The 72,089-nt window shown below is 40.4% G+C and overlaps 4 protein-coding genes and 2 long non-coding RNA genes across 8 annotated transcripts; 1 reads left to right on the top strand and 5 right to left on the bottom strand.

Moving 5' to 3' along the window:
- Positions 1 to 2,508: 2,508 nt before the first annotated feature.
- Positions 2,509 to 2,886, bottom strand: LOC147496493 (uncharacterized). Its single transcript, XM_086562591.1, has one exon. The coding sequence runs from the start codon at positions 2,884 to 2,886 to the stop codon at positions 2,509 to 2,511; it is 378 nt and encodes a 125-aa protein (XP_086418717.1).
- A 2,947-nt stretch (positions 2,887 to 5,833) lies between these two features.
- LOC147496492 (uncharacterized) lies at positions 5,834 to 6,309 on the bottom strand. The gene is made up of 2 exons (XM_086562590.1): positions 5,977 to 6,309; positions 5,834 to 5,911 (listed from the first exon to the last, which is right to left on the bottom strand). The coding sequence occupies exons 1-2, from the start codon at positions 6,307 to 6,309 to the stop codon at positions 5,834 to 5,836; spliced, it is 411 nt and encodes a 136-aa protein (XP_086418716.1).
- An 11,154-nt stretch (positions 6,310 to 17,463) lies between these two features.
- Positions 17,464 to 44,786, bottom strand: LOC147496490 (uncharacterized). 3 transcript variants are annotated; one of them, XM_086559484.1, is made up of 4 exons: positions 44,298 to 44,786; positions 20,625 to 21,253; positions 18,384 to 20,501; positions 17,464 to 18,293 (listed from the first exon to the last, which is right to left on the bottom strand). In XM_086559484.1, the coding sequence occupies exons 3-4, from the start codon at positions 18,561 to 18,563 to the stop codon at positions 17,712 to 17,714; spliced, it is 762 nt and encodes a 253-aa protein (XP_086415610.1). In that variant the 5' UTR covers positions 18,564 to 20,501; positions 20,625 to 21,253; positions 44,298 to 44,786; the 3' UTR covers positions 17,464 to 17,711. The 3 variants fall into 3 exon arrangements, with proteins under 3 accessions (XP_086415610.1, XP_086415611.1, XP_086415609.1); XM_086559485.1 differs by having other exon boundaries at positions 20,674 to 21,253; positions 44,298 to 44,785; XM_086559483.1 differs by having other exon boundaries at positions 18,384 to 21,253.
- On the bottom strand, positions 39,639 to 40,193 carry LOC147496491 (uncharacterized). Its single transcript, XM_086562589.1, has one exon. The coding sequence runs from the start codon at positions 40,191 to 40,193 to the stop codon at positions 39,639 to 39,641; it is 555 nt and encodes a 184-aa protein (XP_086418715.1).
- Positions 44,787 to 52,513: 7,727 nt separating the features above from the next.
- On the bottom strand, positions 52,514 to 55,016 carry LOC147496489 (uncharacterized). Its single transcript, XR_015196614.1, has 3 exons — positions 54,531 to 55,016; positions 53,209 to 53,366; positions 52,514 to 52,630 (listed from the first exon to the last, which is right to left on the bottom strand). It is a non-coding gene; the product is annotated as an uncharacterized LOC147496489 (long non-coding RNA).
- Positions 55,017 to 58,888: 3,872 nt separating this feature from the next.
- LOC147496488 (uncharacterized) lies at positions 58,889 to 64,140 on the top strand. Its single transcript, XR_015194802.1, has 5 exons — positions 58,889 to 59,627; positions 60,099 to 60,134; positions 61,632 to 61,694; positions 61,770 to 61,823; positions 62,440 to 64,140. It is a non-coding gene; the product is annotated as an uncharacterized LOC147496488 (long non-coding RNA).
- Positions 64,141 to 72,089: the final 7,949 nt, after the last annotated feature.

Genomic DNA, 72,089 nt, shown 5'->3' with positions numbered 1-72,089 from the left:
CATCGAACTCAGCGTGTTCAAATTAATGAAACAGGTTTCGATCCTATAATGGAGGATTAGATTAGGTTGTTGATAGTCGGAACATGATTATTTCACAAACTCTTTTCCCCAGACGAGAGACACCAATTTCTTTCTTTTGATAATCCGGAGTTTGACGATGACTCGCACATAAGGGATGTCCATGCATTATGAGTCAAGAAGACTATTTGACCACTAATGCTTCGTGGTGGCGATTCGTAAGAACCGATTAAGCTCTTTTCCATTGAAGAGATGATCCTCACGAATCCTTGATCCCCAATACTCCAACTCCGGATTTAAAACTTTTACCCTCTGATTTGAAGTACGTGCATCTCGATCTCGATGGCAGTCTCAAGGGGAGGGTTATGCTGCTCGTGTGAAAATCCGGATTGACTCGTTAATATTCTAGAATCACTACTTAGGAATTAGGCATATAATTGACATCCGGTCCCAAAATGACTGAGACTGTACAAAGTTGGACTGCTGATGCTCGGGGACGGTCGTAGCCAACCTAAAAATGTCTTGCGCGTGACTCTCTGGTGTCAGACAACTCTCCAATTCGTCCAGCTGATGTGAAATCGAGCCAGGAGCTGAAATAATATACCAGAGATGAGGTAGTATTGAAACTCCTTATGCTAGTGAAATGCAACCTAGAGATGTGGGCATGCGCTAGGGATCAATACTTTCGGCGTCATCTCCTAAAAACGAGGCCTAAGTAGAGATGTAGTGATTTGGTAATATAAACTGTTAAAAAATGATTCTTGCATGAGCATGATTAACTCTCTCCCTGTTTCTCTATTTTTTGTTTACCTACATATAATCGCCGTAGTAATTTACAGTATTTGCATTACCGTTAATTTAATTAAAACCAACTAAAAAGAAACCTAAAAATCCTACTCACTAAAAGTTGTAATTCCAGTTGTGAACCTATCCAAGCCCTAAGGTTTGGACGATCCCTTACTCGACCTATCCTACCAAACCCATGTGAGTAAGGTAACTTGACTAAAACGTACGACTATACGGACGTTGGAATTTGGACTTTGGACTTGGGTCTTTGGACTTCGGACTTTGGACTGTAGACCTCGGACTTAAGAAAATAAGTAACTAAAAACCAATAAACGTTCGAAAAACAGTGTTTATCACTATCCAAGATGAACTTATGTCTGATGCCTCCTCATCTTCTAAAGAAGGCACCGATGATGACATGCCTCCCATTCAGCTTCCTTTTTTGCCAGTTCTAGCTTCAGGTCAGTGTTCTGTTCAGCCTTCAACCATTCCAGCTAATCCAACCACACAGTCTGCTCTTAAGAGTGAAACAAGAGTTCTTAATGATGGTGTAGCAGCAAGCACTGATGGTGAACCAAAGTTTGATTCTACCCCTACTTCATAAGCCTTTCAGTTGATGATTCACATAAATAATTATTTTTAAACAATTACTCCGTGGGTCTGTAATATTTACCTATGTAGCTCACATACTATTTTACTTACTGAGCTCTGCAGCTCTTCTAGTTTATGCATGCATACTACTTACTTACTAAACTTTGCAGCTCTTCTAGTTTATCCATACATTTATAGCATTTTATGTTATATGACATATGTTACTATACATACTCTACCCCTGATGCCCCCAAAGTTCATTTGGAACAACAATAGGTGACCCTAGTAGGCTAAACAGATTAAAATGAGGAATAACCAGAATCTGATTAGGATATCATGAAAGTCATTCAAGTTAATTGTAATTAAGAGTTTGATTGCAATAGAAGCATATGTCTTTGCGAAAGTAACTTGGTGCCATGAGCACGACACTGTGTTTCATAACAACAGGTCCTATTTATTTAAAAAATAAATAGGTTATCTTCCTCAGCGCCATCATGCCAATTAGTTCCAGGCCAATGATTGCGTGCTAGGATCTGGATCCAACCCAGATCTTCCCAATAACCCCTATGTTTGATGTATTAAGAGCTCTAAGAACTGGTATATAGTTCAGGCTCTTAAGAACACTATCTCTTGTTCCAAGTCAAACTGGCATACAGTTTACTAAACAGTTAGTGTGGTCCGATTCCCTAAAGGCTTAACCCAGTTAGTGTGGTCCGATTCCCTAAGAACTGGCGTACAATTCCAGTTGTGTGGGGATGTGAAAGGAACTGGCATATAGTTCAACTTTCCCATACTCAGTATCACTGGTTCTAAAGCAAATTGGTATACAATATTCTTGAACAGATAGTGAAAAGATAATTCCCTAAAGGCTTAGTCCAATGTGAACCATAAAAAAAGAACTGATGCAAGGAAGAAATTCGATGGCAATGTGGAGAACTTTATTGATGACATGGAGAGGAGTAAACAATGCATAAAGACGCATCGAATAACAATTTACTGATAGTACTTGCGAAGGTGTTGTGCATTCCATGGTTTGACAAGAACGTCTCCTTCGATAGTGCGTAGGTAGTAAAAACCAGTTCAACCAACCTTGTCAATGATGTATGGTCTTTCCTAGTTTGGCCCAAGCTTCCCGTTGGGCTCTGGGATCTCGTGCAGAACCAGATCTTTAGATTTGAAAGATCGAATCCGGACTCTCTTGTTGTATGATCTCTTCAGAATCTGCTGGTTAGCGGCTAAGCGAAGTGCGGCACCTTCTCGCTTTTCATCTAAGAGATCGATTTCTCTATATAACAACTCCTCGTTGTCTAGAGTGTGCCCAATGTCTGACTTCTGAGTGGGAGCTACCAGTTCAGGAGGTATGAGAACCTCAGTTCCGTATGTCAGTGAGAATGGGGAATCGCCAGTTGATCGTCTGAAAGGGACCTTAGGTAGTTCGGTATGCCCATAGGACCTTAGGTAGTTCCTCGACCCATAATCCTTTTGCGTCATCTAATTTACGCTTCATGTTATCCAAAATGACCCTATTAGAGGCTTCAACCTGGCCATTGCCTTGTGGATACCTTGGAGTTGAGAACAAATGGGTAATGTGGAACTCCTCATAGAGTTCAACGACCATTCCTCCAGCGAACTGTTGCCCATTATTTGAGATGATAACCTTAGGTATGCCAAACCTGCAGATAATGTTGTTCCAAATGAACTTTCTGACATCCTATTCTCGAATGAAGACAAGGGGAATTACTTCTATCCACTTCGTGAAGTAATCCGTTACGACCAATAAGAATCTGACATTACCAGGAGTGGGTGGTAAAAGTCCTACAATGTCAGTTCCTCACTGTGCAAATGGCCATGGGCTGGCCAATGGGTGCAGTTCCGTTACTGGGGCATGGATAAGCAAAGCATATTGCTGACACTTTTCACATTTGCGAGTGAAAACCTGTGCATCCTTTCGCATATAAGGCCAAAAGTATCCTTGCCTTAGGATCTTGAGAGCTAGTGTTCTTCCCCCAGCGTGGTTGCCACAAGTTCCTTCATGAACCTCTCGTATAACCTGTTCAACGAGGACGAAGGAGAGACATCTGAGATGAGGTCCAAGAAAGGACTTCTTATACAGATCATCTTCAATGAGGGTGAATCTTTGTATCTTTGCAAGCAGACGCCTTGCTACATTCTTATCCTCAGGGAGTGTCCCATTTTTGAGGTAGGACTTGTATGGATCCATCCAATTTGGAGTGGTGGCTGGAATAACTATTGTAACTGTGAGTGCTTGGATGTTGGATTTCTCTTGGAACTCTATAGGAATGGAATGAGACTCGTTGTTGCCTAACATCGAGGCAACATATGCCAAAGCATCTGTGTGTTGATTTTTGAATCGAGCCAGCTAATAAAATTGAATATTCTCAAACTTGCCCTGAAGACCCCTCACCAGTTCCAGGTATTTGGCCATTCGTTCGTCCCTAGCCTCATATCCTCCATCAACTTGGAACATAACTAGTTGTGAGTCACTAAAAACTGTGAGGTGTGTTAGGCCCAGGTCAAGAGCCATTGTGAGGCCAGCAAGTGTCGCCTCATATTCTGCCTCATTGTTAGAGGTGTTCCAACCCAGCTGGATGGATTTCTCCAGTCGCATGTTCTCAGGAGTAACTAACACAACTCCCACTCCTGCACCTTTGTCATTTGAAGACCCATCCACGAACAGTCGCCACCCGGAGCTCGACTCCCATAGGCCTGGATGGGCGTTTAGAGGTTTAGGCAGGATGCCCTCATCTGAACTGGATGTTGTTGAGTCGTACCCAGTGTAGGCTATTGGGAAATCTCCCAAGAATTCTGCTAGTACCTGACCTTTCTCTGAGATTCGTGGAACATAGATAATATAATATTCTGATAGTTGCACGGACCACTTAGCTAACCTCCCTGACCTGTTTGGCCTTTCCAGAACTGATCGTAACTGGTATTATGTGATTGCCCTGATAGTGTGGGACTGGAAGTACGGTCGTAACTTCTCTGCTGCAAAAACAAGGGCTAAAGCAACTCTTTTGAGTTTAGGATATCTTGTTTCTGCTAGTAGGAGCGTTCGTCTTAAGAAATAGACAGGTTTTTTAACCTTCTTTTCATCCACGCGTATTAGTACAGAACTGATACCGTAGTCAGATGAACAGAGATAAAGACCCAAAACTTCTCCTTCAATAGGTTTGGAAAGGATTGGTGGTGCCCCCAGGTATGTTTTGAGCTGATTGAATGCTTTTTGGCATTCTTCCGTCCATGCAAAGGAATTATTTTTTCTAAGTAACTGAAACAGAGGTTTGCACTTATCTGAACTCTTGGAGATGAACCTGTTCAAAGCTGCTAACCTGTCTGTAACCTTTTGAACCTCTTACATATTCTTAGGTGAAGGAATTTCTATGAGCGCCCGGATCTAATCTGGTTTTGCCTCGATTTCTCACTTAGTAACCAGATACCTTAAAAACTTCCCTTACGATACGACGAAAGCACATTTCGCAGGGTTGAGTTTCATGCGATACTCTCGAAGAACGTCAGATGCACGTTTCAAGTGGGAGAGATGATCTCCCCATTTCAGACTCTTGATTAGGAGATTGTCTACATACACCTCCACAATGTCTCCCATAATTTTTCAAATATTTTGTTCACCTAGCGCTGGTACATGGCCCTCGCATTTTTCAGTCCGAATGGCATGACCTGATAGCAGTACATCCCATCATCGGTTGTGAAACTTGCATGCTTGTGGTATTCCTCATGCAATGGGATCTAGTTGTCGCCAGATGACCCATCCGTGATAGATAACAATTCATGTCCAGCCGTTGCATCTACCAATTTGTCAATCCGCGCTAGAGGATAACTATCTTTTAGACATGCGTAGTTTAGATATGTGAAGTCGATACATATTCTCCATGACCCATTCTTCTTACATACTGGGACAATATTAGAGATCCAGGTGGGGAAATTGATCTCCCTGACAAAATTAGCTGCCTTTAGTTTTTCAACTTCTGCTTTTACCGCTTTGGACCTGTCAGCACCTATTCTTCTCGGTTTCTACTTAACTACTACTGTATCACTGTGGGCATTGAGTCAGTGGCATGCCACGAGGGGGTCAATTCCTGGCATTTCTTTGAATGACCAAGCAAACACGTCTGTGTGTTCTCAAAAGAAATGTATTAGAGCCTAACACTCTTCAGAACTCAACAAGGTCCCGATCAAAGTGGCTTTTGGCGAGCTGCCTCCCATAATTTCCACTTCCTCTAATGGCTCCAATGAGGGGGGAGCCTCTCTCTCTCTTTGGATCAGATCTGGGAGAGGGGGATCCAACTGTAATTGTTATTTGACGGGTTGCCCCACCTCTATTGGTTCAAAAAGGAGTGGGGACTGCTTCGTTGCCATAACGTAGCATACTTTGGCAACCACCTTATCCCAGCTAATTGTCTCAATTTTCCCATTGTGCGGGAATTTCAGACATTGGTGATAGGTGCTTGGAACAGCTCAGAGTCTGTGCAGCTAAGTCCTGCCCAAGATTATGTGATAGGGTGTATTAGCTTTTGCCACAACAAAGTTTATGATGAGAGTTACCGGACTAGTAGCTACGGGTAGTTGGATTTCTCCAACTGCCAGAGCTTTGTCCCCACTGAATCCATATAGGTTGGAGTTGGTAGCGACGATCTCAGAATCAGGAATTTGTAGCTTCTTGAATGCGTCGTAGTATATCACATATGCTAAGCTACCTGGATCAACCAATATGCGATGCAAATCATAATCTCCGAAAGGTAGTGTCAAAACAAGTGCATCTTCATGTGGGCTATGGATGCTACAACAGTTGGCCTCAGTGAAGAGGATAAGCGAATCTTTGTGGGGTACCGCATTGACCTGTGCACCTATACTCAGTTCGCTGTTCATGATCCTCATTTGCTTGGCGATGTGCATTTGATGTCACACGCCTTTTTCAGTGACCTGCCCACTTTGTTTGCTTGCCTTTCTAGAAATCATATTTAGCTAGAGGCGGCCATTGAGCGGTCCAGTTCCTAGGGGATCCTGAACTGACGTACTAATCTCCTCAGGTTGTACTGTGTTCACCTCTCCGTGTGCTACTAACTGCTTCAAATACCCCCTTTCAATCAGATCCTGCAGTTCATTTTTCAGGGTCTTGCAGGCTCTGGTGCTGTGACCCTTACTCTTATGGAATTTACAGTAGGTCCTTTGGTCTCTAATACCCAAGGATCCTGGCTTAAGCGAAACTGGCCATTTGAGGTAACTATGATTCTTGATTAAGTCCAGAACCTCATCTGGCATTTTGTTCAAAGGGGTGAAGTTTATGTCCATTGAGGGAAGAGCTTCTTTAGCTCCTTCCACTCGTAGCTTCTTTTGTCGTTTTTCATCTATGCTATTGGTTACATTTTGGTACTGTCCTCTGGGCATCCGTCCCTTTGACGGGGATTCATCCCTTTGGCAGCCACGATTACAGTCTCTTTTCGACTTTTGAGAGGAAGAGTTCCCCTCTCGAGGGGCCACAGGAGCTGTCCGACTAGCCTTTTTTACTTTCGGACGTCTGTTCAGGACATCCTCATCCCACCCCGCATGAGTCTCAACCCTGTCTAGGAGTTCCTCTAAATCACGAGGTGGTTTCCTGGAGAGGGATCCGAATAAGGCGTTATTTTCATCCAACCCTTGTTTGAAAGCTATTATGGTAGTTTGTTCGTCGCAAGACTCTATCTAGATTGAAATTTCCATGAATCGTTGCATATAGGACCTCAAAGCTTCTCCGTCCTTTTTCTTTATGTTGAATAATATGTCAATCCGCTTTAGTTGGTGCTTGTTGCATGAGTACTTGTCTATGAAGGTCCTAAACATTTCTTCTGAGGACCTAATCTACCACTTAGGTAACCTGTGGTACCACTGGAGCGTAGATCCAAACAGGGAAGCTTTGAACTCTTGACACATGACGTGGTCATACCTTTCATATTGTCCCATGGTTACTCGATATCTGAATACGTGATCAACCAGATCTGACTTGCCATTGAAGACACTAAACTTTAGTTGCTAGTAGCCGCGGAGGTAAAGCTTTCTCATTATTCGAGATGTAGAAGGAGATCTGCCTACCCCCATTATGGCGGATTGAAGAAAGAAGTCTTGCATTTTTCTCTCTTTGCCTATCATCCGATGCATCTGACGTATCAGGTCATTCTTCTCAGTTTCCCATGCAGCTTCTTTGGTGGAATGTTTCTTGGTCTGAGCTTTTTTCTTGTGTTTAGGGTCGACATCACGATCCTGGTCAGTTGACACTGGTTGGATGTCGTATCCGAGTCCTCATCTGAGTTGTTGTATTCTGACTCAGATGTCTCGCATCAAGCTAGGCCCCCGCACGCACCTTGGTTTCTTTGCACTACCACCTTCTGGAAGGCTGTCATCATCGAGATTGATGAGTGGCTCCTTCCCTGTGTCAAATTGATACAAATACCTCAACAGCTGTACTTCTCGTTCAAGATTGCTTCTTTGCTGTTCCAGAGCCTGTACTCCCTATCTTGCCTGAATAGACTCTAGGTTGGTGAGGACAACATTCTCATCATCTTGACGCTCTTCCTGAGCGTTATTCCTGGGGCCTGCACCGAGAATAGCTGGTCTGTCGGTGCTGGTCATAGGTCTTTGGAGGGGGGTTATACGCATCATGGGGACCGATGTTCTTCCCCCCCCCCCCCTTCAGGTATCTCATGCTTTTCTTCTCTCACGGCGACGCTGTGCGTGGTAGCGCCACCCTTTGTTTTCTTTGCTCCTGCCATCACAATAGTAAGAGTTTTTAAACTAAATTAGTCGTTTGAATGAATGTCTACCTGCTTTCGTCCCCACAGACGGCGCCACAAGATGTAGGGGAGTTTTAGAGTATCCCCTGATCTTCCTCTGTGCCTTGTGATCCAGAAGCTTTGACTGAGTAGAGAAGGGATGAGATGATTGTGAGTTCAGGGTTGAACTGCCTGGCGACTGCCTATGTATCTCCTTGTTTATTTAGGAGAATCAAACCATATTTTGCGTAGTTTCTAAGAGTGAATCCCTATGGTTTATGTAGGAAGAGCTATGAGAGTCCTAGGGTTAGGACTGTCCTCACCGCTCATGAGTTCCCTTCCATCTTAGGACTCTGCCTTCCTATTACGATTCCTCTCCTTATGGAATTTTGAATCTAGACCATATCTTGTGATAGGTAAGTTTCCTTATTGATCATAATGCCCAACGTGTATGGGACGATTATATCTAAAAGGTAACTCCTAAGATATGTCATCACGATTCCTTCCTTATCATCAGAGATCGCCATCTTCACTTTCCTTCTGTTCCGGAACTATCTATATCAGTTCCTAACGACTTGGAGAACTGTCATACTTAGAGGCGGTCAGCCATGTGCCTAGCACATGTCCACTAAACACTCGTGCTTAGCACGAGATCACTTATCCACAGAACTGATCCAATGGTCCTCATCTCATTCTGGACATCTATAGTCTTAGATTATTTCCCATACACGTGTCATCTGTTCAATGACGGGAAATCCGCCTTACAGCTATCATTTCCGATTCATCCAAAAGCTCTACCAGCTGTGCCTCTGCCTTGAAACGCGATAAGAAAGTTTTAAGAGATTCCTTCTATCCTTGCTTGAGTTGGAACAAGACTGACACTTGCTTTGGCTTTACTCGTTGATGACCATAATTGGTCACAAACTTTTCCTCGATCTCCCTGAAGCATGATATCGATCCCTCTTGCAGAGTGTAGAACCATTTCAAAGCCTTCCTTTTCAGACTTGAAGAGAAGGATTTGCATAACAACGAATCTAGATAAGTTATTCCTTGGTAGAAAGAAAATTGTTGTCGGTATCCAAACAGATGATCCATAGGATCTGACGTCCCATCATATTGAGTATATTTAGGAATCTTGAACTTGGGTGGAATGGGCATCATCTCGACACTTTGATGTATCGGGTTCCTGCTGACATCATCTGCCAACCTTCTTATCGATGCTGAAGTTTTCTCAAGAAGCTGATTACCCAACTACTTTCTGCATCATTTCTTGTATCATCTCTTTGGTGATTGACTGTGGTATCAGAATTATAGGTATCGACGATACTTCTCCCATTCTTTTGTTTCTTGCCGATGCCTTCTCTGTATAGTGACTAACTAACTTTGAACTACAAGCCTCCTCCTCGCCCACATGGGGATCTTTTAAAACCTAACTTGGACTTGCATTTTTCATCTCTTGATTCTCTTTAACTAATATATCATTCTGTTTTTCCACTTCCCTCAACCGCTTCAAGACTTCTTAAAGTGAAACTTCTACTTCAATGTTTTCTTCTTGATATCGCGTATTTACTGAAGCTCTTGTATTCCTTGTTTGTGATTGATTATCATTATCTACTCGCTTGCTATTTGCTCTTTTCTATGGAGCCATTACAATTCAATTCTCAATCCACTACTCACCCTTCTTTTACTTCAAACTCAGAAAACCCACGGATTCGAAATCGAAGAAGAAGAAAACTTCAAATTTTCTTGTTCTCAATGCACAAACGGCGCCAATGTGATGTCTAAGAACAATCTTTGGATGATCGATCTAAGATCACACGAATTACTGTTCGTAATTGAAGATGAAAGTTGGAAATGTAGTTTGAATGAGGTTGAATTGAATTGAATAATCAATACGAAGTAAGCTAAAGTTTTTTATTTGAGCAACAATGGCTATTTTAAAATCACTCTATTTTTCTCTTTCTCTCTCCTATTTTCTAACAATTTTTGTGGGAATGTTCAAATGAATCTTTTTTCTACTCTTTCAGTCTTTATATAGTCTCTTCAATTAGCTTTGACCCAATCAACTTATGACACGTGTCCATTGTCTTCCTCCTTTCTTTCTGGCAATGCCTGCAAGTGTTTAAAATAGCCACAAAATATACCGAGATATTGATCCTTATATCAATATCTCGAGTTTTGAAATATCATATAAAATATCTAAAGGTACGATATTTGCCCACTACAAGCGGTATCTTAGTTGTGGCCTTATTTCAAATGTTGGGTTTACCAATTTGAGGACTTTCATTTCAAATGTTGGGGCACCCATGCCACACAGCACGTTGATGACCCAAATGGTAGCTCTTTGGACAACCTCGTGCCGCAAGAGTGTTTCCGTATCTTTAGAAGGTGATTCAGAAGGAACCAAAACTGGGTTGTCAACACTCACTGGACCAATGACCCATATATTCTTCTTAAATTGAGATCGTAATGAAGTAAATACTACTAACGAGAGAAAACCTAACACCAAATGTGTCGCAAGTTCTAGCCTTGCAACAAACAAATAAGATGTGTACCTTTATGACCAAGTAGATGGGAGCACCAATGCCACGCCTCACTGTGCATCTACCTTATTCGAAAAGCATTGCTTCCCACCGGAATCAGAGACGAACCTATAGAGAAAGAAGATATTAAGGGTTCACCTTCCTTTCGGCTTAACATGAACTAAGAAAATCTTAGCGTCAAACTATGCAGGGGATTGAACCTTTTTCTAAGCTCTCAGCAATGAAGTGTTTGTAAGTACCCTCCGTTCTACACTACAGAGCACGTGTCCACAAGGCAGGACGTCTTACTCCAGCTCGTCCCACCATATCAGATCGTACCAACGACCCTAACACCCGTCGTTACTAAAGGCAAGATTTGACCATGCATGGAAGGATAACAACTAGCGCAATCCTGGAGCTCAATCAACGCAACAATCAAGGAGTCATTTACTTTGTAACATCAGAGTAATGGAAAATCATCAAGATAGCATACAAGGTGGATCTGCAATCCATAACAGTTCAGACACACATCTACAAATAGAGAGAGATGAACTACGTAAGGCTTGATTCAAGTTTACCCAGAGAAACTTGATACGTAGGCAACTCTTGTCCCAAGAAGAGTGCAGCCATTTCCTATCCAACAGATCATCAGGTCGTAGTCCCAAAATAACCAACATCTACATTGGCGCCGTCTGCCGGTTCATTTCCTTAAGAAAAAAGCAACCACTCTTTTCTTAAGCTCACGAAGCTGGTCAGCAAAACCACAATGGTGCCCAACATACAAGCATTGGCAGACCAGATGAAGACACTCCAAGAAGCCTTCATCACTTTGCAACAGGAAAACCAGACAATGCGAGAGAATGCCAACTCCAACACCAACAATGGCACCACAGAAGCCGGGGAGCACAACACTGTTGCAGCCCTAGCCAACACCACCAATCAACGTTTAGAAGACTTCGCGCAAAAACTAGAGAAGTCAAGCGAAAGAGCCAGTGCGATCTAGATCGCTCAAAAAATGCTGGAGACATACAAAGCATCACCATTCATCCAAGATATCAGAGACAAACAACCTCCTTCAGAGTTTATTCAACCAAAGTTCGTTGTAAAGGCGGTACCTCTACCAGAGCCAGCGAGTACGTAGCCGGTTTGGCCAAATCCTAGCACTATACGGCCATCCCGACTCACGACTACCGAAGTGCAAACTTTTTCGGCCAGTTTAAAGGGCGGAGCAATAGATTTGGTTTTACACACACCTTCAGATTCGATTAACAACTTTGTGCCTTGCTAAAACGTCAGAAGCGAGTTTGTCCACAATGAGAAAGAAGTCGCCGACACGGACTCCTTATTCCCATTTCAAGCAAGCTCATGGCTTAAACGATCCGGGCCTTCTAGGGGCGTTTTTTAAGAAGGACCTACTCACTCGATGGAGTCGGGGACTTCGATGGCGGTTTTGCAATTTCTGCATTCACAAACACCCTCTTGGATGACTCCGACTTAGCAGGGTCCCTCATGCGCAACAAGCCAGACACCTCAGCTGACCTGTATCACAGAGTCGACAAATACATCAAGTACGAAGAGTGGATGGCCAAGTGCAAAGGCAAAGAGGTCTTTGCAATCAGCAACGAGCCAGACCCCAAGGAAAGCAAGCAATATTCAAACAACAAAAACACCAACAACAACAAGAGATCCAACGCCAGCAAACCCTCATACACAAAGAGGGAATTCTCCAAGTTCTCCAAGATGCCAAGTCAAATCCTGAAGAAGATCTACACAGCGCCATACTTCAAACCAAACATCAACAAGGTAATAACCATACCAGAGCGTCCATACTATCATTTCCACAAACTCCACCACCACAATACCAATGATTGCTGGAGCCTCAAGAACTACCTCCAAGACCTAGTGGAGGAAGGCAAATTAAAAGAGTTCTTGCTAGAAAGCGATCTGAGGCACAAGTTGGATGCCAAACGCCACAGAAGTAGGAGCCGCAGCAATGAACGACTTGCCAACAACCGAAAATGAAGGCGGCGATCAGCCAGGGGCGATCTAAGTCTCCGGTCGGTCAAGGCACAAACAGAGACAACCTCCCTCCAAGATGAGGACAAAGTAATCAACATGATTCTGAGACGCCTCAAATGAGCTAAAACCCTCAGTCGGTAGAAGCCTTGAGGAAAAGTGGGAGCAATTCAAGAAATCTACCATTTCTCACATAAAGCCGAGATGATCAACCCCACCAACCCTAAGAAGACAACGATAATTTCATTCACAGAAGAAGATCTAGACAAGGTGTGCCTACCTCACAATGATGCCTTGGTAGTGCACGTCAAGATCAACGGTTGGACGGTCAAAAGAGTCCTCATCGATCCAGGGAGCTCATGCGACATACTAATCTATCAAACTTATAAAGACATGCACCTGCCAGACTCGGTGATGATAGAGTCCAATGCACCGCTCTACGGATTCAATGGAGATCGTACAGATGCCATCGGAGACGTAATCCTACCAGTCTCCATTGGTGAAAAAGAGGACATGGTCAAAACATCAACACGCTTCAGTGTTATTGATATCAGGTCGTCCTACACTGCCATTCTACGACGCTATTGGATCCACAAAATCCAAGCTATTCCATCAACCCTACACCAGGTCCTACGATATCCTGGTCCCAGAGGCATCATGAAGCTCAGAAGCAACCAACTAGAAGCTCACCGATGCAATCAGGTCAGCATTACGACCTCACCCAAGCCTCAGGTCGTCGAAACCAAAGACGTTCCAAAGAGGCAGGATCCTCAAACATCCAGCCCTCCAGCAGCGGCATCAGAAAAGCTCAAAAGAAAACAAGCTCAAACTGTATATGTAGGGACTGACTTAGACCCCAAGCTCAAAAGAAAACAAGTCAATTTGGGCACAACTGATGACCTAAAATTTGTATATGTAGGGACTGACTTAGACCCCAAGCTCAAGGAGCAGCTTGTCAAATTTCTATCTCTCAATAAAGATATTTTTGCTTGGTCGTATATCGATATGCCAGGAATCGACCTGCAAGTCGCTTGCCACAAGTTAAATGTAGATCTAAACAACAAGCCTATCAAACAACGACCTAGGAAGCTAGCACTCAAATTTCAAAAAGCCATCAATGAAGAGATAGAAAAGCTCAAAAACATGGGATTCATCAGAGAAGTCGAGTACCCGACCTGGCTTGCTAACATAGTAACCGTTCCAAAGAAGAACGGTCGTCACGACTCTGCATAGATTCAATTAACATCAACAAAGCAGCGCCCAAAAGGACGACTTTCCCTACCAAGAATCGACATATTGGTAGATCAAACTTGCGGCCATGAGCTTTTATCATTCATAGACGCATATAGTGGGTACAACCAAATACCACTAGCAGAGGAAGATCAGGAAAAGACGTCCTTCATAACGAAGCAAAGTACATTCTGCTACAACGTCCTACCTTTCGGCTTGAAGAACGTAGGAGCGACCTACCAAAGACTTGTCACCAAAATGTTCAAAGACTTGTTAGGAGACACTATGGAAGTCTACATACACGACATGGTGGTTAAAAGCGAAAAGGCAGGTGATCACATCTCCTACCTACAAGAGGCCTTTGAACAACTTCACCAAAACAAGATGAAGCTCAACCTAGCCAAATGCGTATTTGGAGTAGCCTCAGGGAAATTCTTATGTTACCTCGTTTCACAAAGACACATTGAAGCAAATCCATAACAGATACGAGCTCTCCTTGAAATGCCAGAACCAACCACAAAGCAACAAATCTACAAGTTATCTGGCATGATTTTAGCCCTCAACAGGTTCATCTCAAAAGCATCTGACAAATGCAGACCATTCCTGCAAATACTCAAAAAGGGAGTAACTTTCACTTGGACAAACGAGTGCCACAAAGCCTTCACCGACCTGAAAGCCTATTTATCAACTCCACCCGTCCTGTCCAAACTAGAAGAAGGAGAAACACTAGGGCTGTACCTTGAAACGACCGACTTCACAATCAACTCAGTTCTCTTTCGAGAGCATGATGGAGTCGAGAAGTCGGTCTTCTTCACCAGCAAGACGTTGGCAGATGTAGAAAAGCACTATTCCCCCATAGAGAAAGCAATGCTTTCTTTACTCTACTCAGCTCCGAAGTTTTGACCTTACTTCCAATCTCAAAGCATCAAGGTCATCACTGACGTACCCATTAAACAAGTATTGAGTTCTAGCAACAAAGCAGCCCGCATGGCCAAATAGGCTGAAGAACTAGGAGAACATCACATCGAGTTCGTTCCCAGAACGTCTCGCAAAGACCAAGTCGTTACTGAGTTCTTGGCAGATTTCCCTATAGAAGATATCAACTGGGAACCCGAGCCAATCACATCACTCCATCAAGAAGCCACCCCAGACACATGGCACCTCCACATAGATGGTGCATGCAATAACAGTAGCAGTGGACTGGGGGCTGTATTAACTTCACCAAAGGGAGCCCATCTACATAAATCAATAAAAACCGAGTTTGCAATGTCCAACAACGAAGCAGAATACGAAATGTTAATCACAGGGCTCCGAATGGCACAACAACTACAAGTCTCAAAGCTTAAAGCTTACAGCGATTTCCAACTAATCGTAAAGCAGATCACAAAAGAATATGTCACAAACGGAGCAAACTTGGCAAAGTATGATCAAGTCGTTTATGATATAATCAGTTCGTTCAAAACGTTCTCCTTAGATCATATTCCTCGAGACGACAACAGACATGCAGACAGCTTGGCCTTCCTAGCCTCCAAAACACAAGAGGCATGTCCGACCACAGTCTACATCGACATTATGAAATGACCTACTTACCAGAAAGAAAATATCAACAGCCTCACAGATTTCCAGCCTTCATCTGAAGAAGAAATCAATCAATCTTGGATGGGCCCATTCCTTAAGTTCATCTTACATGGTGAGGTCCCATCAGAAACAAAGCATGCCCGTGCAATACAACTCCGAGCCCCAAGATACACAGTTATCAAAGGAAGACTGTTCCGCAAATCTGCTGGAGGACCCCTCCTAAGGTGCACAACTCCAAGGGAGGGACAACTTATTTTCGACGAAATCCATAAAGGTGAATGTGGCAACCACGCAGGAGCAAGATCACTGGCACACAAAGCAATAGCCGAAGGATATTATTGGCATGGCATGCATATCGAGGCAAAAAGGTATGTTCTTAAATGCCTCTAATGTCAAAATTTTGGCCACAATCAATTAAGTCCAGCAAGGGAATTGATCAACATAGCCAGCCCATGGCTGTTCCACATATGGGGGCAAGACATCATGAGACCATTCATCCCGTAAAAGAAATCAGGGCTCAAATACGTCCTAGCAGCCACAGATTACTTCACCAAGTGGGTTGAAGCAATCCCACTAGTCCAAGTTAAGGAAGTCAACGTAATCAACTTCATCTGGACTAATATCATCACTAGATTTGGTCTACCCCACAACCTAGTCATGGACAACAGAACACAATTTGTTGGCACTCAAGTCAAGGATTTTCTACAAAAATGGTGCATCACTCAAGCATTTTCTATACCTAGATATGCACAACGCAATGGCCAAGCAGAGGCCACCAACAAGACCATCAAAGAAAACCTCCAAAAGAAGCTGGAGAGTAAGAAAAACCAATGGCCAGAGCAACTAGAAAACATTCTATGGGCATACATAACAACAGCTAGATCCAGTACAAAAGAGTCTCCTTTCACACTTTGCTTCGGAACGAAAGCAATGATACCATCAAAACTCACAATCATAACTACACGTTCTAACATTGTTGAATCAGGAGTCAATGAAAACATCTTGGCAAAAGAAGTGGATCTCCTAGAAGAACGTATAGAAGCTGCCGTAATATCCCTAGCTCGGTATCACCAAACAATCCAAAGTTTTTACAACAAGAAGGTCGTCCCAACATCTTTCCAAGCTGGTGACCTAGTCCTCAAAAAGACTTTAGCACTAGCCAAGCTCAACCCAACATGGGAGGTCCCCTACATTGTAGACAAAGTCGTTGGAAATGGCTCATATTGGATCAAAACCCAGCTTGGTGATAGGCTTCCCCGACCTTGGAATATAGCTCTCCTCAAGCGCTTTTATCAATAAGTTTTTTTTCTTTCTTTCCTCCAAGTACATAAGTAAATATGAATGAAATCTCATCAACATTTTGAGTGCAAATATCATTTTAGCATTACATAAGCACCTTGCATTTAACACTACGTAACTTGACCTAGGACATCACAATGTTAGGTCGGATACCAAAGAAGGAGTTTAGAATGACTCAACAACAACAGCCACGCAATGGTTAATTCCAATCAATTCAAATCAAGGTCCCCTAAAAGGACCCTAAACCAACCTAACACCAACGCCAGGGTTAGGTATGGTTCAACTGTAATTGCCACTTAAAGGCCAATTATCCGACAAATTCAATCTAGGGGACCCCCAAAAGGACCCCAAGTCAACTTACGACCTCACAAAGGGTTTAAGGCAGACTCAAATATAATGGCCACTCAAAGGCTAATTATATCAATCAGGAGTTCCCCCAAAAGGAACAAATCAGGGCGTATACCTGACACAAAACGAAGCCTAGGTGCCAACTACGCAAAGACATCAAGTCATACTCAAACGCTCTACGACCTGTACTTTAAAGACGACCTAGCAAAATCAAGCGAAGACATCGGGACTAGCAGCACTATGCAAAGATTGTGTCGTCAAACAACAAATTAGTAGCAACAAAAGCAATCACATGCATACTTCAAACCAACTTCAACAAGTAAGTAATTTAAATATTTCTACTTCAATACAAAATTGGTTAGATACCATGGCCCCCAGGTTATCCCAGGAAAACGACCTGAGTATCCCCATCAAAAAATAATATTTTATCTGTATCAAGAACAAAAGTTGTTTAAGTATTACTCAAAGACCCCCCAACCCAAGAGCAAGACATTCAAAGACCTCCCAACCCAAAGACAAGCACAAGACGTTCAGAACCAATTCACACAAAGAGAGTATCCACATTCAAAGGGTCCAGATCAATGCCCTCTGCAACACCAGAACTGGTAGCTTGATCAACAATAACGTCAGAAACAATAGAAGGAACAGCTGGAGCAACCGGTGGCACAACGACTTGGTTAGATGGCAGATCAGATGGTCTATTAGCATCTACACCAGCATCTGCAGCAGACACAATTGTAGCCCCACTTTCAATAGACATCTTAAGGTGATCATACTTATCCAATGCCTCAAGATAATCATCCAACTGCACGTACATATCGCCACTTTCCATTGTATCCACTAAGTCGTTGTATGCAGTCTCAACTCGTTCAGTAATGGAGCGCAGCCTCTTACACTCATCAACCCATTGTTGAACCTCTAACTTTGTGGAATCCAGAGCGGGTTGCAACAGAGCCACTTTATCACCAAGATGTTTCCGATCCTCCACCGCAACCTCCATTCTCTCCACTAACATCCACCACCAACTGCTGCTACAAGCTTGCTTGCTGTCATCCAGTTCCTTCTTATAACGATCGGAGATAGACGCCATCATATCCTTCAGCTTCCGGTACATCGCCAGAACCTAACAAACAAGACAACAAATGTAGACATTAAAATGGATCAAAATCAACAAGACCAAAAAGGAGCAAACTCAGAACGGAAGAATACTCACAAAGCACAACGACTGCTCTATCTCCACAAAGTTCACATCCAGACCCTTACCATCTAGCTTGCGCCTATCCCCAGCAAGCACAATACTATCCAACAACGCCGCATCAACTGTAGGGGACTTGAAGCTACAGCAACCATTCATAACAAACTTCAGCAACAAACTGTAGGGGTCCTCATACATAACCAGTCTATCAAGGACATCACTATCACTCTTCTGACTAGGGTCCGTACTTCCTGACCCCTTGCCCTACTTAGTAACAGGCTCAGCATCACCAACTTTCTCCTTACCTCAGGCCTCAACCGCCCCAACATCAGCAGCCACATCAATCAGGCTCATCTTCTGCAGAGGAGCCCGACCTAAAGACGAACAACCTACAACAGCACCAGGTCGGTCTCTAGACCCAATTCGGGCCTTTTTAGCCCCCTCCGACTCAACCACTATGGAATGCCTTTTCAGATTAGGCTTCTAGAACGAAGTGGGAGCATCAACCTCCACACCAAAGATCGCCACCCAAAGCACCACTCAAAGACTTCCAAAGACCCAAGATCTCTAGAGGAGAAGCAGTTGGATGCAGAATGATCTACATCACCAGAGGAGGAGCGGTTGGACGTAGAGCACCCTCCACCCCCCAGCTCAGAACGTTGGGTGCCAAACGATTTGCATCACCCAACTTAGAATGTTGAGATAGCAAACGATTTGCGTCACCCAACTTAGGACGTCTGGAAGGCGTCACCCTCCAGCCGCCCTCACCGCTCCAGCGGTGTTCAGCAACCCCACCAAACGTCCTAGCTCCACCAAAACGGCTGTCACCAGCACCTCCACTCTGTTTCACTTTAGAAACAGGTGCTTTCTTGTGACTCTCCTTCTCCATGGCAGATTCCGAGCTAGAATCAGAAAGTTCAACCACTACCTTGCGAGCCCTAGCCTTTTGCTCCAGCCTCTTACGGTTGATTTTTTTTTCCTCTGCGCCTCTTAAAGTAATGCGTAATCTCACCTAACAAAGCATGCTTATCTTCCAAACTCAAATAAGCAAACCTTTCAATAACACCGTTGTTTGTACGAGAAGGGATAGAAACCTCTGCAAAAACAAACCCAACAATAAATCAGAACGTCCAAATTATAATATAAAACACACACATTACGACCTACAACCAACGACCTACCACAAGATTGTACAACACGTTTATCAATCTCCAAGCTAGGAGGACAATATCTACCCGTAGCCAACAATGGCCTACGACTCCAGTCCTCCTTGTTCACCCCCACAATAACAGGAGACTTCCCCTTATAAACATGAAAACTAAAGTTCATAACACCCAACCTCCTAAAAACAAAATGCTCAATCACATCGTTTAAACAGATGTTGTAGCCCCTGTTATTCAACAAGTCCAACACATGGAGAACCCTCCAACTGTTCCCCACGAGTTCACAAGGTGCTTTCCCCAAAAAGTTCAACACCTCAACAGTAAGACGGGAAAAGGGCAGGCTCATCCCAGCCTTCAACTGCCCATAACAAACAACTACTCCTCCACCACAAGGAATATAGTTGTTAGTATACAAATTCTTCTCCCCAGCTAGATCGTACATGACCAGGTCGGATTTCACCCAACCAAACTCCCTCCTCAAAGCGGCATAACAATTCACCGACTTAGGCTTTCTCTCATCCACCATCTCCAATGAGGAAGACGTCGAAGCCTCATCACCACTAAGAACCCTCTCCTAATTTTCTTCACTTACAGTTCTCTCTCTCCATTTACCAACTTCACCCTCACCACTTACACTATCACTAGTCATAGACATGACACAATCAAATAAAGAAAGAAATCTCAAAATTTTAAAGTGGAAAGACGAACCTGATTCAAGAGGGACGAGAAGTTTTTTTCTTCTTTCTTTCTCTTTTTCTTTCTCTTTCACTCTTGACTATTTTTTCCCTTTGGTTGGAAAGTGAACAAAAAAAAACCTTCTACAAGTCAAAAACCCCTCAACTGCCCAAACACCTCGAGACAATCAAAACGTTTCGTGTTCCCAAAACTTAAATCATTACTCGCTCACAAATCGGCCAGAAAATGGGCCCACTTAATCGAATCCGGCCAACCGGTTCCAGACATTCCCCAAAACCTAAATTCAAAATAAAACAGCTGTCAGACACGTGCTTTTAAAACTTTACCTTTTAAACCGTTCTTGTTCCACGCAACAGCTGTCCCAAGAACAAATAAAAAGTAAAGGGGGATGTGTAAGTACATTCTGTTCTACACTACAGAGCACGTGTCCACAAGGCAAAACGTCTTACTCCAGCTCGTCCCACCACATCAGATTGTACCAACGACCCAACACCCAGGTCATTACCAGCAACTGTTACAGCCATGCATGGAAGGATAATAACTAGTGCAATTTTGGAGCTCAGTCAACGCAACAATCAAGGAGTCATTTACTTTGTAACATCAAAGTAATGGCAAATCATTAAGATAGCATACAAGGTGGATCTGCAATCCATAACGGTTCAGACACACATCTACAAATAGAGAGAGATGAACTACGTAAGACTTGATTCAAGTTTACCCATAGAAACTTGATACGTAGGCAACTCTTGTCCCAAGAAGAGTGCAACCATTTCCTATCCAACAAATCATTAGGTCGTAGTCCCAAAATAACCAACATCTATAGTGTTTATCCTAGAAAAGAAAAAAATAATATATATACATATATTCCATCCAAACCCATCGTAGTTTACAATTATATTTAAGTAAAGCAATTGCTTATGTTTGAAATCATGCACATATGTCAATTGAGAGAGCAAGTGAAAAATGTACGTTTGCTTATTTTGTTTAGCATTTCGATGGCAGTGGGATTGCTAGCTGCCACGCCGTAACCTGCAAAAATTTAGAAAAAAGATTTCGAAGTCATTGAAGTAGGTATAGTACATTTATGTCCCTACTGATTGCTCATTACCACGCATAATCTGCAAATTTGATTAAAAGAATAACTGAAAGTCATTGAAGTAGGCATAATTTTAGTAAATAAAACGAGCAGGAGCAAAAGCGCAGGCATGAGTGCGAACGCTAAAGAAAATAACATGAAAATTCCCAACACTGATAGCTCCTTGATAGCATCTATCTATACATTAATTAAAATACGGGAATTTTAAAACTCAAAAACAAATTTACCAATTTGAAGTTTATAGCAATTGTTGACATAGTCGTTTTAATCCAGTGTGTAATGACTAACAAGGTAAAAAGGTAAAGGAACCAAGATTTCAGAATGTAAATGATTTTCTTCTCGTTGACAGTTGGAAATAACCATGATAGTGATTAGGGATTTAGGGGTGTGCAAAAATCCACTTTAACCGACATAATTTATCGACCCGACCCATATGAGTCAGTTATCTATTTACTATCGATTTAGATCTGTTTGATTATTTCCAAAGCTGACTACCTCGGTTCGGATGGCAGTTTATATTTGTGAAATCCGAAATTAACCGACCCGACCACTATGTACATCAGTACATGTTGATAATAGAATAAATGATTTGATCAGTATCAAATAGATCTATAAAAAGCCCATCTATAAATGCCCCCACATGTAAGCCCACCTTTATAACATAACAAACTTTAACCTAATCACTTTTGACCTCTTCAAAAGCTAGGGCATAGCCAAACACTGCCACCCAGCATCCTCCATTCCTCATTCATTTTGTACCACCAGTACTACACCACGACGCCACCAGTCCATCATTAACAAATGTTTGTATTCTTTTCTTCATCACTTCCTTATTTTCTTTTCTACTCCTATTTCATTAAAATGTTGAGAGAACTTGATTTTCAGAATTTATTGACAAGTTAAGAGAATTAAATTTGAGAAAGCAAAAATTGTATGGTCGGTTCAGTTAATATCGGTTAAAACTGTGAAATAATCGGTTCGGATCGGATATCGGTTAGGTTAGAAATTATTCGGTTCGGTTTTGGATTGGTTACATCTGGAATATCGGTTCGGTTCGGTTCTTAGTGCATATAATCTGACAAGGTTGGTTTGGTAGTCGGTTTTAGCCCAAACCGGCCTGTGCACACCCCTAATAGTGATAATAACTTGATTTGAGCAATTGAGCCTATTAGCATGCAATGAATAAAAGCAACTTTTGTTTATCAGAATAAGTTTGTGGACAGGCAGCTGTTTGGTGTCCATAAGACCTCAGTTTCTGATTGGTGGAGTGGCTGCCTAAAAAAACTATGTTACTGCCTAAAAAATCTTTTCACCTGCCCAAAAATGGATTTAACCAATAGAAATGTGTTGTTTGTGGACAAGTCTGTTCGCAAATCATCACAAAATACCCCATACTCTATCCCGACCCCATCCAAAAATCATCCATATTTAATCTATTGCCTAAAGTACCCCTCGGGGGTAAGCACAAATGTATATCACCAAACTCTCAAAGTGAAACAATAAGAAAAATATTCCTCACGTTTGATGGATTCTGTTTAAAGATTTGAAACAATAACAATTGATATAGACCTAAGTCCTGTTCCAACATGTTCTGCGGAAAATTAGCTCAAGAAACTCGATTTTTTAAAACTATGTTAGTCATCTTGGTGGATTTCGATTTCTCATACCCAACTAAGTTATGTTTCTTACAAAAAAAGAATTCATTAAATCAGTCATATGCATACCTCATCTAGCATGCTAACAAACTTTGCTTTCTTCATTTGAAGCTCTTGTTTTTCTATTGTGGTGAGCTCAGCTGAACGTTTTGTACTCATTTTGCCTCGCCTCCTGTTTAATAATCTCTAGTGACACTACTCAGTTCCTTACCAAACTTAATATGTTCTTTAGACCCTTTAGACAATTCAGTCTTGATTGTTGGAGTTATCCCTCACATGAGGAAGAAGAGAAAAATAGGTACTATTCGTATGAATAAGTCAGAGTACGCACGCGCTCAGATTGGTCGTGACCAAGGCGCGCCCACACCCTTGCCGTGAAAAGAAAATAGTTTTTTCCAGCTTCTCACAAAACATGTCTACTTGAGTTTTGGGATGGAAAAATAAGAGGAGGTGCACGCGCTCAGATTGGCCTTGCCAAGAGCGCGCCTGCGCTCATGCTTGGATATGTCAGGTTCTGATTTTTCTACAGTAAATACAAAATTTTGCAGACGTGCCAAAATTTCAGATTATTATAAAAAAAAAAAAGTTAGATTTCGGAAAACCAAGTCTTGAATAGAAATCCAATTTTGTGAGCAACCAAAATAGAAACCCTTGCAAAGAGAAAAAACTTGTAAGGAGAGAGGAGTGATCTAGTAAGTTGGAGAGACTTAAGATGAGTGATTGTAATCTTTCTTCCCATACTTACAAAATGATTTGCTCTTGTGGAAGTAAGCATCATTGACCGAACCACGTTACATCTTTGTGTTATGGTATGTTTTACTTTCTTTAATATTTCTATTGCTTATTTGTGATAGTTATATCCATAGTTTAAGTTTGTGGTTATTAGTTGTAGTGAAAGATTAGATTTTTTATTGGAGTAGTATATTGCCCAAGTACAAGCTATCTTAGTGGGGATTTATTGGTATCATTTTTTCCAACAAGTGGTATTAGAGCCATGGTTAAATTAATCACAGAAGTTAGTTATCCAAATCTTGCCCAGAAGGTGTTTGATAAAATTCCTTAAAGGAGGTTTGAGTTGAAATAGCTTGTTGAGATGGACCATTCTATAAACACTCACATGACTAGTCTAAATAGAGGTAACTGCACTTTTTGGAAAGCCAGGATGGAAGACTTACTCTATTACAAGGACTTGGCACAACCCATTGAGAATGAAGGAGTGGAAGATGCTTGATGAAAAAATGATTGGGTGCATTAGACAACGGATTGATAATAATGTAATCCACCTTGTATCCCAAGAGACCACCGCATTCAGCCCATGGAAGATATTAGAAGACCTCTACGAGAAGACAAGAAAAGAGGCACATAATAGCTCCTGTCACTCAGAGATCCTCGTTACAGAAGAGCAATAGAGAGTGGGTGGTAGATACAGGTGTTTCCTACCACGTCACACCCCAATAAAGTTTCTTCACTACCTACAAATCGGGTGATTTTGGTGAGGTAAAGATGGGTAACAATAAAGTCTCTAAGATTGTAGGCATTGGGGATGTGCATGTATAAACCAATGTCGGCTACACCTTCACACTCAAGGATGTAAGACATGTCCTTGACAATTTGCTAAACCTAATATCCACTGGGAAGTTAGATGATGATGGCTTTCTAAACTCGTTTGGTAACGGTGTATGGAAACTGAGCAGAGGTTCCATTATAGTAGCCAGAGGAAAGAAAACTTGCTCGTTTTACAAGACACAGGCTAGTTTGTGTAAAACAGAGTTGAATGCGGCACAAAAAGAAGTTTCCTCCGAACTATGGCATAAGAGATTGTGTCATATGGGAGAAAAATGCATTGAAGTTCTTGCCAAGCAAAAGGCATTGCCAAACATAAAAGGTACGCATTTAAATAGATATACTCATTGTTTGGTTGGAAAGCAGCACAGGGTGTCTTTCCAAAGATTCCCTTGTCACAGAAAGGACAATGTCCTTGAGCTAGTATACACAGATTTATGTGGTCCTATGAAAGTGAAGTCCCACGGGGGAGTTTTGTACTTCTTGACTTTCATTGATGATGTATCAAGAAATATATGGGCATATAGTCTGAAGACCAAGGATGAAGTACTTGGCGTGTTTAAGACTTTCCACAACATAGTGGAAAAAGAGACAGGGAAGTCTTTGAAGTGTATTCGCTTAGATAATGGGGGAGAGTACATTGGGCCATTTAAAGAGTATTGCAAGAGTCATGAGATTTATCATGAGTAGACTGTTCCCAAGACACCGCAACATAATGGTATACCCGAGAGGATGAACCGTACGATTATAGAGTGGATGAGATACATGTTGTCTCACTCTAAGTTATCAAGAAATTATTGAGTAGAAGCAATACGCACAACTGTACATGTGATCAATCTATCGCCTTTGAAGCCTATGAATAGTGATTATCCTGAGAGAGTATGGTCAGGCAAAGATGTTGATTATGGATACTTGAGGGTATTTGGGTGCAGGGCATTTGCTCATATTCCCAAAGATGAGAGATCCAAGTTTGATGACAAAGTGAAGCAGTGCATTTTTCTAGGTTATGGGGATGAGAAGTTTGGCTACAAACTTTATGATCTGATCAACAAAAAGGTAATCCGAAGTTGAAATGTTGTGTCCTTGGAAGACCAAACCATAGCAGACTTTAAGAATGGTGAGAAGCTAGAAGCTTTTATTGATGATCTTGTTGACTTAGAACCAGAAGTTCCTACTGTGGAACGTGCAGAAGGTATTGAGAATGCAGAGAACCATGGGTTTGAAGCTCATGATGATGATCCTATTGCTCATAATAGGATAGAACCTATTGATATAGAAGATGAAGATGAAGTGCATGAACCACCACCTAAGCAAGCAGAAGTGCATCCTCCTGAGCCACAAGAAGATGGGGTAAGGAGATCAGAGAGAGAGACACAAGCTTCAACCAGGTATCCACCACATACATATGTTTTACTATCTGATGGTCGAGGACCTATGTACTATCAAGAGGCACTTGAAGGTACAAACAAGGAGAAGTTGTTGAAGGCCATGCAAGATGGGATAGGTTATTTGCATAAAAATCATACTTATGACTTAGTTAAGAAACCGAAAGGAAGAAAAAATTTCAAGAATAAGTGGATCTTCAAAGTCAAGCATGAGGAGAATTGTAAGATCCCAAATTATTTTTACATTATTTCGTAACAATATTTATAATTTTGGAATTTTGATATTATTTCTTGGTCAACGGGCTAGTAAATGTGGGTATGACTTTTAAAAAAAAAGAAAGGAGGAAAAATAGTTTGTTTAGTTTGAAAATAATTTAATAGGAAAGTTTTTAAGTTTTAAAATAAAGTGTAGAGATTTTATTAATAAGGAAACATAAAGAGAATAATTCTGTAATTTATGGGAGAAAATATGGAAATGTTTTGTTTTTGTTTTAGAAAAAAAAAACAAAAAACAAAAAAAGAGAGAATGAATACTGAAAGTATTTCTATTGCTTGGTGATATGGATTTTCATGGCAGATTCGTGCGTCTTCTAGCTAGCTTGGGATCGATTTTCTTTCATATTCTCTATACTCTTTTTCTCACGATACGAAGGTGAGTAGTTTAGTTTTTCTATTTCACGTCTATACAAAGATAACTTTACTGTCAAAGTTTTTCCGCTTTGTTTTGTTATATTTTCCTCTTTCATTTTTTCTCATCTCATCGATTTGATAAACTGTTAAAGGCTAGCATATATTGTTTCGCTAAACTGCAAAACTCAAGTGAATTGTTGAACCTTAGGGGTTGTTAATGGCGGCCGCGAGCCCAGGAATTGTCTTGTCTTTTTTTTTTTTTTGAACTCTTTTGCTGTGGTTTGAATTTTATTAGTGTGATATGGTTAAATGATGTTTGGTTGATTAAGGGTTGATGTTGGGTTGATTTAGTGTTGGAGGGGGGTGTTGTTGAAGCTTGGAAAAAGCTTGGAAAGGGCGTTAATGGTGGTCGAGATCTGTTGGGGAGTGATTTCGAAAGTTTGTGAAATTGAGTTTGGTGTTTATTAAAGGGGTAGGGTTTTGGTCCAGGAGTCAAACCGCTGGGATGAGGGTGGCTGGAATTCGTGCTGGTGCGCTGGTGAGGGTGAGGGGAATCAAGTTTGGTTATGTCTAGGGGTTGGGTTTTCCTTGGGGTTCAAAACCGAATTATTTCGGTTAGGTTGGAGAGCCGGACGAGTGGTGGCTGGTGGTGGAGGAAGAGGTGAGGAAGACGACCTGTTAGCTTAGCTGGGCCTTAGGCCGAAAAGTTTGGTTTAAGTTTGTTGGGCCGGATTCTATTCTTTTGTTTTGGGCCAGAATTGAGTTAGATTGTTTGGTTGGGCCTTGGGCCAAAATTTGTTTAGTTTTGTTTTGGGCCAGTTTCTACTCTTTTGCTTTGGGCCGAACCATTTAGTTTTCTTTGGGCCGCTTTCTAATTTTATGTGGGCTGGTCCTTATGTCCCTAATTGGGTCAAGTTGAATAAATAGGATGTTTAGACTCTTGGATTTTGGTTTTGGGCCTTGATTGTGGACTACTGACTGTTTAACTACGTTACTTATTATGTTGTAAATTTTTTGGACTAATCAAATAGTAGAATGTTATAGAAGCTTGTATACATTTGGTTGTCATTATCTAAGAAAGTTTTGACGTTGATATTGTGCAATTTTTGACACGTGACGAAATAGAAATATTATGAGACATAATATTCCTAAAACACTATAAAAATGTTATGCAGTACGTTTGGAGCAATTGTGACGTTATGTTGTATGTTGAAATTGTTGTTCTGTCATATGTTAGGATATCTATTAAATGTAATATCTTTGAGAAATAAATGTAAACGCTCCATCATTATATTTGTGAGATGCTACTATGAGGTAGTATAATATTTGTGGATATTTCCCACGGGATTGTGGCTTAATGCAATAATTTATTTGGCACGTGAAAGAATGAAAGTCGTTATGAGATGTATTGAGATATTTCTAAATATTATGGCTTAGTGTAATAATGTATTTGGCATGCACGTGATAAAGGGAAATGGTTATGAGATATAAATGTATAACATTTGAATAAATTATGTAACGAAAATCCTAGAACCTAGCTACCACAACTTATGTGAATAGCCCCTGTGTAGGGTGTGTGTAATTTGATTGGCCCTTCTGGCGTTTCAGTAAATCTGAATGGCCCTTCTAGCATAGCCGAATAGTGGCTTCATTATCTCGTTTGCAAAATTAGAACGAGACGCGTGATATTTTATGCCAAATAGTGGCAGTACCCACGTAATGACGGCCGTGTGGGGGTTACCTAGTATGCGATATCCCGCTTAGGGTAATTACACATGGAGTGGTTCATTACGTGAGGGGAGGCATGTGGATGTACATGTTCGGCGTTGAGGAGCGATTGTGGTAGCCAGGGAAACTAGGTAAGACATAGAAGAGACGACGTGATTCTAGAGACACTTGAAGAAACTTTAAAAACAATAATTGTGATGATATATCAATGTGCACGTTAAATATACAATAAATGATTTATTATAAGTTATGTTGCATTCACAATGGTTTTGCAGAAAGGTAGGTTGAATTGATTATTTATGCAGGTGTGACCCACTCTGTGATTTGGCTTACACCAATGTAAGTATAGAGTAAGTTTTAGTTTGGCTATTTTATTATTAGATACAGTTGATTTAGTATGGTTTGAAGCTAAGGCGCCTCAGTGGAGGAACTAAATGCCTTATTATTATTGAATTGGAAGCTAAGGCACCTCAGTAGAGGAACTACCGGCCTTAATTATTGTATTTAAGAATGTTGTATTAGTCGTTGGAAGTTAAGGCGCCTCGGTGAAGGAACTAACTGCCTTATGGATTGTATATATATATATATATATATATATATATATATATATATTTTGTATTTTAGGGCTACTCATACCAGTATTGTTTATAATGCTGACCCGATTTACATGTTTGTTTATCGGGTGTGTTCATCAAATGAACCCAGTTAATAAGTCTTGATAGGATTAGTGTTGAAGAAGGTTAATTGCTACTTGTGGTTCGCGTTAGCGTCTCATTATAGGATATGTTTTGTTTTCCCTTGAGGTGCAATAGATTTTCAATTGAGACAATGTTGTTATGTATTTTCAGTTGTAATTATAATTAAAGAGTTGTTGAAAGGAAATTTTTGATTTAATTATATTTGTGAGTTTTTGGTAATAAAGAGGACTTTGGTTTAGTTAAAAATTTTATTGGTTTCAAATTATTAGAATAAATAAATAGATTATGGGTTTTTCGGAAGTGGAGAGTGTATCACACCTCGAAAATCGAAGAGTCGAGAACATTATTTTTCCGATTTTGTCGAAATTCGGGGTGTGACAAGAATAATCCACACCCAAGGCACAAAGCTCGCCTTGTTGTGAAGGGATTCAGTCAAAGAAAATATATTGACTTTGATGAAATTTTCTCTCCTGTAGTTAAGATGACTTCTATCAAGATAGTATTGGGTCTGACCGCAAGTATGAACCTAAAGGATGAGTAACGAGATGTTAAGACAACTTTTCTTCATGGAGACCATAAAGAAGAGGTCTGCATGTACCAGCCAGAGGGGTTTGAGGTGGTCAAAGGCAAGGAGCACCTGGTATGCAAGCTAAGAAAGAGTTTGTATGAGTTAAAACAAGCACCGAGATATTGGTATATAAAGTTTGAGTCATTTATGGTGAAGCATGGATACAAGAAGTCTGCTTCCGATTATTGTGTGTTTGTTCAGAAATTTTCTGATGGGGATTTCATAGTGCTCTTGTTATATGTGGATGATATGTTGATAGTTGACAAAAACATCAATAAGATATCCAAGCTAAAGAAAGACTTAAGTAAGTCCTCTGAGATGAAGGATTTGGGTCAAGCAAAGTAGATACTTGGTATGCGGATCACTCATGAAAGAAATAGTGGGAAGTTGTGGCTTTCTCAAGAAAGCTACATTGAGAAGTTGTTGAAGAGATTCAACATAGATCAAGCGAAGCCATTCAGTTGTCCGCTTGGTGGCCAGTTCTGCATGACCAAAGATATGTGTCCAAAGGGTAAGCATAAGTAGAGTCAAATGGAAAAGATTCCTTATGCCTCCGCAGTGGGCAGCTTGATGTATGCAATGGTGTGTACAAGACCGGATATTGCTTTCGCCGTTGGTGTTGTAAGCCGATTTCTGTCAAATCTGGGTAAAGAGTATTGGGAAGGTGTTAAGTGGATATTAAGATATCTTAAGGGCACTTCCAAGGCGTGTTTGTGTTTTGGTTGAAGTAAGACCTTACTTGAAGGCTACACAGATATAAACATGGCAGGTGATATTGACTCTATGAAGTCCGCTTCCGGTTATATGTTTACTTTTGCAGGGGGAGCAGTTTCTTGGCAACCTAAGTTGCAAAAATGTGTTTCCCTCTCCATTACAGAAGCGGAGTATATTGCAGCCACTGAGTGTTGCAAAGAGATGGTATGGATGAAGAGGTTCTTCGATGAACTAGGGCTAAAGCAGAAAGAGTTTGTAGTTCTATGTGACAGTCAGAGCGCCATCCATTTGGGCAAGAATCCGAGTTTTCATTCTAGATCTAAGCATATACATGTGTATTATCATTGGATTAGAGAAGTTCTCAAAGACAAGCAATTATGCATTGAGAAGATTCATACCAACAAGAACGGGTCGGATATGATGACCAAAGTTTTACCGAAAGGTAAGTTTAATGTTTCTGTGCTACCGCCGGAATGGTAACACACTCCTCCATTTGATTTGGGAATGCATGGAGGTATCCCCTCTCACTGTTCAGGAAGGGGAGATTGTTGGAGTTATCCCTCACATGAGGAAGAAGAGAAAAAGGTACTGTTCGTGTGAATAAGTCAGAGCGCACACGCCTCAGATTAGTCGTGACCAAGGTGCGCCCGCACCCTTGCCGTGAAAAAGAAGATAGTTTTTTTCAGCCTCTCATGAAGCATGTCTACTAGAGTTTTGGGATGGAAAAATAAGAGGGCGCGCTCACGCTCATGCCTGAATATGTCGGGTTATGATTTTTCTACAGTAAACACGAAATTTCGCAGTCGTGCCGATATTTCAGATTACTATAAAAACAAAAGTTAGGTTTTGGAAAACCAAGTCTTGAATAGAAACCCAATTTTGTGAGCAACCAAAATTGAGAGGAAACCCTTGGAAAGAGAAAAAGTTTGTAAGGAGCGAGAGAGGAGTGATCTAGTAAGTTGGAGAGACTTGAGAGGAGTGATTGTAATCTTCCTTCTCATACTTATAAAAGAATTTGCTCTCGTGGAAGTAGGCATAATTAGCCAAACCATGTTACATATTTGTGTTGTGGTATGCTTTACTTTCTCTAATATTTCTATTGCTTATTTGTAATAGTTATATCCATAGTTTAGGTTTGTGGTTGTTGGTTGTAGTGAAAGAGCAGATTTTTTATTGGAGTAGTAGATTGTCCAAGTACAAGCTATCTTAGTAGGTATCGATTGGTATTGTTTTCCCCAATATTGATCCCTTTTCCCACATTAACAACTTCGTCAAGAAGAACTTGTCCTGCTTTTAAGTGCTTAGACCCCAACTTAACACTCTGGATAGTGGAAGTTCCATTAGAAATTCCTATAGCCGATGAAGAAGAACCACCCGATACTCGCAGATCTTCATCGCTAGTAGGAGATATAATTGGTGTAGGAGTCGGCGTTGGAAGGTTAGAATCCATTCGATAAGGTCCATAACATGGCTTCTGTGACGACAGGCTAAGGGAAGCCCTTGCTGAGAAAAAGGACGCTGAAGACCTAATTACGAAGAAACATCCCCATACCGATCGAATTATTCACCCCCAAGGCCGATATTGTTCCAGAGTTCTGTTGTTGGTGATGGTTGGGCTGGTGAGTTCCACCTACTACCGACAAATTAGGATTGATTGGCGTCTATAAATTGTATTGAACACAAGGAATGAATCCATGAACTGCCGACATCTCATGATATGTTGGGGATGAACCCATCATTTTTCTTATTGCTTCGACTGAAGAGTTTGGTGACATACATTTGTGTTTACCCCAGAGGTATTTTAGGCAATAGAGCAAATATGGATGATTTCTGAATGGGGCCAGGATGGAATGGGGGGTCTTTTATGATGATTCAAAATTTGGAGGTAAATACAAATGCGTGTCTAAAAATGGAGGGTTTTAACAAATTAACCCTTAATATTTTCTTGATATTATAAGTCATTAAACTCTGCTAAAGGTTGGTTGCATATCACGAGTCTAAAAAACCAACATCTACTCACTTTCTCCCAAGCCAGGGTCAAAATAAAGCCTTGATTTAGCAAGACATGCATTAGATAGACACCCCTTTTCATCTGCTTTATTTCCCTTTCATCTGCTTCGACTGGTTGTCTCCCTCCGTAGTAGACTTGGCGGCATTATCTGTACATTGAGCAAAAGAGTCCTCCTTCGTAGCCTCATACTTCTTTGCAGCCTTTTCTTTGCTAACCTCCGTTATGTGTACCTAAATATATCAAAAGGATCCACTAAATAAGTAAATGTGCACGGAGAGAGGTAAGGCGCAAACAACCAAGCAGCAGTGAGACCAAGACAGTAAAGACCAGAAGGTATGATTTCACAAGAGGCAGCAGAACTGGGTGGTAATCAGCCACAGCGAAAAGGTTGATTTTGGTTTCCAAATCACGGACTTCCCTTAGCAAATGCATGATCAATGCATCGGTCTCTGTGAGCTGCAGAGAAGGAGCAAAATGATACAAAATTAAAATCAAATGGCATGGTCCAACAGATGGAACAAAGTAATCAGTGAAAGGCGCACCAGTAGATTGTAGTCTTCACTAACTCTCTTGAACACTTCTTGTATGCTCTTGTCAGCAAGAGTCAGTACTGCCGAATATTCAGTAGCAGAAAAATCAGTCAGAGACACCGGGGTTCAAAGTACCAATCAATTTTTTTTGTTCATGCGTGTCACCTAGGCCTGTCGCTTGTGCTTCTTTAAGAACATTTGAAATAGCTGACATCGGATAAAATTCGCAGGGAGTATCATCATCCCACTCCAAGGGAAGACGTCCACCGCCTAAAGAAACATCTCCGAGCTCTTTTTGGAGCTTCTGAACAAGTCCTTCGAGACTTTGGGGGACATAGTTGGTGTCGAGTTTCCTATTCGAGAATTCATGGAGACAACTAAGCCAAACTGTCGATAAACCTTTGTTGAAGGCCAAGAGGTTAAATTTTCGGTCTAGCATGGTTTCCAAGGTGTTGAATTTTTTGTCAAGAGTCTCAATCAGTTTGCTCCCATGAAGTTTCTTTTCTCTTGACAGACACATCCATAAATCCAGTGGGGCCTCTGCGGATCCACAACAGGAAAACGATGACATTGGCTTCTGTGACAAATCCGGGATCACTACTTATACCACTTGACATATTAGCGTAAGTCTCAGAACGGGTTAGACCTGGAAGTGAAAGCTCGGTGTGGAAGACAGTTAATGAGTCGCCAACAACATGAAGCAGGTCATCACCTCGCTGATAACCCAGGTTTAAGGCACCAACATCCACTGCGTCCTTTTCCTTGTCCGAAGAAGTCTTGCTTGTTGTGAAGTTGGATATCTGGTGCAAGAAATCTTGGATCTTTTGAAGCTGGGAAGCTCCCAAAAAGCAGATGGGGAAAAGTGTGTGAGTGAAGTTGAGTGGTGAGGGAAATGGAGGGCGGCAACGACTAGGAAGAAGACCTTGGAACTCCACTACGCTGTATTTGACCACCTTTTTGAGATTCAATTCCAAAAGAGAATTGTTTAGCATGAGCACGAGTAACATGTGACGGTTACCTGCGAGCGAGGTGATGCATTCCAAATCATTAGAAATACGTGAAAATAAGGATTCAATTGTCTTCCTCCTCTTGCAATCACCTCCTCTTGCAATCATCATTGTGAGGGAATAATATTCATATCCAATGAATATCAAGCACGTGTCCAGCATGAACATCTTCACCAACCAACCTACAGTCCTCGTCCTCATAGATCGCTTCTTAGTGACTCAACTACGGCAAGCGATCTGGCCCAACATTCGCCCACCGACCCGAAATCTTCGTCACACGAGCTCGCTTCATAGTGACTCGATACACACGAACGACCTCACCCAATAGTGACCTCATGAACTCTCACTCTTCTCAACGGTCAGTAACGGAAATCTTAATTATCGTCATCAATATTGTGGCTTCAGGCACACTTCACAATAAGTGTGCTTAACTCGTCATCATGACACGCACTTGAGCTGAAGATCTGGATTTGACCTTAAGCACGAGAGCCGGAGGCGCGAACCCTTGCCTATATAAAGAGGATGAGGAACTACGTCTGACCTGATTCAAGTCTCGAGAAAGAACTTTGTCGTAGGTAGTTCGTCCATATGAACTCAGTCAATTCAATCCAATCAATCTAATCCCTTTATCGAACCTGCGTTTGTAAGGGGAACCAAATCCATCCTTTACATTGGCGTCGTCTGTGGCTCGATTTCTTGAGTTCACAAACCCTAAATCAATATGAAAAAACAAAAAACTCAAGCAAGCATGGAAAGCCTCCAAAAACAAGTCAAGATACTAGTTTCCCACACGGGAACAATGTCTGACAGCATCACTCTGCTCCGGTAGGAGAATGTTGTACTCAAAGAACAGATCGCTACCCTAAACGTTGCCACTGCAGAAGATGGCATCAACGAGATCAACCAACAAATCAACAACCTCAACCAGCGAATTGACCAGAGCACAGCGAAAAAGGACGCCACCCAGATCGTCCAGAAAATGCTCAAAACCTACCGAGCGTCCCCGTTTATAGCGGAAATACTTGTTAAGGCCGCTCCCCAAGACCTGTCCACTTCAAGTCGCTTCCCGCTACTACTGACACCTCCACTAGGTCGCACTGACCCACCACCATTTTTCTTCCTTTGCTCCCTACTCACTATCCTGCTATCTTCACGATCCATGCTAGGATCACTGGAAGGCCTCACAATGTCTTCACCCTTTGACCTCTTCTTTTGTTCCCTCCTCTTGGCTCTGATCCCTCGACCTCCCCTTTCAATAAAGTAGCTCGCTACTTCAGGCGGCTTCTTCCTCTTCTCAGAGCGAGTTAGACAAGCAAACCTCTCGATTACAGAATGCGACGTTCTCTGGGAAATAGCGACCTCTGAAATATAAATAGTTCAAATATCAGTTTGCCATAAAAAAAAATGGCCAACATGTTGCACAAAGACAAGACACAACATAACTACCTAGTACATACCGAAAAAGTTACAAACCCTAGTACTGACTCCAAACCCAGAAGCACAGTAGTTCCCAACCACCAACAAAGGCCTCTTCTTTACTGACACTATCCAAAATGCTGGACTTTCTAGTCAACGTCTGTAGGTTAAAGTTATTCGCTCAGGATCGCTTCACAGCAAAATGCTCAATAATGTCCGCGACCTCGATGCGGTACTCACCACTCTCGTTCAAGAGGTTGAAGACTCTAAGCAACCGCCATGTATTCCCAACAAACTGGCAGGGGGCTTCACAGAAGCTTAATAATTCACACGTCAGCTTAGACAATGGTAACCTCAGCCCCGCTCTCAGTTGCTCCTCATAGATTACCACCCCATAATCCCGAGGGATGAACTCGCTACTAAAAACATCGGCATCCTCACCCAGCTCGTGTATCTCCAGATCGTTCACACGTATGTTGTAAGCGTGCCTTAAATCTGGAAAACTTCTCAGAGCCCGTCTATCTACTACTCTAGGAGGCAAACCCCTTGAGGAAGACGAAACCCTATCACCGGAACTACTTAGCACCCTCACTAGTTTCATCATGTTCTACTTCTTCACTCAAATCGACCTCCCTAACCTCCTAAGATCAGGTATCATCGGAGTCAGACATTCTTCTCCCTCTCTTACAAACCCACAACAACGACTACATAATAACGACAAAGACTACCGAACCAAAGAAGAGAAAAGATAACAACAAAGAAAAAATACAAGAAGAAAAATGGTTGTTACTAACCTCAGCTCTCGTACTTAGAAGAGGCAAATGAGGAATTTTGCAGCTCTCCAGGCATATACCACAAGCCACCCACCAATTCGGTTTTTGAAAAGAACACAATCATTTTATCTAACCCTAGCGCGCCACGTGTTCATGCAAAACGAGGCGTCTCAGCCGTGACCTTTTCAAATCTGTCGTGCCACGCGCTACCCATGCACTGAAGCGGTTCGCTCGCAAGTTTAAAATTCCAAATTGAACTACCCACAACTTAACAGGTGTAGAACACGTGCCAAAAATGACCCGATTGCGATGTTCACTCACATACTGCTCGCGTTCTCCCACGTGCTAAACACATGTTATCGTTCTTTCTCAGCACATCGCTCTGACGTCCAAAGTGACCTATTGAGATGGGGTTGTGTGAGGGAATAATATTCACATCCAATGAATATCAATCACGTGTCCAGTATAAACATCTTCACTAACCAACCTACGGTCCTCGTCCTCATAGCTCGCTTCTTAGCGACTTAACTACGACAAGCGATCTGGCCCAGCATTCACCAACTGACCTGAAGTCTTCATAACACGAGCTCACTTCATAGTGACTCTGTACACACGAACGACCTCACCCAACAGTGACCTTATGAACTCTCGCTCTCCTCAACGGTGAGTAACGGAAATCTTAATTATCGTCATCAATACCGTGGCTTCAGGCACACTTCACAATAAGTGTGCTTAACTCATCATCATGACACGCACATGAGCTGAAGACCTGGATCTGACCTGAAGCGAGAGAGCCGGAGGCGCGAACCCTTGCCTATATAAAGAGGATGAGGAACTATATCTGACTTGATTCAAAGTCTCACTAGAGAGAGAACTTGATCATTAGGCGGTTAGTCCATCTGAACCAGTCAATTCAATCCAATCAATCTAATCCCTTGATCGAACCTACGTTTGTAAAAAGAACCAAATCCATCCTTTACAATCATCATCGTATAATACCTGTTCAAGTATGTTGCAAATTTTTTTTTGCAAAAGAGTAATTGTATTAGATAGCAAAGAAAAAACAATATACATTTTGTGAAGGCCCTAGATAGACCACTCTAACATACATTTCTAAAAAATTTAAGAAATAAATTTGAAATAAGTAGAGTGTTGATTCTCTACCCTATAAACAAAATTAGGTATATTCTCCAACCATTGCTTCTAGAACTATATCTGCCTTCTCTTTAGTCCTTTCCTAATCTGCTCTAACTTTTTAGTGCACCGAGTTAGTTTGGAATGCTTTAATTGCTGCCGTGGAGTCCGACTCCACCCATACTTTCTTGAACCCTATCTCAATTGCCTTAGTTATACCTTCAACAATAGCTTTTGATTCAGCCACATAGTTTGTATCTGAGCCTATTCCCACATTGCAAACTCCAACAACTTCGCCTGTATGCTTCCTGAATAGTGTTCCCCAACCTGCTGGACCAAGGTTGCCTTGAGCACAGCCATCTGCATTGATTTGTAAGTATTCAAGTGATGGAGCAGTCCAATAACACTCAAGAATCCTTGGTGCTCGTCTCAATTTGTTCCTCAGTCCCAAGGCATGAAGTGCTTCTAATTCCGGAGGGGTGTTGTCCATGGTGCCACCAGAAAGCTCATGTGCTCTTAGAATAGCCCTTTTGATATGTATTCTAACTTGCCCCTTCTCAACCTTCCCACCATCATAAAGAACTCGGTTTCTTGTCTTCCAGATATGTACAAGGCAAGCAATGGTTGCGGCAGACCATATGTCTTTTGTGAGTGGGCTCTTGGACTTACAAAAGTTAAGAACATCTGTCCTCGAGTAGATGTCGGACTGCTACTTGAATTATTCCTTTAGGTAGTTCCATTGTTCTTGTGTGAAATTGCATTTGAAGAGAATGTGTTCTTGTGTCTCTTCATGCTGCAAGCATAGGCAACACCTAGAGGCAATTTTAAAATTCCTTTTCTTAAGCATGTCATCAGTGTGCATAATCCCCTGAAAGATTTTCTAGCCAATGGCTTGAGTACTTTGGTGCAGCTTGGCCTTCCAAATGAATGTATGCCAGCTCACATTTTCTACCTTCTTTCTAATTGCTTCATATGTTGTAGAAACTGAGAATTTTCCATTGGTAGATGACATCCATATCCTAACATCATCTTGTGTGGGATTTAGGGCTTGTAGGTCATTAACATTGACACCAGCGGCATCCAGTATCTGAATCATTTTAGCAGGGAAACTTCATTGTACATTACGTATGCATTCACTAAGTCTTGAACTGCAATGCCCCCAAAAATCGTCGGTCATCTGAAATACATGAGTGAAAGCTGCGGTTCCTGTCCAATTTTCCTTCCATATGTTTATAGCTTCTCCAGTACCAATGATCCAAGTCGTCTGCACTTTTGATTCCTTGAGAACCCATTTGATGCCTGGCCATATAGTAGAAGTCTTGTATTTTGTCTACTCATCACTTCTTGCACCATATTTCCCCTTCATGTACATTGCCTAATCATTATTATCATTTTCTAAGCTCCAAGACAACTTCATCAACATAGCTAGATTAATATCTTTGAGTCTCCTCAGCCCAAGTCCACCCTCTTCCTGTGGCTTAGATGTTTTCTCCCAGTTCAGAGTCATGAATTTCTTTTCTGTAGGATTTTCAAACCAAATGAAGTTTCTAATAATTTTCCCACACTCCCCTATAACTGAAACAGGCAATTTGTAAATAGCCAAGTTATGAATGGGTATGCTATTGAGAACATGCCTTGCAAGAACAACTCTTCCTTGAAATGAAAGCATCTTGCCAGCCCAGCTAGTTGCTTTCTTCCTTATCTTGTCGACTAGAGGGGCTAGATTTGCTTTAGTTACCCTTCCTGTGATGATTGGCACACCAAGATACTTCTCTGGAAGGCCACCCTCCTTTATGCCCAGAAAAGACACAATAAATTCCCTTCTACATGTGGTCATGGGGCTTACAAAGATTTTGCACTTGTCTTTGTTGATATACCGACCAGCTGAGCATTGATACCTATCTAACAAATCTAGAAGAGACCTTAGACATCTTTTATCAGTATTACAGAACATAAAAATATCATCGGCAAACATGAGGTGAGAAGGGCTACAATAATTTGTATGTGCTACCATTCTTTTGACTTTCTTTTGGGAGACTAGGTACTCTATTTCCCTACTGAGGCAGTCTTCTGCAAAAGCAAAGATGATAGGTGACAATGGATCTCCTTGTCGTAGACCCCTAGTTGCTGTGAAATAGCCTCTTGGCCCTCCATTGATCATGACTGATATGCAATTGCTTGTGATAGCTCCTTGAAGCCAATGAAGCTAGATGCCAAAAAAGCCAAATCTTTCCATGACAGACCAAAGAAATTTTCAATCGAGTGTATCAAATGCTTGAGAGATGTCAAGTTTGATAGCTGCATTGCCTCCATGTCTCTTGACTTTGAGTTCATTAATCATTTATGAAGCAAGCCCAATGGCATGATGTGAGTTTCAATTGGAGATGAAACCATACTAAGCCTTTGAAATGATTTTTGTAGCTACTGGAGCTAGCCTAGATGCCAAGATCTTTGTAATAATCTTGTAAGCAAAACTTGAGAGGCATATTGGTCTGTACCGATTAAGCTAGTTTGCATTTCTCTCTTTTGGTATTAGCACAAGAAAATTTGCATTGTAACTTTTTGGTAGTCTGCTTTTCAAAAAGAAGTATCCCACTGCTCTATAAACATCTCCACTAACTATATTCGAGCAGACTTGATAGAAGTGCCAATTAAATCCGTCTGGCCCCGATGCACTATCTGGACAAAGACCAAAGACAACTCTTTTGATCTCACCAAATGTAGGTATACACGAGAGCTCTTTATTCTCTTCTTCTATGACTAGCTTTGGTATTAGGTTTAGCAGGTTCACATCTAATTCTAGCTCCTCCTCTTTGAACTTTTCTGTATAGCGATTGACTATGAATCTGCTAATATCTTCTTGATCTTTCAAAGTGACACCATGTGCATCTTGTATTTCTCTTATCATTGCTTTTGACTTCCTCATGTTTACTAAGCTGTGAAAATATTTGGTGCTTCTATCCACTTCTTTATCCCATCTAGTTCTGGATCTTTGCTTCCAGTAGTCAACTTCTTGTTGTAGGATATTTTCAACTTGTAGTTCCTGTTCTGCAATTTCCATAGCTAGCATCTCATTTTCATCCTGCTCAAACTAATGTTGAAGCGCCTCAAGATTGTGAGTTGCCTCTGTGATCTTTGTGCCCAGGTTACCAAAGACATATTTGTTCCAGTGCTTCAACTTTTGTTTAAGTTTTTTGAGTTTCTGTGATAGAATGAAGAGGGAGTGTCCCTCAATAGGCACTTTCCAATTTTCTTTAACCACTTCCAAAAAATCAGGGTGAGAAGTCCACATGTTAAAGAATCTGAATGGAGCATTTGTAGGTTTTGGAATTCTGTCATACCACCCTACCGGAGGAGAGTGATCCGAGCAAAGCCTGCTGAGTACTTTGTAGTTCCATCTAGGATACCTATCACACTAGTGAGAATTGAAAATAAAACTCTATCAATCTTACCCCTGATCCTTCTGTGAATCTTCTGATTATTAGTCAAAGTGAGCATATAACCAGTTGGAGCTTCAATAAGTTGATTCATATTCACTGTGTCTCTGAACTCCTCCATAGATGCAGAAGTGGGCCTCAAGCTACTTTTCTTCTCAGATGGGCTTAAATATGCATTGAAGTCTCCCATGATCAGCCAAGAAATGTTTAAGGGGTTAAGATGCGCCAGTTCCTGCCATAAAGATCTTTGTTGCATATATAGAGTACTAGCGTGTACAATAGTATCAATAGAGCCATTACATTCAATAGTCATCTGCTAATTAGAATAGTGAATGAGATTAGGAGTAGAAAACCCTTCCTTCCATAGTAGCCAAATGTTTGGCAGTTGCTGATTATTACTATTGAAAAAAAAAAGTAACACAGAGCCCTAAGGATTGAATATAGCTCTTAGAGATGGCATTGGAGTCTATTTTGGGTTTTGCAATTCCCAATAAGTCCAAATCCCACTCTTTAATAAGCTTAGAGAGCCTATTTTGTGTTTTGGCATTTGCAATGCCTCTTAGATTCCAAAAGATGCACTTCATTTTGTAACAAAAGAACTTTTTATTTGTGAAAGGGTGATAAGTACCTTTTGCTCCTTTTCTTCTTAGACATGGCTGTATTAGAAGAAGTTATATGTTCTGCACTGGACAAAGCTCTGTAAGTAGGGCAAATTTTCCTGCGTGTGAAGTTTCCGTATCATCGTCTTGAATATCTGCCCACCTTTCCTTGGCCTTGTCTGGTAGTCTAGGTGGTCTTTGATCAACCTGTGATTGGTGATCAATAGCCTAAATGACTTCAGTTGCCTCATTGATAAGTTGTTGTGGCCGACTAGGAGTACACCTAACAACTGATGTCGAACTTGCACATGAAGCCGGTGTTTGTGGAGCATCCTCTCTGTAATTAGGGGATTCACTATTGGCTTGGCTCTCCATGTTTTCCACGGTATTCAGTTCTGGCTGGACATTTAGAGCATCAAAAAATTCTTCTTCAAACTCAGCTCCAGAGTAGTCCTCCTCAGTATCTGTTGAATCTGTTGACTCAGATAACTGTCCCTCAGTGTTGTCTTGTTTGTTTTGATCATCAGAATCAGCTATTACAACTACTTCCAAGTTAATTTCCTCATCCCCTTCAGGAGCTAGCTGTAACACCCCAAATTTCCAAAAAATTAAAATAGGGAACTATCCTCACCCTATTCCATCTTCTGAAAACCCAGGATGAAACGAAACCCTAATAACCCATTACTAAACACGATATAGAAAAATGAGATCAAATTAAAACCGAAAGAACAACTCTTCATTCACCAATAAAAGCTATTTCAATCATTTCAACTTGGAAGACAAATTAGTTCCGTTTTCTCAAAACGGCATGTAGTTTCTTCCCAAGTAAGATTTCAATCCCAATATACATTTCCAAGAAACTCATATAACCGTACCCATCATTCCCATTTTCCAAATTAACTCACAATATAAATACCACTTACATTCCACTTATTTAATACAAATATAATAACTTAATTAAATATGGGTTTGATACACCTTACCTTTAAGCCATCACGTCGTTTTAGGGTAGGATATTTACGTCCCTGCAGAAAAGATTAATAGACCCTACCCTCCTGCAAAACATAGTTAGACATCACAATAAAATGATTTATCTCAGCCAGTCAAATTTCCATTCATAATCAAACCTTATTTAAGACATTGAAGTCTAATTGATGAAACATGGTTTGTCCCTCATATTTGGAAATACCACTTATCATTACACTAACAGGTCATTCATGACACATTCAATGAATACCTTGGGTAATTCCTGCCACATTCAAGGAATACCCATCATAACACCAACTGGTCATTCATGACACCTTCAATGAATACCTTTTTTTTTTTTAAACAACCAGTATCACGTACCCAATTTAGTACTAACATTGTACACATATAGTTATCACTAAAACTAATATATAATATATAATATGGTGGCTGCACCTTTACAAAAGGCTGCCTACGTATCCAATCTTTCAAGATTAGAATCAAGCCTTACGTAGCTCTTAACCAATTTATCAATATACTTGTATGTGCCTTTAAAGAAAACAACAATTTATACTATATAGAATCACATACAATAAGTTTCAAATACTCCCATAATCATATACATAAAGTTTCATCCCCAGAGATACACTATGAACCTTTAAGTCCAAAAAGCTAAAAAATAGATATTTCTCTACTTCGATTATCCAAAAACGATCTCATGAACCCTGTCGGTTCCAAATAAAACCACATTCTAAAAATAGGTTACAAACACTATATAAACACCCAAGAAAAGTTTAAAAGACTCTTAGTTCATTACTAGATATATTTCTCAAAACAGGTTCATGCACATAAAAGGATACCACGGTAGATTTTCTAGCAAACTTGTCAATACTATAGTGTTTTCCTACATTCCTAAAAAAGACACGCAACTTTATTATTTAGAAACTAGGGTAGTTAGACTTAGTTTTTCATGTAGAACTCGAAGCCCCAACCTCAGCCCATCTAAAAGAAAACTTAGGTTGAAAACCGTAAAATTCTCAATTTTCAACAAACTAGAACTCTGACGCATTATTTTCTGGAGGCCACAACTCTTTCCACAAGTGTCCAAACGCTACAAGGCTTTTTGAATTGAAAAGAAGAGTCTCAAAACTTAATCTTTTATGTTTTACAAAAATACTAAATTGTACTCTAACTATATGAAAACTGGACTCGAACACAGTGCACAGAAACTGAATTCTGCCGCACTATTTTCTGTCAACAAAACTTCCAGACATCATAGCTGTCTCCACAAGACTCAGAATAGGACGAGGCCAATTGAATTAGAAAGAAGACTCATAAAACTCAACTTTTCATGTTTTACAAAAACTCTAACTCCCTCCCTAGCTTTATGAAATTTGTGATCAAACCCTATGCAGAAAACTGTTTTCTGACAAATAGAATTTCTGATGCATAAAATTGTCGAGGTCATATCTTTTCCGTCACTCATCCAAATTAAGTGAGGCTCACTGCGTCGGATAAAAGACTAATGGGCATGCCATTAGTCATGGTAAGGACTGGTTCCACTGATCTATTATACACTTATCCTTATTATACGTGATGATGTAAATAAATCAAACATTCTATATCTCAACGTCATGGTTGTGGCTTTGACAAGTCCATCAGACTAACTTGGAACGTCGTTTAGTGCTTTCTTCCTGAGCATAACAGCTAGTGAATGGAGGTTGAGCATAGCAGCTAGTGAAAGGACTTGGTGGATTTGTTTAAAGCTAGTCCTCTTAATTAATTTCCTTGGTCCCATGTGCTGACACTAATGGAAGTTGAAGCCAGAACAATTGAAATGGACAAGTGCACAATTATGATAGAAGATAGGAACAGACGATGAATTTGATGTCAAAGGGATGGTTGAATTGAGAGAGTTTAAGACATCCAAATCCAGGGGAAGGATGACAATTTCAGCAATAAGCTAAGGTCACACTATGAATATAAACATGAAGCATTAAAGCGATAGGGAATGGATATATGGACATGACTACACGAGGACATTTCTGTATACATCAGTGTATATATCTCACTTTTAAATGATGGCCTTGCAATTAATATGAACAGAGGGGATTGCAAGATTTACAAAGACTGAGCTAGGAAGAGAAAGTATGTATAACATACCTTCACAGCCTCTTCAACAGATGACTGCGAGCGTCCATCTTCTGAAAGGTCTCCGCTATCATTTGCATCACTACTATCTTCTGACTTGGACTCCACAGGTCTCTTCCGCTTGTTGCTAGATTTGGTGGTCTCTTTTGCAAGTCTTTTTCTATTAGCCTCCGAACCCCCTCAATAGTCAACGAGTCAGCTTGTTCCTTGAAATGCCCTACACGTCCGAGCATAGCGCTTGTTATTGCTTTCTCATCCATTTCAGCTGCTTTTTACTACTTGTTGGCTCTCTCTCTCTCTTCAACTCTCCCTTTTTCCTCTGTGTCCACCTCTCCCTCCTTGTGTTACTACCCTCCGTATCAACTACTCTACCTGTTTTTCCCTTTTTTCCAAAACTCCTCAAAAATAAGAAAATGGGGTTTATTCTTTTTTTATTTTTTTATTTTTTTTTTATTTTTTTTTTACCTCTCCCCTATCTACAAGGAAAAAGATTCGGTGGTTATAACCCCTTATCCCTATCTCTACCCACCTTTTTCTCTTTTACTACTTATCCCCCCTTATTATTATTATTTTTATTTATTTATTTTTTCTAACTAAAGCCCACTTAAGCCCATGTCCAAATAATACTAATAAAATACATGCTATAAATATTTATTTATTTAATTAAAAAAATAGGGTTGTTATACTAGCTGAACCTCTTATGGAGTGGTGATATGTTGGTCAATGACCACAATCACTGCATTTTGTTCCCTATCTTTATTTCCGTCCTCTTCCTCTTGTAATTTCACTACTGCACTGAACTGATTTGTATTGTTAATAGGAGGGTTCACAGAGGTTGCTTTCTAGACCCAGGTTTATGATGGTTCCTTTTCTTGTTTCCATCTTTTGTCACATTGAAAGGACCTTCAGCTGGTGTAATATCGACTACCACCTCTTTGTTTTTGTCTTGCTGCATCACTCCCTTTAGTCGCTTGCATTCTGTCACTAAGTGACCTACACACTTGCAGTGATTGCATACTTTAGGTAGCTTGCTTACCTCCACAGTTTGCCAAAACTCAAAAGCTTTGGTCTTGACATAGATTTGATCAGGGATGGGATTAAAGAGATCCACATCAACAAGCACTTTTGTGAAGCACCCATAATCCCTTTTTAGAGTCTTCTTGTCAATTTGCATAGGGTTGCCCACACCTCTGTTGGGGAATAACGATTCCAATCGATCCCCACTACATAGATAACTTGTAATATGAACATACTACTACTCCAGACAAATTCTAAATATCCACTACAACCAACCTAACATGCCCAACTCGCTAAACAACTATTAACAACAAATAATAATGCAAAGAAAATATAAAGCATACCATAAAATAAAAATGTATCATGGTTTGGCCAATGATGCCTACTTCCACAAAAGCTAATCATTTTATAACGTGGGAAGGAAGATTACAATCACTCCTCTCAAGTCTCTCCACCTTACTAGATCACTCCTCTCTTTTTACAAGCTTTTCTCTCTGCAAAGGTTTTTTCTCAATCTTGATTGCTCTCAAAATTGGGTTTCAATTTCGTGATTTTTGTGTTGGCTTCTTTGTGTTAGGTTTTCCAAAACCTTGTTTTTGGTTTATATACTGCCCTTTCAATTTTGCGGTTACTATAGCGAATTAGAAACTGCAAATATAGGTATGTCTTGCTGGCTGGCGCTCTTGGCAAGGCCAATTTCGAGGCCAGCCTTTCAAGTGCTGTTCGTGAGAGAGGCTGAAAAAACTATCTTCTTTTCCAATAAACAGGGCAAGGGCACGAGCGCTCAGACATCATCACGCGAACAAAACTGATTTCTCTCCTCTTCCTCATTCTCATGTGAGGGATAACTCCAACAATCTCCCCCTCCCAAACAATGAGGGAGGGTACCTCCATGCAATTTCCAAATCAACAGGAGGAGTCTGCTACCATTTTGGAGGTAGCACAACAAACATCAAACTTATCTTTCGGTAAGATTTTGTTCATCATATCCGACCCGTTCTTGTTGGTATGGATCTTCTTAATACACAAATGCTTGTCTTCAAGTACTTCTCTAATCCAAGTATAACGCACATATATGTGCTTAGATCTAGAATGAAAACTCGGATTCTTGCTCAAATGGATGGCGCTCTCACTGTCACATAGAACTACAAACTGTTTATGCTTTAGCCCTAGTTCATTGAAGAACCTCTTCATCCATAACATTTCTTTGCAACACTCTGTGGCTACAATATAATCAGCTTCTGTAGTGGAGAGAGCAACACACTTTTGCAACTTAGATTGCCAAGAAACTGCTCTCACTGTAAAAGTAAACAGATAACCAAAGGTGAACTTCATCGAGTCAACATCACCTGCCATGTCTGTATCAGTGTAGCCTTCAAGTAAGGGCTTACATCCACCAAAACATAAGCACACTTTGGAAATTCCCTTGAGATATCTCAATATTCACTTAACACCTTCCCAATGCTCCTGACCAGGATTTTACAGAAATCGGCTTACAACACCAACGGCGAAAGCAATATTCGGTCTTGTACACACCATTGCATACATCAAGTTGCTCACTGCAGATGCATAAGGAATCTTTTCCATCTGACTCTGCTCATGCTCACCTTTTGGACACATCTCTTTGGTCATGCGAAACTGGCCACCAAGCAGACAACCAACTAGCTTCACTTGATCCATGTTGAATCTCTTCAACACCTTCTCAATGTAGCTTTCTTGAGAAAGCTACAACTTCCCACTCTTTCTGTCATGAGTGATCCGCATCCGAAGTATCTGCTTTGCTTGACCCAAATCCTTCATCTCAAAGGACTTACTAAAGTTTTTCTTCAGCTTGGATATCTTGTTTATATTCGGGTCAACTATCAACATATCATCCACATACAACAAGAGCACTACGAAATCCCTGTCTAGAAATTTCTGAACAAACACACAATGATCAGAAGCAAACTTCTTGTATCCTTGCTTCAATATAAAGGAATCAAATTTTATGTACCACTATCTCGGTGCTTGCTTGAACCCACATAAATTCTTTATCAGCTTGCATACTAGGTGCTCCTTGCCTTTAAACTCAAACCCCTATTGCTAGTCCATGTAGACATCTTTTTCAAGGTCTCCATGAAGAAAAGTTGTCTTGACATCTAGTTGCTCAACCTCTAGGTTCATACTTGCGGTCAGACCCAATACCACCCTGATAGAAGTCATCTTAACTACAGGAGAGAAAATTTCATCAAAGTCAATACCTTTTCATTGACCGAAACCCTTCACAACAAGGCGAGCTTTGTGCCTTGGGTATGGATTATTCTCCTCATGCTTGACTTTGTAGATCCACTTATTCTGGAGAATTTTTCTTCTTTGTGGTTTCTTAACTAACTCATAAGTGTGATTCTTATGCAAAGAATCCATCTCGTCATGCATGGCCTTCAACCACTTTTTTTTGTCTGTTCCTTCACGTGCCTCTTGATAGTACATAGGTTCTCCACCATCCAATAGTAAAACGTATGTATGTGGTGGATACCTGGTTGAAGCTAGTCTCTCTCTGTCTAACCTCCTTGCCCCATCTGCTGGTGCCTCAGGAGGATGCACTTCTGCTTGCTCTGGTGGTGGTTCATGCACTTCATCTGCATTCTTTTATACCAATAGGTTCTATCCCATCATGAGCAATAGGATTCTCATCATGAGCTTCAAACTCATGGTTCTCTGCATTCTCAATGCCTTCTACACGTTCCACAATAGGAACTTCTGGTTCTGAATCAACAAGATCATTGATAAAAGCCTGTAGCTTCTCACCCTCCTCAAAGTCTGCTATGGTTTGGTCTTCCAAAAACACAACATCTCGACTTCGGGTTACCTTCTTGTTAATCGGATCATAGAGTTTGTAACCAAACTTTTCATCTCCATAATCCAGAAAAATTCACTGCTTGGCTTTTTCATCAAGCTTGGATCTCTCATCCTTCAGAATATGCACAAATGCCCTGCACCCAAATACCCTCAAGTATCCATAATCAATATCTATTCCTGACAATACTCTCTATGGATAGTCACTATTCAGAGGCTTTGACGGAGATAGGTTGATCATATGCATGGTTGTACACATTGCTTCTACCCAGTAGGTTCTAGGTAGCTTAGAGTGAGACAGCATGCATCTCATCCTCTCTACTATGGTACGATTCATTCTCTCTGCTATTCCATTTTGTTGCGGTGTCTTGGGAACGGTCTGCTTATGACGAATCTCATGACTCTTGCAATACTCTTCAAACGACCCTATGTACTCACCCCCATTATCTAAGCCAATACACTTCAAAGGCTTCCCTATGTCTCTTTCCACCATGCTATGGAAAATCTTGAACACGCCAAGTACTTCATCCTTGGTCTTCAGACTATATGCCCATATCTTTCTTGACCCATCATCAATGAAAGTCAAGAAGTACAAAGCTCCCCCATGGGACTTTACTTTCATAGGACCACATAAGTTAGTGTGAACTAGCTTAAGGACATTGTCTTTTCTGTGAGACGGGAATCTTTGGAAAGACACCATGTATTGCTTTCCTACCAACTAATGAGTGTATCTATTTAAATGAGTACCTTTGATGTCTGGCAAGGCCTTTTGCTTGGCAAGAACTTTCATACCTTTTTCTCCCATATGACAGTCTCTTGTGCCATAGCTCGGAGGAAGCTTCTTCTTCTGCCATATTTACTTCTGCTTTACACAAACTAGCCTGTGTCTTGTAAAGAGAGCAAGTTTTCTTCCCTTTGGCTGCTACAATGGAACCTCTGCTTAGTTTCCATACCCCATTACCAAACGAATTTAGAAAGTCGTCATCATCTAACTTTTCAGCGAAAATTAGGCTTAGCCAATTGTCAGGGACATGTCTTACATCCTTGAGTGTCAAGGTGTAACCGACATTGGTTTCTACATTAACATCACCAATGCCTACAATCTTTGAGACGCCACTGTTACCCATCTTTACCTCACCAAATTCACCACAGCTGTAGGCAGTAAAGAAATTCTCGTGGGGTGTGACGTGGTAAGAAGCACCTGTATCTACCACCCACTCTGTACCCTGGCATGAAGTGCTTAAGCATAACTCGTCACCATCTGACACAATTCCTACTTCACCTTCTGAAGCTATGACTATGGAGTTTCTACTAGCGGTGCTTTCTTTCAACTCTAACTTGTCTTCTTGTACGGTACTAGTCTTCTCATCCCTCTTCAATTCTATGCATTCATACTTGAAAAGGCCATGGATACTGCAATGAGAACACGACAAGTCTTTCTTAGGAGGTCTGCTCGCACTCCTAGATTTTCTTTTGTCCTCACCTCTAGAATGAGATCGTTTTCTACTTTTGCCTCTCTCTTGCTTTTCTGTAACAAGGATCTCTGAGTGACAGGAGCTATTCTGTGTCCTTTCTTATCTTCTCATAGAGGTCTTCTAAAGTCTTCCACAAGCTGAAAGTTGTAGTCTCTTGGGATACAAGGCGGATTACATTATTGTCAATCCGTTATCTAATGCACCCAATTGCTTTTTCATCAAGCGTCTTCCACTCAACCACAGCAATTGCGTCTGGTTTTACTCCTTCATTTTCAATGGGTTATGCCAAGTCCTTGTAATAGAGCAAGTCTTCCATTCTGGCTTTCCACATAGTGTAGTTGTCTCTATTCAGGCTAGTCATGCGAGTGTTCACTGAATGGTCCATCTCTACAAGTTATTTAAACTCAAATCTTCTTTCAGGAATTTTGTCAAACACCTTCCGAGCAAAATTCAGATAACAACTTAGGTTAATCGAACCTGGCTCTGATACCACTTGTTGAGGAATAACGATTCCAATCGATCCCCACTACACAGATAACTTGTAATATGAACACACTACTACTCCAGACAAATTCTAAATATCCACTATAACCAACCTAGCATGCCTAATTCTCTAAACAACTATTAACAACAAGTAATAATGCAAAGAAAATATAAAGCATACCACAACACAAAGATGTACTGTGGTTCGGCTAATGATGCCTAATTCCATAAAAGCTAATCCTTTTTTAACGTGGGAAGGAATATTACAATCACTCCCACTACACCAGAATTTGTGATTTGCGACGGTTTTTAGTGTCCCAGGTCCCGTCGCTAATCGCCCTGTCGTTAATATTTGTGACGGGTAAGGACCATCATAAATGGAATTAGAAAACGACTAATGTATCTGTTGCAAGGTCGTCGCAAGGTCAAAGACAAACAAAACCATCGTATTTCAGAAAAAGTATTTTAAAAAAAAATGTGTGCAGGCCAAATGACCTGCAACTGCTACACTAGTTGATTCGTAGGAGATCCCCACCCTCATTTCATAATAGTTCACATACAAACTAGGGAATTGGTCACATACCAAATTTAAAAAACATAGTTTAACTCCATTTTATAAATAGCATTACTTGCTAAGTGGCTCATTCAATCAACAATTTAAATAAACCAATATAAAAAAAAAACTCAAAAAGTTGCTAACTAAACTTCATAACAAACTATAGTCTTTAGCTTTCCATTACTTGCACCATATTCTCAATAAGCCCTTGTGTAGCATATAAAGAACCTGCAACGACAAAAGTTCTTTTAATAAGATATAACTTGATTCAAGGATCTAAAAATATGATATATTTAATGAACAAAAAATGTTATCTAAGGGCACCTGTCGAGTTCATCACATTTGAAGCAACGAAAAGCTAGAATACATATTCTTAGACAATTCTAAGCATGAAGTAAAATGGTCTTCTTCCGTTCAATACCACACACATAGCTACGTACACCTTAATGTGCATCATAACCTTATAAAATAATAAATAGACTAGCCCCTTGATAAATCTAAATTCGAATATACCGAGATACGAAAAAATTTGATCGGTTAGAACAATCAATCCCTTATTAATTTATGTGCTTGCCTTCCATATTAATTTCCCTAATTATTGTTTACTCATAGTCTAGATAACGGTCTTTAAACATCAAAATCATAACATTCAAACAAGTCTTATTTCACAAATAACTAAAATCAAACAATCATATGCTGAAATTCTAACATGCACAGAAACAAGATAAGCACAAATTAACTAAACCCCAATTCAAAAAAATTAGAAACATTACCTTAGATATTGCTTGGATAATTAAAACTCGAACCTTCATTTTCTATAAACAGAGCAAGATGTGTACAAAAAAGTACCTAATTAATGTCACAAATATCCTCACATAACTATAATCAAATCAATACGATTTCACTTAAATTGACTCTAGCGTCAGTGATAGGAAAACAAAATGGAAGGTTTAAAAGCATATTGTTTACACACATTTCATATCCTATGTATGCGCGTACTCGATGAAAGCATATCCTCTTGGCTTATTTGTCAATTTATCAGTGACCATACGGACCTGTGATGCTCAAAAACAATCAAAAGCTAGAAAACAAGACCTCTTCTTCAGAGATATCCAGACTATGGAACAAAGTAATCACCTCATACCAACTAATTTTGTTTCTACTTTATAACCTAATAAAGCTTTCAAACTAAAATATCATATATGGCACAGCAGACAGGTACTATGCCTCACTAGCTGTGCTCACCTTTTGGAAATGGATTGCCAAAAAATCAAGGTAGATAGGAGAAATACCAAATGTGGAACAAAATTACCACCCTCTTACTAGGGATTTTGCCCATTAGATAACCAAATACCATATGAAAATGAAAAAAATAAACCAATTATTCAGAATGATAGGGGCATTGTTATCACAGTTTTGAACTAATAGAGTAAAAGAGGGAAAAAAAGTATCATTACCACGTGATGGTCATTTCCCCTCCATGGATTCTTTCTTCGCTTCACAGCATAGCAGATTCCTCATATATTTCCTCCACCACGTCCGGCTCAGAGTAATCCTTATCCACAAGCGACAATTTAGATGGCTTTTTGCGGAACATATTCTTGAACACACCCTTTCCATGCTTCTTTAGCGGTGGCACCGGAAGTGTTAGCTCCTTTGGTGGTAATATATCGATGACAATGCAAGTTGTGTCATCTCGAAGTCCTTCGAATTGTACAACCTCCTGGAGATGTAAGAAGTGGGGTGTCAAATAAAATTTTAAAAGTAATATATATACACACACACATATATATACCCATCAAAAACTACATTATCATCAGCAAAATAGAAATTTCAATTGGGATTATAGCGTACATGGACAATTGAGAAGTTGCAGCAGCGGGTGACATCCCTCGGCAGCAGTTCATAGCCGCCTCTGACGATAAAGCATCCCAAACACCATCACTTGAAATGACAAGCCTACCTCCCACAGTGGATAACTGTAGTAATCACATACAACAGTTATTAACAAGATGGTAAATAGTTTGTTTATAACTTCTTTACCTCGTAAAATAACTAATGGTTTTTTACTCATAACCGAGAAAACTTTGTTTTGAAGGAATTCAGAAATGATAAGACATGCTAGAACAGGTAATGATAATGATAATACAATCCTGCCTGTGAGGAGGCGCAGGGCCAATCTTAGGACCCTGATAATACAATGATGCATGGCCATCTTTCCTCCACATTGCCATCTCAGTCACATTCAAAACATCCATTTCCGTCATGTGTATCTTACTTAAGTACTCTGACAGTGAATCACTAACTAATTTGCGATGCGTCCATGTACCCGATGGAACCGACTTTAACTCTAACTCGCAAATCTCCAAGTGATGAGTCCCTCCAATATTCCAATCACCACCTCCGGTGCATATTATTAGATCATTGGGACTTATTAGATCGTTCTGAAACATGGAGTTTTGGTAATATGCAACGAAGAGACAGAAAAACCAAATGTGAATGAGAATCACTGAAGAGGGTGGATATGATTGTACAGATAAGCTATTTAACAACAGACCTGAAATGAACAGGAGAATATGTACGATAGAAGACCTAGGTCTTGCTTGTATTTACTTCCCTTCTAATCCAGTCACCCAAGGTTTCAATTGACCTATGTAAGCTCTCTCTACACTCATTTCCATCTTCACTTCGGCCCCTTCTTGGAAATAAGAACCCCTGGTCAATATTAACCAAGCAGCCAGATATATCATATACGCCATGCAATATTAACCACTGGTAGTTTCTACAATATTTCTTTGAAAACAAACCAAAACTGATAAGGACAAAAAAGGTAAATCGTGGGCACAAATATTACTTTATAATCTCAAGAACTTTGTTTCCGAAATGCAAAATAAGAACTTTCTATGTTTTCTATGTTTTATAGAAGATGTTCATTACTATCCAATTTTGTAATTTGGCCTAACATATCAGACAATGCAGCCTAGATTTGAAAGTCTATTTTGACATAGAGATAAAAAGGAAAGAGAAAATTGATAGTGCCATCACTTCTTAATATCTCTAGTTATTCTTCCTAGGCAATAATGGGTACTTGAAGCGGTGTGCATGAGAGGCCAGAGGTGGTAAACTTACCCTCTAGTAGGACACGGATATAATCCTCTTCATATTCCTTAAAACACCGGACTAAGAATATAAAAATGAAAACAATCTAACTAAACGACAATCTATCACCAGTGCAGAGTGAAAAACAAACAACTCCATAAAGTATGTGTTGGGGTTCGAAAGGATGCGCTCTTTAAAGTGTTATAAGATGTACCGGGGGCAACACCATTTACGTGCATACGTTGGTAACTGACAAGGTCAATGGACATGAGTATCAATATCAACTTCTCGAAGTATGAGCCCAATCTGAACTCTCACCCAATCGACTATTACAATAATTTGAGACATATGATCTCGGGATACTCAACCCGAAAAAGTATAGTAAAATAAAATATAATAAAAAAAAGTGCTTCTAGGAGCATATCATGTTGTACAACGTCTTATTAAGCAAATCCTTGGTGTCAATGAACCGATTTTAAACTTAAAATTAAGATGTATCCTTAGTATCCTTAGTATTAAGATGTAATATTTTGTAAACTTATTTTAGCATTGGAAACCCCGATGTAAAACTGAAAATTAAAAGAAAGGACAAAAGAACAAAATTAAATAAAGTAATAATGAAGAGTATTACACTAATAGGAAATGAAAACAAACAAACAAAAAACCAGCACCTAAAAAAATTCTACAAATATCAAGATCCCAAATGAAATGAAACAATAAAATTTAAAGTCGAGAATAAAACACAACAAAGATACAAATATCTAAGAAACAATCCAACACCTGATTTGAGAATCCAATGCCAAGACCAAGCAAAAGCCGGCCAACATACAAAGTACTAATGAAATGAAATTCCCTGTGTGAAACTAAGTAACACAGATCAACATGTACAGGTAAAAGATTCTAGAGATATACAACCAAACACACGTGGCAGTTGAAGTACGAATATAGAAGTAGCACAATTCAACAATCTAGACATGGATTAGTCATTATTCCATCTTTTAAACACTAGCAGTAGCCACATATATCTTAATCATCCCCCCATGCTTGTAAAGTTAATTATACATACTTTCCAAGATGCACACAAATATCAAACCGTTCACCCCTAAATGGAATGAAATGAGAATTATTTAAAAGGAGACCTTGAGAAATCCAGCACAAATCGCATAATTTCATCAATTGAATCACATCCTATTACTTAATAAGTATTTGAATTCTTAAAACTTGTAACAGACCAAAACACAAAATGAGGGTTTAGCTAACCTTGGAATTTTCTACATAAAGTTAATGATATACCTGTATGCCAAAACCAAATCAGCCCTCTAACTGGGACTGACATACTTATATCAAGAGAGAGCATCGCAAACAACATCCAAAAAGAGCTCTCTTCTAACAACAACAGTTGTGCGTCTTTTGTACAACTCAAAAGTTACTGTTATCTTCTAGAGAAGATTTGTCAAATTTTTCTTTATAAAAAATGCCAGAATGATCTCTTCTCAAGACGTCAAAGACTCTCTGACTAATATGTAAAGAAGAGAATATGATTTACCATATATATATATATAGAAACGAAGAAATGGGGGAAGGAGTAATGTAATAATACCTTGAAAGTGTGACGGGCTTTGCAACCCATGAGTTGCAAACTACTCTGTAAGACAGACCTAGTATACCGAAAGGAGTCATTCTTATTTTCTTCATTGTCAACATCAATCACTATTATATACATCACTTTTGGTGTCTCCGTCATCTTCGCTGTGTTCATCTTAATCTTAAACAATGCAGGACTTAAACGGAACGGAGGAAAAGAAATTTTTTAAATCGCCAACACATTCAAGGATTTTCAGGTCAGCCCCAACACAAAAATCAATTTCTCAGCCCTGGTCAACCAATTTTTTGAACCCTAACCCACAAAAAAACAAAAATTAAAAAGGAAAAATCAATCCAAATGCTATTAACTAGTAAATAGAGAGTCTCCAATCAAAAGGAAAGAAAAATCGTACCTTGAAGCCTTATAGGAAGGAGATGAAGTACACTGATCCAAGAGAGGAATAGATAAGGAGGAAGACTACGGCTAGTGTGGATTGAATACTTTCGTCGATGGATAAATCATTGATGGGTCCAAGAAGTTTCAGGAAAAAAAATTAGCAAGAGGGTTTCTGGAGGCTGGACGGATGAAGAAGGCAAAAATTTAGTTTTGAGGCAACTAGGGTTCAATTGAATGGCGACGGCTTCAAAGAAAATTAGATACACTTTTGCCCATCCTCGATTAAGGACAAAAGAAGTTGTTGTCTATTTTTTGGGCTAAGCCGCGCGATGGGTTTCCTCATGTTTGGGACTCAGAAGCCCGTCTTAAAATTAAGACATGAATACTTGTCTCAATAGGTTGTCCTAATTCCACGATTCTGGTGTAGTGTCCTCTCAAGTCTCTCCACCTTACTAGATCACTCCTCTCTTTCTTTACAGGCTTTTCTTTCTGCAAAAGTTTTCTCTCAATCTTGATTGCTCTCAAAATTGGGTTTCAATTTCGTGACTTTTGTGTTGGCTTCTTTGTGTTAGGTTTTCCAAAATCTTGTTTTTGGTTTATATACTGCCCTTTCAATTTCGCAGTTACTGTAGCGAATTAGAAACTGCAAATATAGGCATGGGCTCGGGTGCACTCTCAGCAAGGCCAATTCCGAGCGCGCGCCCTCAAGTGCCTATTCGTGAGAGGCTGAAAAAACTATCTTCTTTTCAATAAAAGGCGCTGGTGCTTTGGGTTTAGACCATCTGGAGCGCCGCCGCTCGGACCACTTCAACGTAACTGATTTCTCTCCTCTTCCTCATTCTCATGTGAGGGATAACTCCAACAACCTCTGGCAATGGACATGAATGCCTCTGGATACCAGTACTCTTGACTCAGTGCAGGGAAGTTAACCCAGACTAAGGCGTGTGATTGTCTTTTAGCTTCTGGATTGAAATTTGGATTCCAAGTGTTTAGTCTCAGAGGGCAGCCATAAAAAACCCATGAGCCTTTAGACCAAACCTTGTTAAGATTTTCAACATTATCAAATCTTATGAATAAGAACCCCTTGCCTATTGGTGTAATAAGCAAGTCTCATGTGGGTGACCATTTCGCCTTGGCTAGTTGCCTAACCTTGTCAATTAGTACTTTAACCAGATCAATCCTGCCAATTAAGTAGAACTTGCAATACCTTAAGCCACACTCCACCGCTGCTTTAGGGATTGTTATTGCTGGGTACTCTCCCATCTTCTCAGGCTGAGGAAGGTTTTGGAACTCAAATTGAGAAGGTGCAGTTTGTTTAGCCACCTCTGCATAGGAAACTGCTGCTCTATTTCCATTAGTCGCCGCTGGTTGAGCCTCAGTACGTGTTGTTACCTCATTGCTCACAAATGGCCTATCAAACTCTGATAAATCCATTTTTCCGAAGGAAAGATGATCAAAACTAAGTTTTCGATCAAACCGCCCCATAAGGGGAAGTTTTCTATCTGTTTTCAATCCAAGTACAGTTTGAGTAGATAAGAATTTTCTATTTTGAGAAAGAAATGATGTTTGTTTACACTATTGTCCACTACACCAGAATTGTCAAAAAAGGACGGGGTCTTAAGACGGATTTGGTCGTCTTCAATTTAGGACGGGCTTCTTAGTTCCAATTGAGAAAAGCCCGTCGTGTTGTTTATCTTTGAAATATTGAGGACGTTTTTCCTTGTCCTTAATATAGGACGGACAATTTAGTCTCAAATTTTGCTAGATACCGTCGCTACGAAGAAAACCCCCTCTTTAGCCATCGCACACTTTTCTCAAACAATTTTTTTTCTTTTCTTTGAAGTGGGAACTCGCCTTCTTCCTCCCCTCCACAAACCTTAGTCTTACTGAAAAAAGGATCGGCCCCTTAATATGTCAATGGAAGTACTCAACACAATCCGCTCCACCAGTCCTAATTTTCGTTTATTCTCTTCCTCTCTCCTCCATCACTCACTTGTGTGAGTGGGTCGCGCTTACTGCTTACCGAGACTCCAAGGTATGGGTTTCTCATTTTTCCTTTTACAACTCTCTGCTTGGTTTTTCAATAATCATTTTGATGTCGGATTTGAGGGTTAGGGTTTGCCAACTATGGGTTTAAGAGACTTGCTGAGAAAATGATTTTCTTGTTGGGTTTAGTTATGTCGGGTTTGGCATGAAATCTCTGAAATGGTGCTGGTACATCATAGTCAATCAATTGCTTGAAAACCCTTTCATGTTTATAAGTTTTAACAATTGATTCACTGTTTCCTAGTGTTTGATTATATGACTAAAATGAGTGACAGTTATATGAACCAATTCAGCGTAGACATTTATGGTACCATTAATGCTAAAAAGACCCGGGAAGCCCTCTTTGGGTTTCTCAGTAAAAGCTTGTTTAAAAAGATTTTGCCGTAATTGTTTTTTTTTTTTTGTTTTTTTTTCCATTGTTGTTTTGCTGTAATTTATAGAACTTAATTGGTGTTGGTAAAGTGACATCGAATATAATGTTCATTGCACCTTGACAACAACCTCCCCACCGGTTAAATCCGATGGAGTTTTACCCAAGGTCTTGGAACTGGTTGGCCACTATCGTATGGGCATGGACAGAAACTTCAAAGTTGATTTTGTGGGTGATTAGGGTGGGGATGGGAGGGGAATACAATGTTGACAATGTTTTTAATGTACCAAGCATTGATCTTTGATGGTTTTATGATGATTTAGAAGTGTTTTATGAGACCCTTTATTAAAATCTTCGTTTATATGATTTTTACTTCATTTTTTTTAGCTTTAGTGTGATTTATATGGGGATAGACATGGGATTCATTAGATGGGTAGTCAAAAATCAATTTCACCTTGTGTTTTTGCTAGTTCATGTTGTAGCATGGTTATTTGCTGTCGTAACTGGTCTATAATCTTTAAACAACCATAAATTGGATCTTGGACTTGATGTGTTGCCTCGTCTGACAAATAATCTGCTATCGCAGCCCGCATGATGGATTGGAAGTTGCTTCTGATCCAACAAAGCGTAAGAAGATTTCAAAAAAAACACAAAGCAGAAGATTAAGTTGGAGCAACATGTTGTTTGAGATGCAAGTACTTAGAGTATTTCGTAAGGTATAACTGATAGCCCCACCAAAAGTTAAATGCTACCAATGTCACACACACACATAAAACATATTAAAACACAAGCTTCAATAAAAATTGCTCACCAGAGGAGATCGTATATATTTCTTCCTAGGTGTCTGTGTCACTAAGTGACAATTAGAACTTAGTCTCTACTCATTCTATAACACTAGAGTTGGTATTCAAGTCGACCAAGTTCAGCTTCACAATGTTTAAGCTCGGCTGTTTAAGATATTTTTAATAGATGCAAGTACAATATTGTAATAACCCCACATTTTTGTAATTGTAAATTGATTTGTCGCATTGAGTTTCCTTAAGTTACATGGTTTGTTTGATTTGGAGGTCAAGTGTTAATACTAAAAAGGTAACTTACTTTTTTGTGTTAATGAGTTCTGTGAACGTGTTGTGCCAATTTTGATATTATCTAATCAAGTTGTTGGGTTGGCGCCAATGTAATGACTTGGAATTTCACTGAAGGGTATTCTAATAATTTTACGTGCCATTTTAGTGCTAATAAAGAAAATTTTGTGTAGATTTATTTTGTCGACGATAGTCGGAAATTATTTTGTACTGATATTAAATTAGTCTCGGTTACAAGGTACGGTAACCGGAGTATATTTTATTCATTTGCTAGATTTTGTATTATTTCCCAAATGTTTTGTATTAAAATATATGTTTTTTTTTTTATAATTGACTAACTAGCTTATAAGTGGGATGGTGTATATGTGCATGTGGGATGAAGAGGAGCAGACAAGGTATGTCACTACACCAGAATTGCTTAATAACGACATCTTGTTAGGACTGTGATGACCGTCCTTTATTTAGGACTGCAAGAACCGTCTTATATTGCCTAAGCCCATCGCATATTGGCATAAAGGTAAAATAAAGGACGAGCTTTAGTGTAGAGCATCCACGACGGTAGTGGTAGTCTGGAATTTTCAAGAACTCATCGCGGGGTAGTTTTTCATTCTCACGCACATTATACCCAGTTAGAAACCCCAAGTGGAAACAAAAGAGATAAAAAAAAAGGGTGACTTAAGTTCTAACAAGCCGTGAGTTTTGTCACTGAATCAAGAGCTCTATTGTGAAATTGTAAGCTCTCTTTCTCCCCCCCCCCCCCCCCCCCAAACCATAAAATATTTAGTCAATGCTTTAAAGCTTGAAGTTTGAGTTTTTTCGTCCGATATTTGTTTGTTAAACTGAAATGGGTAAATTTATTTTGCCAGAGTTCACTCAAATCAAAGTTCCTTCTCCAAATCGAGGTAAATTTCTTCCCTTTTTCATTCTTCTTGTTTTATTATTATTATGGATTCAATGGGGTTTGCTGAACCGTCAAAAATTTAACAAAAAAAAAAAAGAAAACCAAAATTAATAACTTACCAAAAAATATAACCGTCAACGTACTTTCCGAAACAATTAAAAATGGAAGTTCCCCTCGCACCCTCACTTCTTAGTTCATCTTAAAGTCTTCACTTTAATTGGGGTTGATTGACACGCGCTTAAACTAGTTCGGAAAGTGATTTTTATTTCATTCGATTCATTACTACAAGCTAGGTTTTATTGAGATCGAAAAGTAAGTTTTTTTAGTGTATTTCTACTTTGTTCTTCTCTTAAATTGTTTGTATATAAATATATTTGTTGATGCATATCTTTTGCCGTGGGAAATTTTTTATCTTGGTAAATTCATTCTATTCTACATTATTGTTTTTATTGTTGCGTGGAATTTTTTTTGCATTTTTATATATTGGAAAAAAGAAAGAGCATTACTGATGGTTTGTTTTCTCGTGACATGGATGTTCAGTATTGTTCGGTATATAGAGTAGTTATGAATAGGCTTTAAGCCTTTAATCTTTTATACTAATATATATCTTCTTTTTCTTATATGATATTAGTCATCTTAGTTAATTTGTCTATGAAAATACCCTGTTATGTCTTGATTCTTCTGTTGAGTGAATTTTTTAAAAGATACTGCAATATAGTGGATGTGGTAGTTGAAGATGGGGGGTGAACTGTTGGGTTTCATAAAAGAAACAAGAACACCGTAGTCATGTAGCACAGGGCTTCTGGGTTGAAAGTGTTGTCTGTGAGTTTGTAGTGGTGCCCTAGGCTTAGGCCTTGTATCCGGGGTTGTGCTCAGTTTTCTTGTATTGCTAGTGTGACAAGGATGCTCATTGTAGCATCTCATCATGCTTCTTAGACAGTCGGATTTTTTTATTTGGTCAAAGCCTTCTTGTGTAACTGTTGTTGTCATTAAATTTATTTACTTACTGAATCTTTGCAACTATTTGTATATCATCAAGCTGTTTGCTTAGTCTAATTGTTGATTCTTGAAGTTTTTATATTATCAAGTTTGTAGATCAGACACTTCGATATCTAATGAAGCTTCACTTAAGTTGTGCTATTTGAGCAGGGTATTGTGGGATTATAAGAAGATCAGGTGATATCTTTATGGGTGATGCATCTGAAAACAAACTAGTTTTTTACTTTATCCCATTGAATAGCTAAAGAGCCTTGCCAAGGGGATTTAAAAACAGTTGTATGACAAATAACAGGATTCTCAAGCTCTTAATTAATGTTCTTTTGTTTGGGGTCGGGGAAGTAAAAAAGGAATCTATTTCTTTCCAATGAATAAGTGTTATCTAGTCCATGCTTTTTATATCATCTTCATTGACCAAGTCAATCATTTCTGTTTTACATAATATGGGTTTGGAGTTATTGTGTGCTGACTTTGTATTCAATTGGGGTTCTATTTGATTCAGACAAACCAAAGCATACTCTTTTTGGAGTTGGTCCAGTTTAATGTGTGGACTAGAGTTGCATAGGTAATGCTTCTGCCATATTGTTTGCATAGATAATGCATCTACCATATTAAGTATTCTGACTTGCATGCCTTGCAGATCTTTTGCTGGAAGGCCACATTTTTTGCTTCCTCTGGGGTCTTTACGTTTATGGTATGTCTAAATCTCCTATTTCCAATAGAAAAAAACAAAACAATATTAGGGGAATTCATTACCGAAAGTTTTTTTTTAACCCTATATATGTCAACACACAATATAGTCAGACATCTCCTACTTTATGTAATGCCTTGTTCAAGTATACATTTATTACGGAAATAAGCTCGACACGAGTTTCAGTTTTACTTATGTATAAGTTTTATGTTCTTATTTTGCAAAAGGTGGATGCAACTTATATTTTCTATGATTGAAGTCATGGTGATATCATAGGATAAGCTTAATTTTGTATCTCTTTTTTAACTGGAAATAGCTAGAGAACATGCAATATAATTCTCGTTGGTAGGTGGCTTTCTATAAAACCCCAAATTTTGGGATTTGTTTGGGTCGGATTTAGTTGGGCCTCTACTTTTGATAATGGGTCTATGGTGGACTAATGCATGGCAAGTGAAATAACCCATGAGATTGTGCTAGAAAAGAAAACATACGTTCTTTCGAGAACTCTCTATTCGGTTCTCTCTTTCTAGAAAATCTATCGGATAAGACTAATTAAAAGAAAAACAGATTTAGGGGACGCTTTTCATTGATGGTTTCTCCTTCTTCTTCATGTAATTAGTACCAAGGTGGAATTCAAGCATCAAGGGAGTTGTATTGCTAAAGTTTTAATTGAAGAAGAAAAGTAAGTCAAGTTGATTATTGGCGGATTTGAAATTGATTTCGCCTAGACTTGATTCAGGTGAGTTGATTCTCATGTTTTCTCTGCTAAAATTGATTTGGGGTTGATATGTTTCTAAAACTTAGAAACTTGGGTTTGTAGAGTTTGAAATTATGACAAATAGGATAACTTAGTTTTGTTTGTCTTTTCTTTTTGTGGTCTATTGTGCTGATTTGTGTGGATTTGTGAGTAGGAACTAGGTTTTGAGGTTCAAATAGAAGTTGTAGAACTCTTACTTAACTTTGATATCCAATTGGATTTGTTTCAATCAAATATATATAGAAAAAGATACAACTGTTTTAGCACAGCTATGTTAACTAGGATTTTCCAGCCCATGTTCTGCGTTTAGTCGGCTTCCTTAAAACATTTATGTGGAATTTGCTTGATTGGTCTGAACAAAAGCTGTAGACTTTCGAGTGCAGTTTTATATCCATTTTGGTTTGTTCCATTCTAAGTTTTATAGTGATAGTTATGACTGTTTTACTTCAGAGTGATGAATTAGTTCTTGTGCTGACAGTTCAGCAGGTTCTGTCAACGTCTGTGATTTTCTGAATAAAATTTAGCTTTCAAGGTCTTAAGGTAAGTTGTAGTTTTGTGAGTCTAGTTTCAAACCCAATTGGATTTGTCTCTTTCCAAGCTATATTGAGAAAGATACGTCTGTTTTCGTTCAGGGTGGTTGATGAGAAATTTTCTGATTATGTAGCATGTTGAATTGTGTTGTGGATTTTTAGGTATTAGTTTGTAAAGTTATTATTTATGTGAACATATTTATTAGTTTCTTATGTGTCGAGAAACTAATTGGCCTCTTGATGAGAGGAACTATAAGATGGTTGAGTTTGAGTTTTCATTCCTATTGGGCCGGGGGATCATCTCACGAGTCATGTCTTTGTTGGTTGTGCTTTAAAGCATGCAGCATTAAATTAAATTGACCTGCTTTTGACCAAAACAACAGACAACACACTATGTAGAATTATAGAACACAAAAGAAAAGGAGAAACCACCTTGAAAAATCAGATCCTCCAGTTACCACCACAACAATTATGCTTCAAAAATTCTTGATGGCTTTTGAAGAGCATGTTGTTGGTTTGGTCAAGGTGGCTTTCTATTGTTTTTAGAATTTTTTTGAATCTTTTTTTGTGTTTGATGTTAAAATTGTAACTCTACTGTGATTTTATAGATGGACAAGATGGTATACTTTTTAATATCGAGCTTTGGAAGGATTGAGTGGTGGATTTTTTTGTTTGGTGTTAGGAACTGTGTTTTTGTGTGCAAAAGAATGAACATGTATTGCAGTTGACAATTTCTTTGTAATTTCTTATAAAATCTGTTCTTTTGTGTATTCTATATTATGCAATTGGTGGTGTTTGTTTATTTTCGGGTTATGGGTGGATTTGGTTGTAGAATTTCCAGATTCCTTGTTTTTTTCCGCTAGGTAAGCAGGAGATTTGTATTAAAAATAAATGAAGGTAGAGTTTACATAGTTTGTTACCAAAATGTAGGATAGTGTATCCTCCTCATGGCGCTTGCCAAACCTAAAAGAAGTACTATAGGGGGCCTCCCATTTATTTATCCATGGGGGCCTTCCGTTATACAAAATTTTCTCAGAAGATTCATTGTTACTCGCGGTCCATGAATGGACACTCCTCTCCCGATAGCTAGTAGACTAGTGTCGTTTTCCATTGAGAGTAGAGTCCGGTTCTCTCAATTCTCTGAATTGGGAAAACACACTACCCAAACCCGCTAGTCCCGGGTTTCCTCTTGAAGCACCATCATAATTAAATTTGATAATCCGAGGATCCGGTGGATACCACTTTGCTCTCTTATTCTTGCAGCTCTTCTTAGCCTAGTGTTAACACTCCATGCAATAATGATATTCATGTCTGCAGATGAATGAGTTCATCGATTCCTTAACCAGTAGATTTGAGTGATAAACATGTTTTTTCATCTCTTTTCATACAACCATACTGACTAGGCTATTCTAATAAAAATACACTTCTCTATGTGCGGCCCATAAGGTCCACGATTTGTTACGCTTGACACGTAAAACGAAAGCCGTTCCTACCGTGAATCCTTGAAACCGAGGCTCGAGCGAGTAACTCAATGGAAGATTGGTGATGACCTGCATACAAATTTGTGGAGGGACTATTACTTTAGCCAATGAAACATGGCAGCCTCAAGTTTTTTGCTAACACCGGATTCAAAAGTATGAAAGAAGCTTGCAAGTAGGGTCAAGAATCACATCACATTTATAAAAAAGAGTTGTGGAAAGCTGCGGTGCAAAGACGGTCTTGAGCCGGTGAGCTTTTCAATTAACTTGTTATAAAGATTTGATGTTTTTGTATGGTTAAGTTGTTTTGTTGGAATTGAAGTTTATTCTATTGTCATCCCAAAATAAAGACAAGATTTATTGTCATTCCCAATTTATTGTCGTAGACGGAAGGCCGATAAAGACTTTGTGAAGTAAACTAAATATCAGTCCACTGTTTGTTATTTTATTGTAGTGATGTGAAAGCTATGGTTTGCAGGCTCAAGACAATGGTTATGATTGGAGATGGTGCTACTGACCTCGAGGTAAGAGAATTCTTCGAAACCTCCTTTATACCCGGTTGGTGTTTGTTATAAAAGTAAAATCTGAGGCTACCTTGCATATCTTCAAATTTTGGATACTAGGAAATGAAATAAACAAACTTCTCGATTGGAAGTGGACTCGAACAAAATTATTAGAAAAAAAAAAAAAAGGAACAGAACAGTCATTAGTGGCATGCATACTAGTCTGAATTCTCTTAGTACTAAAGCCCCATGCTACAAACACTAAGTGGTAGAAATAGTTCCTTGTTAAGCAAAATATAAGAGAATGTTAAACAATTTAAGCAAAAAAGGTACATGCATAGCTCTTTCTTTTAAAGTACTGTAATTAGATACTTGTGTATTTGTTCTTGTAGCAAGCAATGGTTAGAGTAGTGTTGTTAGTGTGTTTTGCTGGATTGTCAGTCCACTCAACACGCTAAAGACAAACCATGTGTGGGACTCTGGATTATCTAATGCCAGAAATGGTAGAGAACATTTTCCTTGTTTTTCTTGTTATGAATTCCTTATGGGACTCCACCATTTTAGACTATATTTCCAAGTGGCCTGGCCTGGCCTGGCTAGTGATTCTTTGAATTTAACTAGCTAGAGGTATATATAGGTATACTCTATGTTTCTTGCTAATGTAGAAATGTGGTCTACTGATTATGTGGTACAGTGCATGATGGAGGCTTGAAACTACATGCTTTATAATGATTTTTGGATTGCATGCACTTGATACCAGTATATAACTCCATTTGCAGAGAGTTTTTGCCTTGTCATGTGTTGAAGGATAAATTTTTATTTTTTTGGCAGGAGTTCTTTTTCATATTTAAGGTTGAAAGCTTACTCTCTATGTTGCAAGTGCTAATGAGGCCGAAAGACTCGTATTAGCTTAGTGTTATGAAACATTGCTTACTTTAGTGACAATGTCTTTGCTTAGGTGGTAGCGGAGTTAGCTACATTTCTTTGTGTGGAGTGTATTATTTGGATTGATAATACTCCTACCGTGTTGTTTGTCTTTGCTGGTTCTATCTCTAGAAAACTCTCAAAGTTGTTTACCATTATGAAAGGTTGTGTGATTCACATGCACAGAGGTGATGAAGATGTGAATTTTAAATTATTTTTTCATTATGTTCTTATTATGCCTTGTATGCTTTGAAAACTTAGTTGTTGGCAATAAAAAACTTGAGAACATTGTAAATTTTGGAAATTATTATCAGTAGATTATGATCAATTTTTTAAATGTGTTGTTTTAGTATGTAGTTTTTGTGTAGTTGATTTTATGATTTGAAATTAGGTAACAATTAGCAGGGGTAAGTGTCTAGGAAAAAATAGATTCTACCAAAAAAAAATTATTCTAAACTAATACGACGGAGAATATTGTCGTTAATTGACTTCCCAAAACAAAATGCGCCGGAAATACATGTCCTAAAGTTAGGACACAAAAGTACAACGGTTGGTTGAGTTACAATTTCGAAAATAGGCTGTTGTGGTGTAAAGTAGATTTACGACGGTTTTTTGTGTCCTAAATTTCACGACGGCATAAACTGTCGCATGTCCGTCGCAATTTTAATTCAACTTACCACACTGTTTCCCGTCGTAAATATTAACGACAGGGCTATTTGCGACGGAGTCTGGGACACTATCTTCCGTCGCAAATCTCGATTTAGGACGGAATAAACCGTCGTTTTTCACCATTTCTGGTGAAGTGTGTCCTTGATGATGTGAGGATAAGTGAATTGCAATTATTTTTCCGCATTAACGAATGGGGATTACTATCAACTTATGGTTCTGTTGCAAAGAATATACATTACCTCATACCTATCTACAGGTTTCCAATTTCCATTAACAATCATGGAGTACTGTAAGAACGTAAAATCTCAACCTAGTAATTTGGACTAAAAACTTAAGATTACAAACACCCAATTACTCTGCCCTTTTTTCACTCTTTCTCTTTCTCTCCTTTCTTCTTCCTGTGTGGCCCTCCCTTTTCTGTTCCTCTCCCTTTCTTTTTATACCCATTTCCCTCGTATCTGGATCGTCCACCTGTCTTCCCATCTATGGCCCTCCTTTTTCCCGTACCTAGTCCAGGTCCACAATCTAGGGTTCCGTGGCTGTGTTCTCATGCTACCCAGGTTATCTTATTAAGCTACCTTCCATTCTGTGTCCCGCTGGCTTAGTCTCTTTTCCTTTATTGGGTCACCTCAATCTAGATCGTCTATCTCCCCTTTCATCCCTCGGTTCCCTTTCCCACCGTACATATGCCACATCCGTTGTCTATGGTTCCGCGGACACGATCCCGTACTCCCTGACTTCCTTTACTACATTGCTCCCCTTCCTTCTCCGCTGACCTAGTCCACTATCCACTATTAGGCCACTACAAATGCCCCTTCTCAACTCCGCAGCCATTTGAGTGGTCCGGGGTCAAGAATTCCCATTACTTCATTTCTTTTCCAATTGAGGTCATTTCCCCTCGAGATGAGTCTGATGGGATGGGTCATCATCACGCGTGTTTTCTGCGACACCTCGTTTCTAGAACTTCCATGTGTCAACCTTTGGCTAGAACTTCTACTGACTTTTCGATTTCCTCACCGCCTTGGAATTTACTCTTTTACGCTCCATTCTATTTAAACTTCGCTCCTTCTTCTTCCTTCCCCACTCTATCTTCAGTTTTCCCCTTTCTCTTAGCTTTCCTCCCTATTTTACCTTCTTCTCTCGATCCTTCACTGGTTTATTTGCCTCTCCTTAGCGATATCACCAGTGGTGTGCTCTATTTCCGTCCGAGTTCTTCCTCCAGGCTCATCATCTCACCCTTCCCCTCGCTTGGTAAGTTTTCTAAGCTTTGTCTTCTTTAGTTTGTACTATTTCTGTGTTGGTTCCACATCTAGAATCTGTTCGTCTCCTTTTCCGATGTCGGGCCCCGGTTCCAGTGCCTCATCCTCTTCTCGTTCTACTGAAGTAGTGTCTCCCCCCCCTCCTCTGGCTCCCAGGGCACTCTACTACCACCCCCATCTAGATATCGTAGACCTAATTTGGTCTCTATTAGGGCTGCCTATGGGATCCCAGCCAACATAGAATTGGAGCACGTGCCCTCCGTCACCCACTACCCTCACTTGGTTCCTCTCCGCCCGGGGTATCTTGTTGTTACTGTAGGCCAAATCATTGCCAGTTTACGGCTTCCCCTCACTCGTCTTGATGTCGAGGTGTGTAACCATTTCAACATTCCCTCCTGCCAAGGCATTGGTAATTTTTTGCGGATTATGTATGCCGCGAATTCATATAACAAAACCGGTGAACCCAAGATAAGTAGCTGTGACATCTTCTCTTAATACTACCTCAAGAAGAGTACTAAAGATGTAGGCGTCGGGTACCAGTCCTTCTACATACGTCCTATGAAGCAAACATTCCTCCTCCGTGTCACCACTTCCAACAAGGTGTGGCATCACTACCCGCTATATGTATCGGGCAACTTTCTGTCTGCGGACCTTCCTTCTAACTTAACACTTAACAATCTCGCCTTCATCACCAGTGGTGAGTATCCTAGACCTTTCCACCTTCCCTGTTGCGTTATTCAAGTTATCCACTAATCCACAGTCTCTCTTGTTTGCAGGTTAGCGACCGGACTCCAAATCCCAAATTTACGCTCAGATCACTTGCCCTATTTTCCAAAGACTACGCGACCTAGGTTCTGCCAAGGCTGATCAGCTAGGTATCGATCCTACTACCGCGACTCCATTACTGCCTATCCCCGACCTGCATCATATCAGCAGTCTATCCGCACCCTTTTATTGTCCTCCCCCTCCTAAGGAGCAGAAGCCCCGATCCTCTCCACCTCCAAGGCCTAGGCCCCGCCCCCATACTTCACGCAGTCAGCCTCTCCAAACTTCTTCTCACTCCCCCGCACCCCTTGAATCTTCCGATCCACCTCGCTCCTTAGCACCAGAACCCATCCCATCATACCACTCCATCTCCCCCTGGGATGATCAATAATTTCTCCTCCCTCCCCTTCTGCTGACATGGATGTATATAAGCAAAAGTTGTTTGATAGTGAATCTGATGAGGATGAGGTGATGGAAGTTCCCTCCAGCGGAGTTCAAGCTCCTGTTGACCAGCCTCCCTCCAAGAGGCAGCAGACTACTGCATCTGAAGAGCCTGCCCACAACACTTAGCAGAACTCCGCCTCCACAGAACAAGCCTCGGCCTCTTCACCCCTTAACACTCCTGTCTCCTCGCCCCACACACACCGGCAGGGCAAAGAACCAAATCCTCCTACTGCCCCCTCCTCCGAACTTGCTGCTGCAGAGGACTTCCGTCCTATTTTCAAGGTGCGCAACCGTATGGTAAGCACGGCAGACTCCGCTCTGTACAATGCTGTCGTGGCCTCCCCCTTGTTATATAATGCTCACTTGCCTAAGGACATAGCCTATGCCGATGGGGGGTCGTTCGACCAGCACCGCACCTCGTTGTACACCAACTGGGAAAGGGTACAACTTTCTCGCTCTCTCTTCTTCTTTTTTTTTTTTTTTTCATCTTTCTTTTTTATCCCAGGTGAGCCTGGACATCTCTTTTATGATGCGCGGCCTGTTCAATGCCAAGACGAAGGTGACAGCCTTTGAGCAAGAACTTAACGACCCCACTTGCTTAAGGGCTGCTTATGCCGGCCTTCAATCTGATCTGGCAGCTGCCAATTTGGCCAAAGTCAAGGCACAGGATGAACTTACGTCCACGGAGTCATCTCACCAATGGTACATGGATACGGTCAATGAGCGCCTGAGCCGTCAAAGAGAAGCGCACCTCCACCAACACCATCTTGATTTGGACGCCCACACCCTTCAGCACCAGCAATCCACGAACGCCCTTAGCCAGGCCCATAAGGATGCTACCTCCAAGCTGTTGGAGTAGCATCAATCTGACATGACGGTTCTTTGCAACCACTTCAAGGCCCTAGTGTCGCCTTCTTCCTGAAAGACCTGCCACCCCGGTGATCGGCTCCCCCAAAGTCGTCGTAGAAGGAGCCTGGGCCCCTACTATCGCTCCCGAGAGCCTTGTGATAGGCGAAAATACCTCCACTGCGGCTGTCCCTGAGGAACCCACCGCTGCAACTGCTGAAGTAACTACCGAGGAGATGATTGTTGATGAGTCCAACTAGGGAATGCCCTAGGTCTCTTTGTAGTAAAAACAGGTTATTAACTCGCAATTTCCTTCGCCTATGTTGAATGATTTTGATGTTTGATTATGCTTACCCTGCACACTATCTTTTTATCTTCTTGCTTTATCTACTTGTCTAATTTGCAAAGTATCTCTATACGTAAGTCCACCTATCTCTGGTCATTCCTTTGCCAGCTCCTTAGCGCACTCTTCAAATTTTCACCTCCAAAGCTTTCCTCATCTCACTAGGGCACTTCGCCTTCTCTACTGAGTTGTGCGGCGTGCCCGGTCATATGGTGCAGTCAGATGTAAGCCAACTTCTTTGCCCCTTGTATCTCTTGCGTCTCTAAACCGTGGAGGGCTCATCCCACTCCGCTGGCTCGATCTGACTCTCAAGCTTGCTGGAAAAACTCCTCGTGCTCCACGCTCACTCCATCTCTAGTGTCAACGAAGGGCTCACTCCCTCCACTGCCTCTCTTTCTGTTAAGCGTTGAAGCCTGCTGGGGCCACTCTCCTTGCCCCATGTGTCTCTTGCCTCCATGATCCACGGAGGGCTCATCCCACTCCACGGGCTCGATCAGGCTCTCAAGCCCGTTGGAACAACTCTTCTTGTTCCAGGCTCTTTCCATCCCTAGTGCCAGTGAAGGGCTCATCCCCTCTGCTGTGCATCCATGATCCACGGAGGGCTCATCCTACTCCACGGACTCGATCAGGCTCTCCATCCCTAGTGTCAGCGAAGGGCTCATCCCCTCCACTGGGCATCTCTGATCCGCGGAGGGCTCATCCCACTTCGCGTGCTCGATCAGGCTCTCAAGCCCATTGGAACAACTCCTCTTGTTCCAGGCTCTTTCCATCCCTAGTGTCAGCGAAGGGCTCATCCCCTCCGCTGTGCATCTCTGATCCGCGGAGGGCTCATCCCACTCCGCGGGCTCGATCAGTTTCTCAAGCTCGTTGGAATAACTCCTCTTGTTCCAGGCTCTCTCCATCCCTAGTGTTAGCGAAGGGCTCATCCCCTCCACTGTGCCTCTCTCTTTGTTTAGCATTGAAGCCTACTAGGGCCACCCTCCTTGCCCCACGTATCTCTTGCATCTATGATCCGCGAAGGGCTCATCCCACTTAGCGGGCTCAATCAGGCTCTCAAGCCTATTGGATTAACTCCTCTTGTTCCAGGCTCACACCATCTATAGTGTCAGCGAAGGGCTCATCCCTTCCACTGCCTCTCCCTCTGATAAGGGTTGGCGCCCGCTGGGGCCACTTTCCTTGCCCCATGTGTCTCTTGCATATCTAATCCGCGGAGGGCTCATCCCACTCCGCGGGCTCAATCAGGTTCTCAATCCTATTGGAACAACTCTCCTTGTTCCTGGCTCTCTCCATCCCTAGTGTCAGCGAAGGGCTCATCCCTTCCGCTGCCTCTCCCCCGAGTAGCATTGAAGCCTGTCTGGGTCACTCTCATTGCCCCTTGCATCCCTCATATCTCTGGTCTGCGGTTCCCATTCTCATTAAGATATCATACATAGTAAACATATTTCTTTTCACAAAAGTGATGTGGTTTTATACATTTACAAACAACTCTAGTCCTCTGCTCTGGACTTTCCTTACATTGCTTTGTAACCTCAGTACATTCAGTTATAAAAAAAAATTCAACATTCTTACATTCCAAGGCTTTTCTATTAGCTTGCCCTTCATTGTTTGTAGCTTATAAGTACCAGACCCTCCTACTTCCACCACAGTTTACGACCCCTCCCAGTTTGGGCCCAACTTCCCATCCCTTTCTTCCTTCGTGCTCGGAGTCACCCGGCGGAGCACCCACTCTCCTATCTTAAACTGTCGCGGCT

The sequence above is a fragment of the Coptis chinensis genome, chromosome 5 (genome assembly GCF_015680905.1).
Source record: "Coptis chinensis isolate HL-2020 chromosome 5, ASM1568090v1, whole genome shotgun sequence".
Taxonomy (NCBI): Eukaryota; Viridiplantae; Streptophyta; class Magnoliopsida; order Ranunculales; family Ranunculaceae; genus Coptis; species Coptis chinensis.
This window is presented reverse-complemented; position numbering and strand designations above follow the sequence as displayed.

Excerpts from the sequence above, each read along its gene's own strand:
- LOC147496492 (XM_086562590.1), bottom strand. The coding sequence starts at position 6,309 with ATGAGGATCATGAACAGCGAACTGAGTATAGGTGCACAGGTCAATGCG. Across the intron at positions 5,912-5,976 it reads TACCCGTAGCTACTAGTCCG|GACTTAGCTGCACAGACTCT; the intron begins GTAACTCTCATC and ends AATCTTGGGCAG.
- LOC147496493 (XM_086562591.1), bottom strand. The coding sequence starts at position 2,886 with ATGACGCAAAAGGATTATGGGTCGAGGAACTACCTAAGGTCCTATGGG.
- LOC147496490 (XM_086559483.1), bottom strand. The coding sequence starts at position 18,563 with ATGTATGAGGACCCCTACAGTTTGTTGCTGAAGTTTGTTATGAATGGT. Across the intron at positions 18,294-18,383 it reads TAGAGCAGTCGTTGTGCTTT|GTTCTGGCGATGTACCGGAA; the intron begins GTGAGTATTCTT and ends CTTGTTTGTTAG.
- LOC147496491 (XM_086562589.1), bottom strand. The coding sequence starts at position 40,193 with ATGGAAATTGCAGAACAGGAACTACAAGTTGAAAATATCCTACAACAA.